Source organism: Pongo pygmaeus, chromosome X (genome assembly GCF_028885625.2).
Source record: "Pongo pygmaeus isolate AG05252 chromosome X, NHGRI_mPonPyg2-v2.0_pri, whole genome shotgun sequence".
NCBI classification, from domain to species: domain Eukaryota; kingdom Metazoa; phylum Chordata; class Mammalia; order Primates; family Hominidae; genus Pongo; species Pongo pygmaeus.
The window spans coordinates 44584731-44656819 of record NC_072396.2 but is presented as its reverse complement, the minus strand read 5'-3'; the positions used below and the strand labels follow the sequence as shown (position 1 = coordinate 44656819).

Below are 72089 nucleotides of genomic sequence, written 5' to 3'. Positions count from 1 at the left end.
CAAAAAAAAAAACAAAACAAAACCATGAATCAACATAAATGAGGAATATCAGTTACACAATGTGGAAGACATGGCTAGTTGTACCCCCATGTTTGCTTTTCTCTTCTTCCATCCTAAAGGAATTTTTTGGCTGGTAAGGGCTACCCAGCCTCATTTGCTTAGAGGTATGACCGTATGACTAAGTCCAAGTCAATGGCATGTGAATTGGACTAATATGCAGAAATTTTTAAAGGGAAGACATTTACCTATTCCATTTCCTCCTTTCCACTGGATGGAATGAGGATGGAGTGTGTGCTCTTTGCCCCTGCAATGAGGACACTACTCTGGGAATATACAAAATTAACTCAAGATGAATTAAAGACAAAAATTAACTCAAGATGGATTAAATATTTAAATGTAAAACCTGAAACTATAAAAACCCTGGAAAACAACCTAGGCAATATCAGTCTGGACATAGGAATGGGCAAAGATTTCATGACAAAGATGCCAAAAGCAAAAATTGACAAATGGGATCTAATTAAACCAAAGAGCTTCTGCACAACAAAAGAAACTATCAACAGAGTAAACAGACAAGCTACAGAATGGGAGAAAATTTTTGCAAACCATTCATGTGACAAAGGTCTAATATCCAGTATTTATAAGGAACTTAAACAAATTTACAAGAAAAAAAACAACCCCATTAAAGAGTGGGCAAAGTACATGAACAGACACTTTTCAAAAGAAGACATACATGCAGCCAACAATTATATGAAAAAAAACTCAACATCACTGATCATTAGAGAAGTGTAAATCAAAACCACTATAAGATGCCATCTCACACCAGTCAGAATGGCTATTACTAAAGAGTCAAAAAATAACATGCTGGTGAGGTTGCGGAGAAAAAGGAACACTTTTATATTGTCGGTGGGAGTGTAAATTAATTCAACCATTGTGGAAGACAGTGCAGCGATTCCTCAAAGACCTAAAAGTAGAAATACCATTGACCCAGCTATCCCATTACTGGGTATATACTCAAAGGAATATAAATAATTCTATTATAAAGATGCATGCATGTGTATATTGACTGCAGCACTGTTTATAATAGCAAAAACATGGAATCAACTTAAATGTCCATCAATGATAGACTGGATAAAGAAAATGTGGTACATATACGCCATGGAATACTGTGTAGCCATAAAAAAAAGAAGAACAAGATCATGTCTTTTGCAGGAACGTGGATGGAGCATGAGGATATTATCTTTGGCAAACTAACGCAGGAAAAGAAAAATCAAACACCACATGTTCTCACTTATAAGTGGGAGCTAAATGATGAGAATGCATGGACACATAGAGAGGAACAATACACACTGGGGCCTATCAAAGGGCGGAGGTAGGGAGGAGAAAGAGGATAAAGAAAAGTAACTAATGGGCACTAGGTTTAATACCTGAGTGATGAAATAATCTGTACAACAAACCCCCATGACACAAGTTTACCTATATAAAAAACCTGCACATGTACCCCTGAACTTGAAAGTTAAATAAAAAAAGAAAAATCTCTTCTTTCTAATTTTATTATAATTTTTAATTGATAAATCATAATTATATACATTTAGGTGGGGTACAGTGTGATGTTTTGATATATGTATACAATGCGCAATGATTAAATAAAGCTAATTAACATGTCCATCACTTCTTTTACTTAACTTTTAAGGCTTTTATTATTTTATTTGTAATACACTTTTGTAACATATATGAACTTAAGTTCATTTAATATATTGCTGCATTCAGTCATTTATCTAAATTTAACTTTAGAAAACTGATTGACATAATGATAATCTGAATGTCTTTTTTTATATTTGTTTTGTATTTTATTTATTATTATTATTTTTTGAGATGGAGCCTTGCTCTTGTCGCCCAGGTTGGAGTGCAGTGGCACCATCTCAGCTCACTGCAACCTCCGCCTCCCAGGTTCAAGCAATTCTCCTGTCTCAGCCTCTTGAGTAGCTGTGATTACAGGTGCCCACCACCATGCCTGACTAATTTTTTTTTGTATTTTTGGTAGAGACGGGGTTTTGCCATGTTGGCCAGGCTGGTCTCGAACTCCTGACCTCGTGATCCACCCGCCTCGGCCTCCCAAAGTGCTGGGATTACAGGCATAAGCCACCGCGCCCGGTCTATTTTATTTATTATTATTTCAGTAGTTTTTGAGGAAACAGGTGGTGTTTGGTTACATGGATAAGTTCTTTAGGTGGAATTTCTGATATTTATTGTGGTGATGTGAAATGTATTCCCTTAGTTATTTTGAAATATACAATACATTATTATTGACTATAGTTATCCTGCTATGAGATAGATCTCAAAACTTAATCCTCCTTTCTAAATGAAACTTTGTACCCTTTGGCCAACAGCTACCCATTTCCCTCCCTCCCCCTTCTCCTCCTTCCCATTGGTTTCTGATAACCACCATTCTACTCATTACTTCACTGAGTTAGACTTTTTTAGATTTCACATATGAGTAAGATCATGTGGTATTTGTCTTTCTGTGCCTGGCTTATTTCACTTAGCATAATGTCCTCCAGTTTCATCTACATTGTTGTAAATGAAATAATTTGCTTTCTTTATGGCTGAATAATATTCCATTGTGCATATATGCCACATTTTCTTAATCGCTTCATCCACTGATGGACACTTAGGTTGTTTCCATATCTTGGCTATTGTGAATAATGCTGCAATAAACATGGGGGTGCAGATTTCCCTTCGACATATCCATTTCAGTTCCTTTATATGTAACCAGAAGTGAGATTGCTGGATCATATGGTAGTTCTATTTTTTGTTTTATCAGGAAATTTGATACCATTTTCCGTAATGGTTATATTAATTTACATTCTCACCACCAATGTGTAAGAGTTCCATTTTCCCTGTATCCTCGCTAACACTTATCTTTCATATTTTTTATAATAGCCATTTTAACAGGTATGAGATGATATTATGGTTTTAATTTGCATTCCCTAATGATTAGTGATGTTGAGCATTTTATCATAAACTTGTTAGCCACATGTAAGCCTTCTCTTGAAAAATATCTGTTCTTGTCTGGTCTGTCTTAGTCCATTTTGTGCTGTTATAACAGAATATCTGAGACTAGGTAATTTATAAAGAACATACATTTATTGACTCAAGGTTCTGGAGGCTGGAAAGTTCAAGATCAAGGGGCTGCATCTGGTGAAGGCCTTCTTGCTGCATCATAACTTGGCAGAAGGCATCACATGGTGAGACAGAGAGCAAGAGAGGACTAAATTTGCTTTTATAACCAACCTATCACAGGATAACAGCATTAATCCCTTTATTGGGGCAGAGTCATCATGACCTAATCACCTCTTAAATGTCCTACCTCTCAATGCTGTTGCACTGGGGATTAAGTTCCAACATAAGAACTTTGGGGGACAAATTCAAACCATAGCAAGTCCTTTGTCCATTTAAAAAAAACCAGGTTATTTGTCTCTTGCCATTGAGTTGTATGAATGCTTTAGATATTTTGTATATTAACCCTTTACCAGATGTATGGTTTGCAAATATTTTCTCCCACTCATGGGTTGTCTCATCACTTTGTTAATTGTGGCCTTTGCTGTGCAGGAGCTGTTTAGTTTGATGCAGTCTCATTTGCCTATTTTCACTTTTGTTCCCTGTGCTTTTGGGGACCTATACAAAAAAAATCACTGCCCAGATCAATGTATTGAAGCTTTTCACCTATGTTTTCTGCTAGTAGCTTAACAGTTTCAGGTCTTATATTTAAGTCTTTAATCCATTTTGAGTTTTTTTTTTGTATATGATGTGAGATGAGCATCCACTTTCGTTCTTCTGCATGTGAATATCCAGTTTACCTAATAACATTTTTTGAAGACTGTCCTTTCTTTATTGTGTGTTTTGGCACCTTTGTCAAAAATCATTTGACTGTAAAGTTGTGGGTTTGTTTCTGGGCTTTCTGTCATCTTCCATTGGTTGATGTGTCTGTTTTTATGCCTGTACCGTGTTTTGATTACAATAACTGTTTTGATTACAATAACTTTATAGTATATTTTGAAACCAGGGAGTGTGATGCCCCCAGCTTTGTTCCTTTTGCCCAAGACTGCTTTGGCTATTCAGTCTTTTGTGGTTTCTATGAATTTAAGGATTGTTTTTTCTATTTCTGTGAAAAATGACATTGGAATTTTGATAGGGATTGCATTGAATCTAGATATTTTGAACACTATGGACATTTTAACAACATTAATTCTTCCAGTCCATAAACACAGGGTGTCTTTTCATTTATTTGTATTTTCTTCAGTTTTTAAAATCAATGTTTTATAGGTTTCCATCTTTCACCTCCTTGGTTAAATGTATACCTAAGATTTTATTTTATTTTTCTTGCAATTATAAATGATGTTGTTTTGTTAATTACTTTTTTGGATAGTTCATTATAAGTGTATAGAAATGTTAATGATTTTTACATATTTATTTTGAATCCTTCAACTTCACTGAATTCATTTATTAGTTCTAACACTTTTTTATCAACTCTATCGTCTTTAGGGTTTTCTATATGTAAGATCATGCTATCAGTAAATGGAGACAATTTGAATCAGTAAATATTTCACAACATTTACAATGCCCCCCGCTTTTGCAATTTTGGACATTTGAGGATGATGTGCAAGCTTACTGAAAAGAACATTCTAATTGTGATTGTGGTAACTGTCCCAGTAGTGGCCTTGAATAATCAATGCTTCCTCCTGGTATTCTTGCTCTATGAAGTCCCTTTCCACAGTGACCCTGGGCTTCATCATATGACTTCTATTGGCCAATGGAACATTCTCAAGGTCAACACAGGCAGAGGCTTGATAAAGCTTTGCACATTGAGGCTTTTCTGCTTGGAAAGTTCACTCTAAGAAGCCAATCGACCACCATGTAAAAGACCTGACTGTTCTGAGATCACTATGCCATCAGGAAGCTGATAGGAGAATAAGAGCGAGCCACATGGAGAAGAACCAAGGTATTCTGGCTGCATTAAAAAGAATAATGGCCCATGAAGATGTTCACATCCTAATTCCTGGAACCTGTGAATATTTCATATTACATGTTAATTTTGAGCAGCATTTCCACTGTTCTGGTAAGAAGAAAATACATATACATTTAACAAGCTGTGAAATGTGAATTAGTATAGTGATTTCACATATGAATTAGATGCTGCTATATGTGCATTTAAAACTGCTATTGCACAATATAAAAAGTAAAATTTATATAATAATTTAGAATTTTTGAACATTTAGAATGACATCGAATTGCAAATAAAAAATGCTATAGCAACTGAAGAGAGACACCACATAAGAAAGTAACTTTAGTGACATTCTCAAAAAATGAGATCCCCCACCTTTTTGAATAAAGGGCCTCACATTTTCCTTTTGCACTGGGCCTTGCAAATTATGTAGCAGGTCCTAATGTAACAGAATTAAGATTGCAGGTGGGATTGGGGTTGCTAATCAGCTGACTTTGAGATGGAGAGGTGATCCTGGATTATTTTGGTGGACCCATTGTAGGATAAGGACTGTTATAAGGGAAAGAGAGAGGCAGGAGACTCTGTCAGAACCAGCCAGATGGCTTAATGAGAAAGATTTGACCAGCCATTACTGGCTTTGAAAATGGAAGGAGGTCATGAGCCAAGGAATTTGAGCAGCCTCTCTCTCCTGTGAAAGGGAAGGCCACCTTGCTGACACCTTGATTTTAGACCAGAATCACCTGTGTCAGATTTCTGACCTCCAGAATTGTTAGGTGATAAATCTGTGTTTTTTAAGCCACAAAATTTGTGATAACTTGTTACAGCAGGATTAGAGAATTAATATGAGTCAACACTGCAACTCACCCATGAGCTAAATGTCGTTGACATCCTATAGATCAAAAAAACACCCAGTTGAGCCACAGAATCTTGAGAATTTCAAAATTGTTGTTGTCATGGGGGAACGTCTCTGATTCAAAAAAAATGTATATATATCTACATGACAGACCTTTTGCCTGCAGGTAACGGAAAAGCCCATGAGCTATTTTAGATGAAAACCAAGAATGCTTGGGGAGGATTTATTATAACAATTTATAACAATGCAGAAGTGTCTCAGAAACCAGGAAATGAAGGCAGGATACAAGAGGGTCATGAACTAGGACCTGAAAAGCCATCAGAAGCACAGCAGGTCTTCCCTGCCCCTCTAGGGCCACATGCTCTCCTGAACCTACTGTAATCTATGTATTTGCTGTATTCGTCTCCCTCCCCTTCCCCCCTTCTCTCTCCAGAGTGACTTCCTCTGCTTTTTTAGGCATTCATGGTCAAATAAGATATTTCTAGCCCAACCTTTCCTCAGTTTGCAATCTAAGCTCCCAGCACACTGACCTCTGAGCTTCAATTCGAAATTCCTTGGAGAAAGAAAGTAGTCCTGGTGGACCAATTATGCAGGCCTGGTCCGATCTTTAGTGGCCAAGAGGCTAGCATCAACTAATACAAACATGGCCAACGAGGTCTTTGTGTGTTTGTGTGTGTGTGTGTGCGCATGCACTCATGTTGACATTTCGAGGCAGGAAGACACACTACCAATGTTTTTATAACCCAGTTCTTTGGGGCAATAATAATTTCTTTGGCCTGGGTGATATAACTTTGAGCAAAGTCAGAAGAGCAGGACAGGTAGTTCCTGATGCCAAAGTCAGGAATTCTGGGAGTACAGAGCCAGATACTCCTCCAGGGAAAGCCTGACTCAGAGCATGGGCTCCTGGGATGCTGCTTCCTGGAACTCTCACACCCCACCCACTCACACTCAGATCGGGGAAGTCCAGACTGTTGGGACATGGGCATTCAGGAAACTGTACGTGTTGTGTGGGTGGTGAAGAAATAGATGTGCTGTCTGGGTTTAATCTGTCTGTAGACAACATGCCCCTTTATGCTTCTCCACCTTTCCTGATGCATGCCTCCATTGGAGGAATCTAAAATCCCACACCCTCTTAATTGTGATTACATCGTCAAAGTAGATTAATGAAGAGTGTGGCTAAAATAAAATCTGTAATTATAATATTGACAATTCATTTTTAAATAAACATGCCTCCAGAAGATTCTGATACATGTCTCTGGGAGAAGGAAATGCGTTTTCCTCTGTTCCACACCTGTTTTATCCCACCTCTGGTCTAGAATAACTGACTTCAATCCTAAAACAGTCAATTCCATTCCACAGATATTCTTATCAGCATTAATTATTATTAAATCAACACTTTTAGAATCTAAGAAATGGCCTGAGTGAAGATTCATGAGGTTGTATTTACTTGAAATGAAGAAATAGCCTTGGGCCATTTCATTTTATTAAATTGCCATTGTATTGAACATCTTTATATCTGCCGTTAAAAAGTCGGGTATTTTATATGTGCCCACATACTGTGTCATACTTTCTGAAGTATATAGCAAATGTAATTTGTGCAAATGAATAAAATCTCAAACTCTGTGGCTAGCTGATCTATACATAGCTGGGATAATAAGTTTTCCTAGTGTGGCACTCCTGACTACAAACTGAGTAGTATTGAAGAGTCGTATTATGTCTTTATTACTCTAATATCTCATCATTCATTTACAATTTGCTTTACTAAGGCCACCTATTGTTGTCTTGAGACTTATCAAAGGACCTCATCAGAAATCACGTTTCTACTTGAAGGATAAGTTGTTCTCAACAAATATCAAGAGAAAGTTTACGTGCAAAAACCTTTTTTTTCTTTGAGCAGTTAAAGTAAAAATGAATTGGAGTTTTATTTGCATGGAAAGATCTAGAGTAGTATTTTCCAAAATGTGCCCTGTGTGATGTTATAAGGTGTGATGCAAAGAGTGAATAGTGAGGATCCTTGTATGAACAAAAGCTTTACTGCAAGACTACCGCCTTAGTCGGGGTTCTCCAGAGAAAAAGAACCAATAGGACACACACACAGACACACACACACACACACACACACACACACACAAAAGGAGATTTATTATAAGGAGTTGACTCCTGCAATTATGGAGGCTGAGATGTCCCATAATCTGCTGTCTGTAAGATGGAGACCCAGGAAAGCTGGTGGTTTAATTCCAGTTTAAGTCCAAAGGTCTGAGAACCAGGGGAGTCAATGATGTAAATCCCTGTCTGAGAGCAAGAGAAGAGGAGATGAGATGTCCCAGTTCTTGCAATGTGACAGGAAAGGGGTGGGTTCCTCCTTCAGCTGTGTGTTCTTTTCAGGCCCTCAGGGGATTGGGTAATGCCCATGCACATAGGAGAGGGCCATCTACTTTAATTAGTTCACCAATTCAAATACTAATCTCATCCTGAAACCTCTTCATAGACACACCCAGAAACAATGTTTAATCTGGGCATTACCATAGCCCCAGTCAAGCTAACCATAAAATTAACCATCACAGCCCCTCAGAGCTTTTACTCTGCATATTTGCTAATGCTGAGAAAGCATCAGCAAGAAGATACATGGGCGCTGCTTCAAAACAAATTGGATCACAAAAGTCCTTTTTTCAGGACCACTTTGGGAGACTATAATTCTTTACAATGTATTTTTGAAGAAGCTCATCTATTGTATGGTGGCTTTTTAAAAATTGAGGTGAAATTCACATCACATGAAATTAACGATTTTAGCATGAACAATCCAGTGGCATGTAGTGCAATGTTGTGCAGCCACCAGCTTGATCTAGTTCCGAAACATTTTCATGACCCCAAAATAAAACCCTATACCCATTAAGCAACCACTCTTCATTTCTATCTCCCCTAAGCCCCTGGCAACCACCAATCTGCTTTCTGTCTCTACAGGTTTAGTTTAGTATGGTAGTTTTTTTTTTTTTTTTAATAGACTTTAATTTTTAGAGCAGTATTAGGTTTACAGAAAAATTGAGTGGAAAGTACAGAGAGTTCCCATACACCTCTTGCTCCCACACATGTACAACCTCCCCCACTATCAACATCCAGTACCAGAGTGGTACATTTGTTACAATCCTGTGTTGGATTTTTAATGGGACATTTTAAAAGGTTCTTCAAAGCCTTGTTTTTATAACGGAGATAGTTTATGTGGGCAGAGTATCCATGGCAAATTTCTAAAGAATTGTTCTATAGTTCTACTTTTAACATTATTACTGTCTATCCCCCAAATGATATATATGTGAGCTTTTTTTCCCCTACCCCTCTACATCATCACATTCCACTTTATGACTGTGATGATGGACTGAATGAATGTTCCTTTACGGGTGCTAAGGTAACCCTTTGGAGTTGGGTCCCTCTCTTCTCTCCAAGGTTGACATTATGACTTTCATGAAAGTAAAAGTCATTATTAAGCATATATTACATCTTTTCACCTCCCTGAAACACAAAACCTATTTCTTGAGCTGAATAACAAATGTGTTGTAGGAAGAAGAGTGATCGATTAGTTTTTAAATGTAGCCTTCAATCTTTGAGTGAAATGCTAAACTTCAGGCCATTATTTTTTAAATCTTAAATTAGCCACTAATGTTAACATTTGAAATTAATTGAATGACCATTCAGTTATTCCGTGATTATTTGTTAGCCATCTCCAGGTCTTCTAGCTTTGAAGAAAACCTTAAATGTAAGAAAAAAAAAGATAGCTAGCTGTCTTAGTCAGGGAGATGATGCATAATACTGAATAAATTTCCTTAGGCTTAAAACATGCAACTTCATTTGATTTTCTACTACAGTTTTCCAAAACTCTTTTCCATAACTAGCTATCTCTAGTTACCATCTTGCCTTGTAAAAGAAACTTAACTATAGTGAAGTCCACATAAATTTAGTCAATCCAAGGTTTTGTCGCTTACTTCAAAGCGTTCCCTTTCTGCCTTTGTCTCTCAGGGTGGTAGCCAAGTTCCAGTGGGCTTGGCATAAAGCAAGTTTTAGGGAAAGAGCTTCAGCAGAGGAGCCAGTATGAACCTGCTCCCACTGGTCTCTGCATGTCATTGGCATTTGTGCTTGCTGGTACCTGCCCAGATATTTCCATCCGTTTTTCGACCAATGGTCTCTGCTGGTCTCTTGTCTCATCCTTAGATTAGCTTAGAATACTCAAGTTTCGGCTGGGCACGGTGGCTCACGCCTGTAATCCCAGCACTTTGGGAGGCCAAGGTGGGCGGATCACGAGGTCAGGAGATCGAGACCATCCTGGCTAACATGGTGAAATCCCGTCTCTACTAAATATGCCAAAAATTTGCCGGGCGTGGTGGCGGGTGCCTGTAGTCCCAGCTACTCGGGAGGCTAAGGCAGGAGAATGGCGTGAACACAGAGGGTGGAGTTTGCAGTGAGCGGAGATCGCGCCACTGCACTCCAGCCTGGGGGACAGAGCGAGACTCCGTCTCCAAAAAAGAAGAATATTCAAGTTCCATCATTGTTCTCTTGGCTTTCTTGGCTGTACCTATGCTCAGGGAGACCTGAGTTGCTTTTTCTGCCATGCTGGAGCACATGGAGGCTCTTGGAGTCTCCTTTAGGTCTTTCTGCATGGACATCCCCAACCTTCATGAGCCATTGTCATCTGTCTGTCCTCAGTACACAGCAGAAGGTATGGGGAGCTTGCTTGCCATAGTTTTCTCCACCTGGAAAGGGAGCACATGTTCCAGTCCTCATCTGCCATCCACTACAGAAGCCCCCTCCCCTCCCTTGCTGACTCTTCTTCCCTCTGCCCAGCCCAGGTCATTGTTATCTCCTCCGCAAGCCAATCATACACTCCATGCCTTTTGTTTAGCATAAACTTTGTATTCTGAGTCTCCTTGGCATTTAAAATTGAAAAAAGACTAGACTCTTGGAATTTAAACCCTTTTGCTCTCAACCTATTGTCTCTGTCACTAGTTTAAAAGCCTATTTTGAAGCCTGTAAACCAAAACTGAGTACATTTGCTTTCTTTACTCTGCTGTAACAATTCTTTCTTCCCTTAATTGATGATAACTATGACTGAAAGGCGAGAAGAGCAGTGTGTACAAGGAAGAGCAAGGAAAAGATCCTCAGGTCACATTTCAAATTGTTTACCTCTCTTTCTCACTCTGTCTTTCAGAAAGTGTAAGAATTTCTCCCTATAAGAAGGGTATAAGAATTAACTAAAATATAAGGCTACATTACAAGAAATGTCACAGAGCAACATCTGATTATTGACTAAAATGGTATAAACTCTTCAGTCAGTGGCAGATCAGATCAATATGGGATGGTCTGAGGAGTTGTCAAAGAGGAGGGAGCATTGATCGATTTGTAATATGTAAACCAGTGGAAAGAAACATGTAATGGATTACACATTGAACTACAGAAATGGGAATATACAAGGCGTGTCCATGGAGGGGATGTTTATAATTTTAGAAGGATGGCTGTAGCAATGTGGTGTTACAGAAGCTGGGGGAGGAAAGGGTTTCAAGGAGGAAATGGCCAAGCATTAAAAGCTATAGAGAAGTAAAAGCAAATACCAACTGAGAAAAGACTATTGCATTAGTTTGAAAGTTCCCACGTGTTGGTTTTGGGAGGGCATCCACTAACATCGTTACATATTTCAGAGTTTATGGACTTCTCAATAGAACTGACATATAGTACAATGGAGATTGTAGGAGCGGGCAGAGAAAGGTAAAAAATGCTGGAGTCATGTTGGAAAATGGTCACTGACCCAGAAAACGTCCAGAAGACACTTCCACCTCCCATGGGTACTGGTCGCCACAACTCTGTATCTCTAACCATATACCTGGAAATGGGGGCTGTGAAATTCTGAATAAGCATGCAAATGAGAAGCAGTAATAATATTAGCATCCTACTACAAACTGGCAAGGTACAATGTTCAAAATCAACCATACTTTAATCCATGCTTATAACTGGCAGTTCTATTAGCTGTGCTCAACCATTATTTATTGGTATTCTAGATTGGCTCTCAAGACCACATATCTACAGTAGAAATGCACAAAAGGATTAGCAGAGAATCTAGCTGCAATATTACATTTTAAATTGTGTAGCATATTCATAATATTCTTAGATCAGTTTTTTTCTTTATAAAGAATTCCTTTCTGTTCAACTTATTTGAAAAGTGACTTGCAGTGGATTATTTTTAAAAATGAGCTTTAGTTCAACTAGAATGAATGTCTTGAAGCCATTTTAGTCTCATCTTTGTACTGTATATAAAGTGAATACAGAAATCTGCTCAAAATCATGAGTTATAAAAATCTATAGCTTTAAAGTGCCCAGTTTATTTTAATTTACTTACTGAATGATCAGTTTGGTATGTGATAGAATCTTAAATAACATTGATTTTGAAGTAACTGCATGGTGGATGTTTGCTGCTAACTAAATAAGCATTTTTGGAACTTGGTGATAGGAATAAAACCTTGCTTTGAGTCAGAGGACATCACTAAAGCTGAGTCAAGTACCTGCCTGCCCAAGAGTTGGATAACCACTCCATGGAGTTATTGGGAGATACACCTCAGAGCAAGACAAAGAAGTGAGTCCTCAGTGACAGAAAGGGGGGGCTATGTGTAATTGAATTTGTGAAACTTACTGATTAATGGATGACTGTGGGGACACATAGAGAATAAATATATAATAAATATAAATAAATAAATATATGGATGAAGGTTTGCACTGCCATGGAGTCAGTTTTTCTGCCTGCTTTCTTTATGTTAAGAGCTGAGTTGGTGACTGCCACACAGTCATGTATATCATCAAGATTAGGTAGGGCCCTAGAAGTTTTAGAGACACCAAGGAAAACAAGAGCTTCTAGGAAGGGGGAAAGAGCTGGAAAAATTGTACAGAGAATGAGTATCATGAAGCACACTTTTACCAAAATTAACGATAAATTCTGAAAGGAGGTTTTTCTGTTCTCATAACCTGACTTTCTGGCTTCATGCATCTGTGATTGAAAAGACTTTCTATAATGGGAGACTTTATCAAGAAATTGAGTTATTAATGAAGGACAGTGATGGTTTGGCTCTGTGTTCCCACCCAAATCTCATCTCAAATTGTAATCCTCATAATCTCCATGTGTCGAGGGAAGGACCTGTTGGGAGGTGATTGGATCATGGGGGTGGTTTCTCCCATGCTGTACTCGTGACATTGAGTGAGTTCTCATGAGATCTGATGGTTTTATAAGTGTTTGACAGTTCCTTCTTCAAATATTCTCTCTCTCTCTCCTGCCGCCTTGTGAGGAAGGTGCCTGCTTCCCCTTTGCCTTCCACCATGATTATATTTCCTGAAGCCTCCCCAGCCATGTAGAACTGTGAGTCAATTAAGGCTCTTTCCTTAATAAATTACCCAGTATCGGGTATTCTTTATAGCAGTGTGAAAATGAACTAATACAAACAGAGCACACATTCGGTACTGAGGACTCATTACTCTTCTCCACACCTGCTCAAAGATAATTGACAGAAGAGTCAGAGTGGGTCCTGATGTCTGTCACTAATGCCTCCTCATAGAACTGATTCAACCTCATTTAACTCTTGGTTTTTGGAACCAGCTCAGTTCTTCCCTTCCTAGGCCTGCATGCCTGCTGCCTTTCTACTTGGGATGCTTCCCACTCTTTACAGGTCTGTTCCTTCTACAGCTTAATCTGTGCTTCCCCAGGGCAGGCTTTCCTGAGTATTTGATCTGGGCAGTTCCCAATTTGTAATTGTGTATTTGTTTGTTTGCTTATTTGCCCCTTATTCCCTTGATGGCAGGTATATCAATTTGCTTGGGATGCTGCAACAAAGTACCATAGACTGGGTGACTTAAACAACAAAGATTTATTGTCTCACAGTTCTGAAGGCTGGACATCTGAGATCAAGGTGTCAGCAGGGTTAGCTCCTTGTGGGGCCTCTCTCCTTGGCTTGTAGGTCTTCTCCCTGTGGCTTCACATCATCTTCCCTCTTTGTGTGTTAGTGTCCAAATTTCCCCATACTGGATTAGGGCCCACCCTCGTGACCTCATTTTAACTTAATTGCTTCTGTAAAGACTCTATCTCCAAATACAGTCACATTCTGAGGTTCTGGGGATTAGAACTTCAACATATAAATGGAGGGGGCACAATTCTTCCCATAATGGAGTTGGGTAACTTTCTCACCCAATGGAGTTGGGTAATTTTCTCACCAAAACTGTTGTACGGTTGCTCAGCACCTAGAACAGTGTCTGGCACATAATAGACCTTTAACAAATGTTAGTTGAGTTAATGAATTACCTACTCTTCCTAGTTGTTTAAGGAGTGAATACTCCTGTAGGCCTAGCACAGACCCTTCACTGCAGTTTTTGCATGCTGAGAAATTCTCTTATTGCTTCAGGACTCTTAGTGGATGTACGTATTACTTTATACAGATCTTGCATCTTACCTGAAAAGACTAAGCTGACTATTAGGCAGAGTGCAAGATGACAAGGTTCTAAAATGGAACAATCACATGTCACATAGATTCATATCCTTCTTTACAGAAGTGAACTTAGGTTGTCTCCAAGCTTTCTAGTTTACATGCTTCATAGGGTGCATCAGATAAAAACAGGTCAACTTCTCAGGACTATAGTGACTATCATCCATTGTTGTCGAGAACAGAGAAGAATCTCTCCTGGGTGTTCTTCTGAAGGAGACACTGCATATCATGACAAACACATGTTGATAACATATTTTCAGTAAGACACATTAAGAAGTCTACAAGACTGCTTGTTTCTCTTTTTTTGACTTTTTAAAAGTTAATTGTGACTTATTTATAATTTCTGGTTATAAAACAGCCCATGTACATTCAAGAAAATCTGAAATATACAGGTAAGCAGAAAAGACATTAAAAATAGTCTAAAATCCCAGAACCTAGAGAAAACCAGTGTGGACATTCTACTGTGTATATTTCTTGCCTTTTATTGTGCATGAATATAATTTTTAGCAAAGGATTCAAACTACATATTATTTTCCAATGTTTTTAAATTAAACTACATATTATGCATATTTCTTCATGTTAATTACATATTCTTTTACAAATATTTTAATAGCTTTTATGTATCTCATTAAATAAAGGCATTTATTGCTCATCATCACTGGTCATCAGAGAAATACAAATCAAAACCACAATGAGATACCATCTCACACCAGTTAGAATGGCGATCATTAAAAAGTCAGGAAAACAACAGGTGCTGGAGAGGATGTGGAAAAACAGGAACACTTTCACACTGTTGGTGGGACTGTAAACTAGTTCAACCATTGTGGAAGACAGTGTGGTGATTCCTCAAGGATCTAGAACTAGAAATACCATTTGACCCAGCAATCCCATTACTGGGTATATACCCAAAGGATTATAAATCATGCTACAATAAAGACACATGCACATGTATGTTTATTGCGGCACTATTCACAATAGCAAAGACTTGGAACCAACCCAAATGTCCATCAATGATAGACTGGATTAAGAAAATGTGGCACACATACACCATGGAATACTATGCAGCCATAAAAAAGGATGAGTTCATGTCCTTTGTAGGGACATGGATGAAGCTGGAAACCATCATTCTCAGCAAAATATCACAAGGACAGAAAACCAAACACCGCATGTTCTCACTCATAGGTGGGAATTGAACAGTGAGAACACTTGGACACAGGAAGGGGAACATCACACACCGGGGCCTGTCATGGCGTGGGGGGAGTGGGGAGGGATAGCATTAGGAGATATACCTAATGTAAATGATGAGTTAATGGGTGCAGCACACCAACATGGCACATGTATACATATGTAACAAACCTGCACATAGTGCACATGTACCCTAGAACTTAAAGTACAATTAAAAAAATTTAATATCTAATAAGAAATAGTATTACTAATAAAATTTAAGTGTTCTTTAGATAACTTAAAAAAAAGAAAAAAATAAAAGCATTTATTTATTGAGCCAATTCTTTGTTGTTGGATATTTAGTTTTTTTTCCAAAATTGGCTACTATAAGAAATGATGTAATGGACCTATTTATAGATCCATCTTTGGGAAATTTATAATTATTTCCTTAGGACAAATTCCCAGAAGATCAAAGGTCAAATTTGAAAGTTTTTGATATGAAAGATAACTTTTCCATATAGAGCGTCATGAAATGTATCTTCTGGACAACTGTGTTTGACGGTACCAGTTGCTTCCACACTTACCAACACTTGATATATCATAGTCTTATTTAATTCTTGTCAATTTAATACACAAAAGGTGATATATACCTCATCTTTATTTTAGTGTGCATTTTATTACTAAAAAAAAAGTTTCTTAAAAATAAAATCATTGGCTCTGCAATTTTGTGAATTACTCCTTATGGCCTTTGCCAATTTTAATTTAATTTAATTTTTTTGATTTGTGAAAGCTCTTTATTAAATGTATATTTTTTGCTACATATATAGTAATGATATTTTCCCAATTTTGTTTGTGCTCTTCCAACAGAAGAGCACAGTATGCTTAAGATTTTTTATATACAGATTTTTTAATGTATGTGAACTTAAAATTTTTTACATGGTCAAATAGACCAGTACTTTTTTTTTCTGAGATGGAGTCTCACTCTGTCGCCCAGCCTGGAGTGCAGTGGCACGATCTCGGCTCACTGCAAGCTCTGCCTCCCAGGTTCACGCCATTCTCCTGCCTCAGCCTCCTGAGTAGCTGGGACTACAGGCGCCCGCCACCACGCCCAGCTAATTTTTTGTGTTTTTAGTAGTGACAGGGTTTCACCATGTTAACCAGGATGGTCTCGATCTCCTGACCTCATGATCCACCGGCCTCAGCCTCCCAAAGTGCTGGGATTACAGGCGTGAGCCACTATGCCTGGCCCTTATAGACCAGTACTTTTCTTTATGATTGCTATGATTTGAATGTGTCCCTTAAAGTTCACGTGTTGGAAACTTAATCCCCACTATGTTGGGAGATGGGGCCTTTAAGAGGTGGTTAGGTCATGAGGGCTTCACCCTCATGAATACATTAATATTGTTATTGCTGAAATTGGTAAGTTATTGTGAAAGTGAGCTTGTTCTAAAAGCAAGCAAGGTTTGGCCCCCCTCTTGCTCTCTTGCACTCTCTTGTGCTTTCTTGCTATTCTGCCATCTGCCACGAGATGAAGCAGCAAGAAGACCCTCACCAGATGCAGCCCCCTCAACCCTGAACTTCCCAGTCTCCAGAACTGTAAGAAACAATTTCTTTTTTTAAAAAAAAATAAATTACATAGTCGATGGTATTTTGTTATAGCAACACAAAACAAACTAAGACAATGATGTTGCTCTGGATGTCATGATTAGAAAAGCCTATCCAACTTTTAGGTTACATAAATCTGTATCTGTATCTCTTCTGAAATGGTCTTGATTTTTCCTTAAAATTTACATTTTTAGCCCAGCTGAAATTTATTTTGGAATATGAGGTTAATTTTCACACAAATATTTAGTCACATTCTATAATAAATATTATTTAAAATGCTATAACTATCATACACCAAATTCTTAAATATTCTTGTTAATTAAATGTCTGTTCTGGACTTTATATTTTTGTTACTTTGATTTTTTTATCTATTCCTGCACCAGTACCACATTGTTCAAATTATCACGGCTTTATGAGACATTTCAACAGTTGGTTTCATCCTTTCTCATTTGTCTTTTTAGAATTTTCTTGGTTCTTCTTGCACATTTCTTCCTTTGGATAAACTTTAAAAGCATTTTATCAAGCTGCAAAAATGTTCAGTTGGTATTGGATTAGATTAGCAACATATTACATTCATAAAGCAAGCTGAGAAGAATTCATACTTTAACAATAATGTGTTTCTTTTATTGAGAAACATTGTGTCTTTCTCTATTTTAAACTTTGCTTTTAGCGTTTTTGAGTTTTCTTTGCCCAGTATTGAACATTGCTTGTTAATATCACTTGTAAAATGTTATTTTTTGTTCACTTTGTGTATGAAATAATATTTAGTTGTAAATGCATGAAAGCTGTTGACACTTGTATCTTTATGTTATCTGCCACGTCCAAGTAGTTATAACATTCCATGGATGATTTCCTTAAAGTTTCAAAGTAGGTTTGAAAAATTGAAAATACGTTCATTTTGTCCTCTTTTCACTGTTGATACCTCATTTTTTTTCTTGTTTTATTGTGTTGTTCAGAATGCACAAGAAATGAAAAAGAATAGTTGTGATTTTAGGCACCCTTATTTATTCCTTATCAGTCCTCAGAATGATGTGGGTTGTTGCTTTGCAAAATATACCACTTATCATGTTAAGAAAGTTTCTTTCATCCAGTATACCACATAAATTCTATTTATAATTATTGGATATTTTATTTTATCATTCATTAATTAATTAATTCTATTGAAATTCTGGCTTTTCTTCCTTGATATGATAAATTATGTTAGTAGATTTAAAAATATTAAATAACCTTTGCACTCCTGATATAAGCTCTTTTTGTGGTATGTTATTCTTTTATTTTCATTCTGGACTCAGTTTGCCAATGCTATGTTTAGAATTTTTATTTCTATATAGTCACCATTATATATAATGGAGCTTTCTCTCTGAGTGTTTAATTTTTATCAGGTTTTGATATTGTGGTAACTTCATGAAATGAATTTGAAACTTTCCATCATTTTCTCTACTTTGGAATTATTTAAATCACATTGGAATATTATAAAAATGAAAATAACCCAGTAATTCTTCTTCCACAAGTCTTGTAATTTATTCCATGGTTTCTGCTCTATTCCAATATCTTACTTTTTCTTGAACCAGTTTATAAGGCTGTTTCTCAGAAAAGTGCTTCTGGAACGTTGATGTGCACACATATCTCCTAGGGATCTCATTAATGTATAGATTCTGATTCAGCAGGACTACACCATGGAATCCAAGTATCTCTCTCTCTAGTGTTTTACCTTAATTAGAGAAAGACATCAAAATGGCTACAGGGGTGGAGTATCTAAGGTCTTCTCCAGAAGCAGACTAGATTTGAGGATTCATGTTTATGTGATTTTATTTAAAAAGTGCTCACATAAAAATCTGGCAAGATAGCCTGTACAACATGGTGAGACCCTGTCTCTACAAAAATTAAAAAAAAATATATATATATAGCCGAACATGGTGGCTATATTGGAGTGCAGCAGGTGGAAGGGGTGCTCGAGCCCAGGAGGTTGAGGCTGCAGTGAGCCATGTTTGAATCACTGCACTCCAGCCTGGGCAACAAAGTGAGACCTCTAAAAATAAAAAATAAAAAAATCTGGCAAGGGAGTGAGGGAAGCAGGATAGAGAAGGGGAAAAGTCAAGCAAGAGTGGAAGTACAGATAATATCATAGCCTCAGCCTGATTTTGCAGGAAGCCCTGAGGGTTAAATTATAACTCAGAGTTTATACTGATGGGGACAAAAGACCTGGGCTTCATTCTCCTGTACCCATCAGTCATTGGTTAAAGACTGTGGGTCCAGTAGTGGGTAGACGTGAGATAAACTCCCAGGTACTTCCTGCTGTAGTGCCTGTGAACAAATTGGCTCCAGTAGCCTGTGATTAATCCTCCCCCAAATAGTTGCAGAAGTTGGGGGAGAGTACATGCTGTTAAAAGGGATTCAAGATGTGTTAGTCAGAGTTCTCCAGAAATATAGAACCAATAGAATATATATATATATGGGGGGGGGGAAGAGAGAGAGAAAAAGAGACAGAGAGAGAGACAGAGAGAGAGCTATGAGGGAATTTATTACGAAAATTAGCTCATGTGATTATCAAGGCTGAGAAGTCTCATGACAGGCCGTCTGCAAGCTGGAGACCCTGGGAATCGGTAGAGTGGCTCAATCCAAGTCCAAAGGTCTCAGAACCAGGAAAGCTAATCATGTAACCTTTGGTTCAAGGCTGAAGGCCTGAGAACCTGGAGATCCACTGGTGTAAGTCCTGGAGTCCAAAGGCCATGAAGCCCAGAGTTCTGATGTCTGAGAACAGGAGGGAAAGAGTGTATTCTAGCTCCTGCAGATAAATGGACACATTTGTCTTTTCTCTGTTTTGTTCTCTTTGGGCCCCTAGTTGATTGGATGGTACTGGCCCACACTGAGAGTGGATCTTCCTCACTTAGTCCACTTAGACTCACACATTAATCTCTGGAAACACCCTCACAGACACACCCAAAAATAATGCTTTAGGTATTTCTTAATCCAGTCAGGCTGACACCTAACATTAACCATCACTGATAACTTCCGACAGTCAGTCCTTCTATGTTGGAATACTTTTGTAGAAGATTGACGGCCTGGGAGTAGGGCTGATATCTGAATTCCTTTTGCAAAAAGCATAACAAGACTATGTACCTGAATAGGAAGTCATATCACCTCTGCTTTAAGGTGAGACATGGGAACTAGGGACAAGGCTAAGATTCTCCTAGAAAATTGCTTTTCATTTACTACAGTGCATATACACATGGGACATAAAAGCTTGAAGCTCTACTCCAGACGATGTAACAAAAATATCTTTAGCTTGGAATTTTTCAAGGCTTTATACCATTAAAAATATCTCAGTAATGGACTCAAAGTAAGTTATTTCCAACAGTGCAAGGTGACTAAATAAAATAATGTATATGGAAATTTTATCTATATATTAGCTTGTAACTCTCTCTTTCTCTTGTTACATTCACCCTTGAAAACCCAGCTATCACTTTGTGAAGAAGCCCATGCTATGGAGGGAGGACATATGTGGGTGTTTCAGCTGACAGTCCCAGCTAGGCCCCAAGCCAATGGCCAGTATCAGCCTCAGATATGTGAGTGAATGAGTCTTCAGAGGATTCCAGCCTCCAGCCTCTGATCTGCCCCAGCTGAAGCTCCAGGCATTGTGGTATGGAGACAAACTATTTCTACTATGCCTTGAATTTCTGACCCACCAAATCCATGAGATAATAAATGATTATTGACATTTTGAACCACTAAGTATAGGGTTGATTTGCTAACTGAGACATGCACAGTAATATTTCCCGACTGATTAAGACACCACTGTCATATACTAAACTTCAAAATGTACATAGATTGATTTATAAACTCTCATATTCATTGATCTGTTCAGTAGTATCTATTGTGGAAAGTTTCCCTTTGTATTAGTATATACATAGGTAATGCTATGGTAAAATACAAAACTCTAAAACTCTGTAGCTTAATACAACAAAAACTTATTTCACAGTGACACACATTCCACCATGGGTCAGTCAATTCTCTGGGCCAGTTCTGTTTCATGTAGAGATTCAGTGACATAGGCCGTTTTCATGTTTTGATGCCTCAATCTTCATATATGGCCTTCATGTCACTGAAGCATGAGAAGAGAGAGCTGGAGAGTTTATGCCCACGATCTTAAACACTGATTCAGAAGTGGTACCTTTCCTGCCCATTGGCCAGAACTGGTTCCATGGTCCCATCCACAACAAGGGGGTTGAGCAATGTGGAGGAACACATGGAAACTGAGGGAGCAATAAGTGTTCTTGCCATGTCTTCATTATTCACTGTTTATTTTTCTAGAAATTTCTTAGTTATTCTCATCCATATATTGGCCCTGAAAAATTTTATAATCCAATGTACTAAGTTTTAATTACTTTTATTTTTTTAAAAAACAGATTTTTTTATTATTATACTTTAAGTTCTAGGGTACACATGCACAATGTGCAGGTTTGTTACATATGTATACATGTGCCATGTTGGTGTGCTGCACCCATTAACTCGTCATTTACATTAGGTATTTCTCCCAATGCTATTCCTCCCCCCTCCTCCCACCCTACAACAGGCCCCGGTGTGTGATGTTCCCCACCCTGTGTCCAAGTGTTCTCATTGTTCAATTCCCACCTATGAGAGCATGAGGTGTTTGGTTTTCTGTCCTTGAGATAGTTTGCTGAGAATGATGGTTTCCAGCTTCGTCCATGTCCCTACAAAGGACATGAACTCATCCTTTTTTATGGCTGCATAGTATTCCATGGTGTATGTGTGCCACATTTTCTTAATCCAGTCTATCATTGATGGACATTTGGCTTGTTTCCAAGTCTTTGCTATTGTGAATAGTGCTGCAATAAACATACATGTGCATGTGTCTTTATTGTAGCATGATTTATAATCCTTTGGGTATATATCCAGTAATGGGATTGCTGGGTCAAATGGTATTGCTAGTTCTAGATCCTTGAGGAATCACCACGCTGTATTCCACAATGGTTGAACTAGTTTACAGTCCCACCAACAGTGTAAAAGTGTTCCTATTTCTCCACATCCTCTCCAGCACCAAAACAGACCTTTTTGTTTGGGGAAGAGGAGCAGGAAATAAGCTAAAACAAAGAGGAACCCAAATGATTCCATGTTTCACATTGTTGGACATTTTTATTTGTTCTACCATCCCTATCAACCAAGACCCTTTTGATTCCTGATTAAGTATTATAAATCATGATTTAATGCCTCGTTCATTTAGCTTAGGCCATAACCAATTCCTGACTCTAGACCCAAAAGCTGAGGAACGGACAATTACATTTTCAGATTTCCTTGATAATTTCTCCTTAGAGCAATAAAGAATATAAAAGTGATCTGTATGGGAATAACTATATCTGAAGCATCATTGTTGCCTACTTGAAACATTGGTCTGAGAAACCTTAACTTGAAGCACAAAACAGACATATCATGTGAGAGAAATGTCCAAAAATTTAAGAGTTCTGTAGTTTGGAAGGAGGAAAGAGTAAAATATAGCCATATTAAAGATAGAAGAAAATGTTGTGTTCAAAAGAAAACAAGCCTTGCTCAAAAAGCTTTGAAATAATTATATAATTTTAATTGAAATCTCTGGAAGAGTAGGCAAAATATGTGTTTTTGTCAATTTCTTGTTTAGTTGGCAGGGAATTCTCCTTAGAGGAGTGAGGAGAAAGCTGTGCTTTTAATATTGTGCCTTCATCATCTTTTGTGTCTGTGTTTGTAGAAATATTCCCCCATTGCCTTGGAACATGATGCTTCAGGTCTATCTCAAGCCTGCCTTATGCAGTAAATCACAGGTATCATTTTGAGATTACATTGTGCTTGAATGTTTCTTCTTTTCTTGGTGTGAGCAACCAAGAGTCTGCCTGGAATAGAAGTGAACACTAGGCCTGCTCCAGACTTCTAAATATTGACACAATCTGGGCAGAAGACAGTGTGCGGCCCTTTTCCCTTTCATATTCGCTCCTAAGATGATCCAGTTTCACGGCTTTCAAAGGTATCTACATGCTGATGACTCCAAAATTTGTATCTGCAGTCTAGATCTGTCCCCTGAACTCCAGGTGCTGTCCATTTCTCTATTTGTGTGTCTATTAGGCATTTCCAAAACACAACCCTTGGTTCCACCTCCACCCCGACTATACACTTCTTCAATCTTCCTTATTTCTGTCAGTGACAACATGATTAAATCAGTTGTCAGGATAACAACCTATACATCCTCCTTGATTCACCCTTTCCCCCTCAAATTCTAAAGCCAACCCATCACCAAGTTCTTTAGGAAATCTATATTGAGAGTATTTCCAGAATCCAACCACATTTCACCACTCCACCACTACAAACTGAATCCAAGTTTTTACTAAGAGGAACTGTTAATTTGTCCATGAATTATTTCCTGCAGAGAGAAAATTAACCTCTTGCAAATCTCCATAGAAACTGGCCAAGGCCAGTACTTAAGGCAGTCAATCTTGGTCAACCATGAGGCTTGGACCTCAGCCCTCCAAGTATGCCCGAATAGGGGCCGATGCTTCTCCAGTCATGAACACAGATGCGGCAAATCTTGCTATTGGCTTTCTGTGTCATACAGCCACAGCATGGAGCTTTGATTCTCCCCGCACTTTCGTAACACTAGAAGAGGAGCTGGCAGGATAGGGGTGGGACAAGGTTCTGCTATATCATATTGTTATTATATCCTGGTCCCCAATCACACCAGAGGCAGGACTGGCAAGATAGAGATGGAGTATGGTTCTACTATGTAAATACTGTTATTACATCCTGGCCCTTCATCATATCAGAATAGAGCCTGGTTCTTCCCTAAATTATTCAGCACAAAAGCTTCATGTCCCAACAGTCATGTCTCTTTTCCACATCTGACCTTTCGGGAGCTACCCCAGAGGGTGAGGTACAATGGGAAACTCACAGATCTGCAATAAATACTGTTCCAGCAGGTCTGCTCTGTTTCTCATCAGAACATTTGTACTTCTTGCCCAATAGATGTTCTAGTATGTCTAAATCAGAGCTCTTGGCTCTGCCTCCCACATCTACCGTACGTATTTTCTGATCTTCCCTATTTTAGTTAAATGGGAACTCCAATTAATCACTAGTTGTTCACACCAAAAACCCAAGTGCCATCACCAATTCCTTTTCCTCACCCAGGCCATAAATTCAATTCATCAGCAAGTTCTGCAAAAGCTCTACTTTCAAAATATAGTCAGAATTCCATCGTGTTTCACTGCGTTGGCCTCGTAACCAGACTGCTTATTTCCACAAAAGACCCAGGGTGATCTTTTATGAACATGAACCAGGTCAGGTCATCCTCTAGTTCAAAACTCCCCAGTGGCTTCCTATCACATTAGAATGCACTGAAAATGCCTCACAATGCCCAGAGGCTTGACATGATCTGACCCTTGACTCATTTTCTTCTACTCTTGCTCTTCTTATTCACTCTGCTGCAGCCATAGTGGCCTCCTTTTTATGCTCCCCTCCCAAGGCTGTCTCCTCTGCCTGGAGTAGTCTTCTTCCAGCCCTTGCATGACCTCTCTTACTTCACCCATATCGCTGCTCAAATACCACCGCCTCCCAGGGGCATTTCCTGATCACCCAATGTAAAATAGCACTCCCCTTCACTCCGTATCCCCTTATCCTTTTGGATTTTCTTCCTCGCACTTATAATGACCTGAGAGTTTATTGTCTATTTGTTTATGAGCTTGTTGTCTGTCTCTTTAATGGAATGTCAGTTTCATGAGAGCTGGGACCTTGTCTATCTTGTTTGCTATTCTAACCTTAAGGCCTAAAACAGGGCTTGACACTGCTCAAAAATTATTTGTTGAATAAATGGGACTGAGAAAAGGTTGGAAAATCATTTCTCAGATACCTGGGAAAATCAAGGAGCATTTCTGAAAATCTTATTATTCATCAACTCAGTAAGGAAAGATAGGGTTTTCTGTATTTAATTGGTGCTCAATAAACGCAGATTGAATAAACAAATGAATAAAATGAAGTTGCTTCTATTTATTTCATAGAAAAACTGTGGACTACCTTTAAGTCTTTTTTTCATTTTTTAGTAAAGACTATTTATATACTTTGTAAATAAAGGATAAATACAGACATGTTGAAGGAACAGAATAGTAAAAAAGTTATAGCAGTTACCAGATTTCAGAGCTGTCTTTCTCAGTGGTTTTGATAATACTTTCTAATATATTTCAAAAATGTGTAATAATATACTTTTTAATATTTCCTTCAAGTAAATGCTTATACATGCAATTGGAGTCAGCAGGAAACATTCTGCAGTATGTTGTCAGGCTGAAGTAAAAAATATTCAGTTATTCTCCTAAACGATATATAAATAATTCTTAAAATAGTTATTTCTGATCACTGTTTTACTGATGTGGACACGATGGGAACACTGTTCATTGAAATGAAAGACAAACTCTTTGATTTACAGTCTAAATTTACTAGTTCTTTTTTTCTGTTTAATTCAAATAGTGCAGAGGGGAAACCAGGGGCAAATGGAAGCACATCTCAGAGGAAACTCTGAGAGTATGAGGTGTACCAAATTCCTGGCTGTCACCCAGTTGCTGGGCCATGAGTCCAGCAATATGGCTTTCTCAAGGGCACATGAATTGGGTGCATCTTAATATTTAAATTCTGGCCTTTTTCTTGGGTTTTCGTTTGTTTTCTTTTCTTATAAGTCTTTATAAGTTATTGTCATGAGAGAAGGAATTAATGCCTGCCAGAGAAAGGACTCTAATGGGTACTTTGTTTGTTGGCTTTTAAAGACAGGGTCTCTATCACCCAGGCTGGAGTGCAGTGGCATGATCATAGCTCACTGTAACCTTGAACTCCTGGGCTCCAGTAATCCTCCTGCCTTAGCCTCCTGAGTAGTTAGGGCTACAGGCATGTGCCACCATGCACAGCTATTTTTTTTTTTTTTTTTTGTAGAAATGGAGTCTCACTATGTTGCCCAAGCTGGTCTCACACTCCTGGCCTCAAGCAGTCCACCCACCTCAGCCTCCCATCTGAAGGGTTTGTTTTGTTTTGTTTTGCTTCAAATTTTGACGTTTATTTTAGATATTTTAGATACATGTGCAGATTTGTTACATGTGTATATTGCACACAGGTAGTGAGTACAGTACCCAATAGGTAGTTTTTCAACCCACAGCCTCTTCCTCCCTCCCCCATCTAGCTGTGTGCAGTGTCTATTGTTCCCATGTTTATGTCCATATGTACTCAGTGTTTAGCTCCCACTTATAAGTGAGAACATGTGGTGTTTGGTTTTCTGTTCCTGCATTAGTTTGCTTGGGATTATGGCCTCCAGTTCTATCTACGTTGCTGCAAAGGACTTGATTTCATTCCTTTTTATAGCTGTGTAGTATTCCATGGTATATATGTACCACATTTTCTTTATCCAATCAACCGTTGATAGCTACCTAGGTTGATGGCATGACTTTGCTATTGTGAATAGCACAATGATGACCATATGAGTGCATGTGTCTTTTTGGTAGAATGATCTATTTTCCTTTGGGTATATACCCAGTGATGAGATTTGCTGGGCCAAATGGTAGTTCTGTTTTAAGTTCTTTGAGAAATATCCAGACTACTTTTCCCAGTGGCTGAACTAATTTATATTCCCACCTACAGTGTGTAAGTATTCCCTTTTCTCTGCAGCCTTGCCAGCATGTGTTATTTTTTTACTTTTTAGTAATAACCATTATTATTATTTTTTTTTTTGAGATGGAGTTTCACTCTTGTTGCCCAGGCTGGAGTGCAATGGTGTGATCTCAGCTCACTGCAACCTCTGCCTCCCAGGTTCAAGCAATTCTCCTGCCTCAGCCTCCCTAGTAGCTGGGATTACAGGCATGCGCCACCACTCCCAGATAATTTTTTTTTTTTTTTTGTATTTTTAGTAGAGACAGGGTTTCTCCATGTTGGTCAGGCTGGTCTCAAACTCCTGACCTCAGGTGATCTGCCTGCCTTGGCCTCCCAAAGTGCTGGGATTACAGGCATGAGCCCCTGCGCCCGGCCAGTAATAGCCATTTTGACTGGTGTAAGATGATACCTCACTGTGGTTTTGATTTGCATTTCTCTAATGAGTAGTGATGTTCAGCATTTTTTTCATATGCTTGTTAGCTGTGCGTATATCCTCTTTTGAAAAGTGTCTGTTCATGTCCTTTGCCCATTTTTAATGGGATTATTTGTTTTATGCTTGTTGATTTGTTTAAGTTCCTTATAGATTCTGTATATTAGACCTTTGTTGAATACATAGTTTGCAAAAATTTTCTCTCATTCTGTAGGATGTCTGTTTACTCTATTGATACTTTTTTTGTTGTGCAGAAGTTCTTTAGGTTAATTAGGTCCCACTTGTCAATTATTGTTTTTGTTGCAATTGAAGCCTTTTATTTTTTTCTTGCCTCAAACCACCAAATATGTTTTTTTAAGATTAAGTTTCAATTGAGAAAGTCATCCATAAATTTGGGGCAAAGAAACTGTTCAATACGTGAAGAAATTATTTTGAGAATAATAAAGAAGTGTCAAGTATGATGACTGGTATGATTTGCTTTTTCGCTGGGGGAAGCTCAAGAAATATAGTTTTTCTTTGAATATCCCATCAATGACTATTCATTGTTTCAAAAGTGTCCATTAATTATAAGCTACCTGTACAAACTCTAACAATAATTGCTTTTATGTGAGATTGACCTTAAGTAAGATGAAAATGAACCTTATAGGAATTTGTTGAGCTACTAATAAAAATAGTGATCCTGAAACATGCAAAGTTAATTAACAATATATTTCTAAGTGAATTTTGTATTTTATACAAAAGTAGGGGAATATTTCTTAATCCTGTAAAATTTTAAGAATTTGAGCAAATAAGATTTGACAGTAGCGTCTATTATTTTATAGCAAGAACATAAGAAATTGAAGTTCAAATATGATAGAAACAGTTCTGTCTCATTCTATGGAGGAAGTTATTACTTCCTAGCCTGCCAGTAGTTTTGTAGGCATTATAATATGGTAGTCAAAGGCCTTGGGTCTGTTTATAGCTGGAACTAAGTTCACCATTTCCTTAGGTGTTCTACAGCAAGGCCTTGTCTAACAACAACACAGAGCAATAATGTCTGAAATCAAAAGAAGTGGCAGTTCAATGTCTCAAATAACCTTCACAGTGAGCCTCTTAAATCGGTTTTCTTTACCCATAAAACAGATGAAGTAACTGAGGCTGTAAGAAGTTAATAACTTTCCCAAAATTGCAGACCTAAATCAGTTTCCAGGCTGGGGCAACTGTGATACAATTGAGTTGAGGATACAAAAAAATGTAGCAGCATTATAGTAGCAGATGACCAGCCTGACCGCTACCAGTGAGAGATGCCAATGGGATACTTAAATGGAGACTTTTTCAGGAGAAAGTGAAATTCTCATTCTGGAGTTCAGGAAGTGGGTCAAGAGAAATTGACATCCAACAAACATTTGAATGGTGAATCGAATAAATCACCAGGTGTGTGTGAGTGGAGAAGAGAATTGAGGCCTTGGAGGAAAGGAATGCCACGGTAGTAATGGATCCTATAACATAATGAAGACTAAGGGAAGAAAGAACTTTAAGGAAGAGTTGCTTATTTGTGTCAGATACTACTGAGGGGTCCTTTGGGGTAAAAATAAACCTTTGAAATAAAATGGACATCAGGGATCTTCTCCTCGCATGGAGGCCCCCAGAAGTTTGGCAGCGTACTAAGTGATGATTTTAATAACCGTAGTTCTCACCTAAATGAGGAAGGGCTAATTTTAGAACCATAGTGAAACAAGATGACACACTTTATTACAGGATTTTTTTCCCACTTAAAGACAAGTCTTCTTTTCTCAAATGTTCTTTGGACCTACTTGAATCCTTACATTTTTAATTTTGTGTATAAAATATTTTTTCATTATCTTTATGGCGTAACTCACAGATAATTTATTTAAAAAGCAATGAATTAGATAATAATCTTAGTTTTTCTATTACATAACAATGTTGCTCTTAAAATGATTTTTATAAAGTTCAAAAGGTGCTTAAATTTAGAGCCAAGTCTTTTTTCTTTTGTCGTCTTTTTATAAACCAAAGAGTGTGCCTTATTTATGCCTTTGATGAGATGTACAGTATGTTGTAAAAAAAGACGTTCTCTCAGTGCTCTGAAGAAGCTCATAAAATGGTGGAAAAGATGCCAAAAGAAATCATTCATTAAAATTAGTGCATATCTAGTGGTTCATTGGCTTGAATTTACACTATGAAATTGTTTATTAACTGACTGACTATGTACATGTATAATAGCTAAACACTGGGTACAGTTATAATGGGTAAAAACTGCTCTTTGGTATCATCTGACATTCTTTGTTTTTGTTTTTTTTCCCTGAGGTTGTCTCTTTAATCAGGTAACATTTAGGGGGAAGGGAGAGAACATGCCATGCTTTGTGTGTGTGTGTGTATGTGTGTGTTTTAAATAGACTTCATTTTTTAGAGCAGTTTCAGGTTCACAGTGAAATTGGGTGGAAAGTAAAGAGAGTTACCATGTATCCTCTGTCTCCACACCCACAATGTCTCCCCCACTATTGATATCCTGCGCCAGAGTGGTACATTTATTATAGTCAGTGAACCTACACTGATACATCATTATCACCCAGAGTCCATAGTTTTCATTAGGGTTCACTCTTCATGTTGTAAATTCTATGGAACTGGACAAATGTATAATAACATGCATCCACCATTACAGTATCACACAAAGTAGTTTCACTGCTCTAAAAAATCCTCTGTGTTCCATCTATTTATCTCTCTCCCTAACCCCTGGCAACCACTGATCTTTTAGCTGTCTTCATAGTTTTGCCTTTTCCAGAATGTCATGTAGTTGGAATCATAGAGTATGTGGCCTTTTCAGACTGGCTTCTTTCACTTAGTAATGTGCATTTAAGTTTCCTCAATGTCCTTTCATGGCTTGATAGCTCTTTTTTCATGCTAAATTATATTCCATTGTCTAAATGTACCACAGTTTATTTATTCATTCACCTACGGAAGAACATCTTAGTTGCTTCCAAGTATTGACAATTATGAATAAAGCTGCTATAAACATCTGTGTGCAGACATACACGTGTGTGGATGTAAGTTTTTAACTCATTCGGTTAAATACCAAGGAATGTGAGTGCTGGATTCTGTGGTAAGACTTTGTTTAGTGTTGTAAGAAACTACCAGACTGTCTTCCAAAGTGGTTGTGCCATTTTGCATTTCCACCAGCAACAAATGGGAGTTACTGTTTCTCCACATCCTCACCAGCATTGAGTGGTGCATTGAGTGGTGTGGTGGTGTTGATGTTTTGAAGTTTGGCCATTTTAATAGGTGTGTAAAAGCTTCTAATTGCTGTTTTAATTTGCAATTCCCTAATGACATACGACGTGGAACATCTTTCCATATGCTTATTTGCCATCTGTATATCTCCTTTGGTGAGATATCTGTTCAAGTGTTTTGCTCATTTTTAAAATTAGGTTGTTTGTTTTCTTACTGTTGAGTTTAAGAGTTCTTTGTGTATTTTCAATATCAGTCCTTTATCCGATGTGTCTTTTGCAAATATTTTCTCCCAGTCTGTGGCTTTTCTTCTCATTCTCTTGACATTGTATTTAACAGAGAAGTTTTTAATTTTAGTGAGGTCAAGCTTATCGGTTATGTCTTTCATGGACAGTGCCTTTGGTGTTGTAAAGGGAGCTTTTAAAAATACCAAATGCCCAGCCCCCACTTTTAGAAATTTTATTTTAATTAGTCTGAGTGAGGCCTGAGCCTTAGCATTTTTTAAACTCTCCATTCAATCCTAAAGTTTAAAAGTACAAGTCTAAAGCCGTGGAGACCTTTCTCTAGTTTCAGGCAGTAGCTTTCTATGATAAAAAGCAAAAACAAAGCTACTATTTGTTTTACTGGTGACAGTCTACTTTCCTGGCTTTCCTCCTACCTCTTTGACTTCTTCTTTTCAGTCTTACTCAGTGTAGGGGAGATCCAGGGCTCCTCCTAGTTCACAATTTCTTCTTTAGCTAGAGTCTGTTTCTGGGTGATCTCAATCAAATAGCTTTAAATATGCTCCATAGGTTGACAACCTTCAAATGTATAGCTCCAGCTCTGAAACTGGCCCTGAAATCCAGACCTGTATATCAACCCATCTTCTTTACATTTCAACTTCGATGTCTTACAAGAATGTCAAACTGAACCTGTTACAAATGGAGTTAATGCATACAGCGCCACCCCTCCTGTGCTTCCCTCACTCCACCATGGGGCAGGAATCACCCTTGATTTTTCTCCTTTTTTTAACTCCCACTTCCAATGCAGAGGCCAATATATTTGAAATCTGTTCACTTCACTCTATCTCCACTACTTCAACCTTGGTGCAAGCTACCACCTTCTCTTGTCTAGGAGACTTCGGTGACTTCTCTCCTGCCACACTTTGTTCCTTTCCACCTCCTTATCTGCACATGATCCATCTTGACATATGAGCCAGAGTGAGCTTCCTGATTGAAGAGACAGACAAAGAGCAAACTCTTCTCCCTTTCCCTCTAGACTCCTGAATCTCAATGTGATTTCTAGAGTTCCATCAGCCATCTGGCATCCATGAATTGACCTGCCAGAGGAAAACAGAAGCCAACAGTGCTGAGTATCATGGAAGTGGAAGGAGCTTGGGTTTTTGATGATATCATGGAGCCATTATACCAGCCCTAGAACTGCCCACTTCCAGATTGAGCACCATAAATGTCCTTATGTTTTAAGCTATTGATACTCAAGGTTTTGTTATTTGTCTTTAATGTGTCCTTATGGACATACTCCTACACCACAACCATAGAAACTTTGCCTGTCTTATTCAATGCCAGAGCCCCTGGGATGAACACAGCTCGGGCAGTTAGGAGGTACTCAAAGAAATTTTTTTTCTGTATTTCAAACTTTATTTCAAATTATTTACTATGGCTTTGTGATAATGACTTTTAAATGGTCATGCTTTCTGAAAAACAGTTTTTTTTCATAAAAGAGTATTTGTTGAATGAATGCACGGATGAAAGAAAGTACCTGTTTGCACCCCTCCCAGGCTACTTACCTTTGCTCCTCTGCTTTAGTCTCCTTCCACATATATAACCTCTTCTTTAACTGTCTGGCTTGCCATTCTATCCTCCCCAGATCCGTGGCCTGGTTTCACTCTGCTCATCACACCCTCCTGGCTTACGGTAGCCTAAATTTAAGCCCAGACAAAATGTATGGCTGCAAGTCACTGCAAAAACTCACCTTTGTCCTCTAGTTCCCACTCTATGCCGTCAAAGCCCAGATCCAGTGGCGTTCTCCTGGATGCACCACTTCCTCTTATTGTACCTTTTGCTTTTCTTGTGGCACTTATCATGCTCTACCTTGCAGTGTCTTCACAAGTGAACATTTCTCTCTTCCCTGTAATATCATAAACATTTTTAAGAACTGGATCCATGTCCTACTTTTATGTGTCTCCCCAACAAATAGCAGAGCGTTACTATGTAGATGTTGCTCAGGGAGTTTCTGTTGAATAGGGGCAGCAGAGCATAGTAGGCAAGCCATGGTCTTTGGAGACAAGAAAGCCAGAGTTCATACCTACCATTTGCCTGCTGTGTCAACCACAGGCAAGCCACCTAATTTCTCAGAGCCTCAGTTTTTCCATTTGTAAAATAGAGACATTAATGGTATCTACTTTATAGAGCTGTTGTATATCTCTTTGAAAGAGATAATACATATAGAATATTTGGCACAGAGGCTGACAGAGCGTAAACACCCGTTAAGTGGTTGCTATTACTATTAACAGGTATTTTTGAATGAATGAATACTATCATATTCATGGACAATAGAAATTAGCATTCTCATAGAAAGTTATAAACTGTGCCTCGTAGATTACGCTGGTATACTGGGATTACACAAATGCACGTACACCATGGATCTTGTTATATACCCACAAAGGAATTTCCTACTTTTGAAATACTATAGCAGAGACTAGAGCAGACTGACAATGAATCTGAAGCCATTTATTTGTTTGGGAAAGTAACTATGAGGAAGTGGAGACTGTGTTTCCATCTGTATGTTAATGATGTTAGTTCGCCTAAATTTGGAAAATGTAATATTCAGGTTAGAATTCCTAGTTGCCAACCTCAAAAACTATCTCTAGCTAATTAAAGGAGAAAGGAATTTATTGGCAGGATCTTGGTGGGGGTGGGGATGGGGTGCAGTTCACAGAATCACCAGGAAAGCTGGAGCCCCAGGCTCATAAAATGGTGGCAAACACAGATGCAAACAAAGAGACCAAACTACTGGGGATGCCGCCACAGGCCCTGTGTCCCCAGATTACTCACTGTCACACTGCTGGACTCTGTAGCTCCCCACACCAGCTGCTGCAACCTCTGGGATCTCGATTCCTGTGGAACCACAAAATCTTCATGCCTTGGTCATTCCTCCCAGATGGCTCATCTGGTGAACCAGGCTTGGTTACACCTGGCTCCTCCAGCTGTCCTGAGGAGGGGAGGGGAAGCACCTGCTTCTTCAGGTTCTGCAGCAAGAAGTCGGGTCCTGTCTCCCACCTGCTTTGGGACTACCCATCCCCCCAGGGGTGTTTGAATGCTAGATGACTCCTGTAAATATCCACTAGGGCTACCAAGAAAGAGAAACCCAACCTGAAACAGGACCAGAAATAAAAGGCTGAGAAGTGATCCCTTGAAGGATTTCTCAGCCAGCTGATAGACATCTCCTTCTGCAAACCCTTCTCTCCCTTAATATGTACGAAATAAGAGCAGGGGTCCTTTCATCCCTTTGGCAAAGTTAAAGGGAGTCCTTCTTTCTCAGCAACATTAATGATGGCCAGTAAAGAAACCACACATGGCACAGTGACCTTTCTAAAAAGCATGGTGATGAGATGAAAACAGTTACTGTTACCAGCTCTCTATTGACAGGCTTAGAAATGGGTTCTCTGGAGCCCAATGTGGGGAGGCAAAGCCTTCCTCTTGAATGGGGCAGCAGATGGTATTCTTCGCCACTCCTGACAAAATAACGGCTGGAAGAAGCAGTGGGACTCCATCTGGGAGAGATCTTGTCTTCTGTGGCCAAGCAGTCAATGTGTTTGCAATCTTTACACTTTCTGTGGTGCTCTTTCAGAAGGGCAGATTGTAGAATGCTGGAAAATTCTGCCCAGGAACTGGGCAGAATTCATGCAACCCTGACAACCTGAAGGCGAAAGACGGCAGGGTGGAGTGGCGAGCATATGTTGAGAAAGCCACAGATTATTTCTTGGGAGAAATGAAAAGGTGGACGGATGTCAAGTTCTGATATTTGAAAATGTTGGTGGCCAAAGACTTTATTCCCCCTCCCAATCTGACCCACAAAATTAGGCCAGAAAATGTATTCCTGACTGTTTCCATGGCTCTTACTCAGCTACAAGTCATTTCCCCTTTCAGATTATTTCCAGTTTTAAGGCCCAATTTCCATTTGCTTTTTGATCTTCTGCTTTTAAGACATTCAGCCAATATCATCATCAGCCAAGTGCCAGGCTTTCTTTCAAGGCTTTGAATTTGTCATTTATCCATGATCTTCGCAGGTGGATTCTGTTTGTGACTGGCTGGTCCAAAGTAGACAGGGTATTTTTTTTTTCCAGGTGGAGCATAAGAAAAGGGATTTCTGGCAATAAAACTGAAAGTTTTAAGACACCTCTTGTAAATATCAGTGACTGGAGTAAAGGTCCCATGGAAAAGTAATAAGGTGAATGTAAATTTATTAATGAACAACAAATGATTTGATACAGAGTTGAACAAGACAGTTTCAGCATCAGCAATTATATGAAGCTCCCAAGAAAAATTTCTTTTTGAGTTTTATAATGTATTATTTTTTCCATGAAATATATATTTTTTAAATTCTCAGTTTAATTCTTCATCAGTAGTATTAATAAAACAAATTATTCTGGGTCTGATTTACCTGACATAAAATAATTATTAAATGTTCTTTGTATTTTCCTCCAAAATCCCTGACGGTTTTCTGTGTTAATTTTAAGCTTTCAAAGGGCAAGAATTATGAAATATTTGCCTTTGTAGTCCCACAGCTCATAACACAGCATGATTCAGCTGCAGGTATTTAACCCACACACATAGTTACCTTTGTCACTTTTCTGCTAGTTGTTGTGTAATGGGTTAGCCTTATCTATTAGTTTCTCCTTCATATAGCTCAAGGAGTCACGGAATACACGTTCTCATTGTTTCTAAATCAGACCTAAAGTTTTATTCTAAATGATGCAGATGAAGGGGCTTATTAAAGTGCCATTGTGAATTTAATCATGTATATGCTGCTAAAAATCATTTAATGGATGAACAACCCGGAAAAAAAGAACTCTCACCACCCACACACATCGTGATAAAATAGGGCAGCGTTTTGCACTTGCTTCAACAGCATCGCCTGAGAAAAAAATTTCTGGTTCCCATCTTTCCCCTCTCTTACTTAGAATTTCAACTTCATCACAGTCAGCTGCCGAATCGTTCAACAGAATGCCACTCTGCCTTTGTATTTCCAAAACTATGCTTCTCTATTGCGGACGGCACATCTTTATGGCAGCCACACGCTTGCAAAAGAATTAAATTCAGAATATTCATTTGGCCTCTTATTAGTTCCATAATACCATTAAAAAAGAAAGAAAGAAAGAAACTTCCTCGCCCTTGTTCTGCTACGCTGTTCCCATCGTAAGATGCTCCGTGGAAGGGAGCCGAGCGGTGGGCAGCGGCTGAGTCCCCGATAACGAGCGCCTCACATTTCCGTGGCATTCCCATTTGCTAGTGCGCTGCTGCGGCCGCACGCCTGATTGATATATGACTGCAATGGCACTTTTCCATTTGACATTCTCTCTCTCTCTCTCCCTCTCTCTCTCTCCCTCTCTCTCTCCCTCTCTCTCTCTCCCTGTGTCGCTTAAACAACAGTCCTAACTTTTGTGTGTTGCAAATATAAAAGGCAAGCCATGTGACAGAGGGACAGAAGAACAAAAGCATTTGGAAGTAACAGGACCTCTTTCTAGCTCTCAGAAAAGTCTGAGAAGAAAGGAGCCCTGCGTTCCCCTAAGGTAAGCAGGAAAACAAGCGCTGCCGGCTTGCCTAGGAAATCGCTTCTTTCCAAACCGAGCATTTCATCCTCCTCTCAGACAAAGAGACAACCTTTAAATACCACTTAAATTTGCATTACTTTAATTTGCATTAATCTGTAGCATGCTAGCATTGTGTTTCTTAAATGAACGGGTCTTTGAAGTCTGTGTCAGAGCAGGGAGCCTCCTAGAAAAGCTTGAAAATATCTTTTGGTTTGACTTAAAGAGATTTTTCTTTTCAAACTCTCTGCGTAGTTAGATGTAACTTTGTGATGGTTCTTATAGTTGACCCCGTGAAAGGGGGCTGCGAAGCAGCAACTCGCCAGCATGGATTCATGGAGCCCAGTATCTTCCCCAGCACCCTCATCCCACTTACAATGGGGGCACTATTAACGCAGGCAAGACTGCGAGTTTAAAAGCGCACTGTTTACTTTTATTACTACTTATGTATGCTGCTGATCTCCTGCCAGGGCTCTGCCGGAGTGCTCAGAATGACTTCAAACAATAGGCAACATTTATTTCTAGCTTTCTGTGTCAAGCTTTGCAGGAATCCTGCTCCCTTGCACTCTTCTTTCAGCGTGCAGGTCTTCGCTTCCATAGATGCATTCGGGAGCACCGGGAGGAGATGAGGATGGATTTACTGTATGATTTTGATTGGGCAAAAAGTCCGAGGAAATGCATGCTGTTTGCCTTGGACTTATTGCAGGGGGTTATTTTTAGTCATCAGCTCGTCCCTGCAGCATGATGTTCAAGGAGTGACCAGGAAAGGATGCTCCCACCAGCACAGAGACCAGGACCTGTAGGAATGACTCCTACCTGCGGAATATTCCGAGGTTTCTTTCAAACTTTGGAATACAAGTTCTCTCTTTAAATGAACAATTGAGCTGTAGGAGGCATGGGCATAACTCTTTCTTGGGGGACGGGAAGTTTGATTGTGTACAGAATGTTAATGACTCAGAACGCCCAGTAACTGAGGCTCATTGTAATAGACAAACCCAGATAAGCCTCCGTGAGAGGCAGACTCCCATCTTTACTGAGATTCAGGTGCAGGAAAGGAAGCTATTTGGCAAGATGGGAGTCCCTTGTACAGTTCTTTGTAACTCATTAATAACAGATATGGCTGCTGTGAAACATGTCTCTTTACATTTCTAATATTAATGTATTTTAATTACAAGGAGCTGGCATTGGCAAATTACCCCAACACATAAGATTAAATACCAGGTGCATTTGAAAACAGAGAGATGACTGAAATGCGGGGTTGCTGTGGGTGTCAACCAAATACAGCGGGGACTGCACAATGCTTCTCAACTGAGCGTTTAAACCAGATGCAAATATCTGCTCATTTTCTTCTCATCAGTCTTACTAATTCAAGGAAACTTTATGGTCCTGTTTGCCAGTTTTCATTGCAAATTGGTACACAGTTTATGCAAAACTTTTCTGATTTTCTCTGATAACCAGCCTAATAAGCATCGCTGAGTGAAAATCTGATATTTGAATAGGTTAATTTACAACTTTGGGGTATTCATTATTCAAGAAAGCCATAAAAGACACTATGGATTCCATTGCTGTACAATTTTATTGTAATTTTTTTTTTTAAAAAAACTGCGGTTAGCAAAGCATTTAGCTGAATCAAAACAATTTTCTTAAACTATTATTCAGATCATTACATGAGAGTATTTGAACACAAAATGCAATGTTTTGCATCATTTATTTTAAAATACATTTGGTTCAGGTAACGGGAGAACTGGCTGAGGCCTTCTTACGACTGTGTACCAAGCAGCTGACACCCACAGATGGAAGTGTGCCTGTGGAGTTTTCAATCTTAATTCGAGTTCCAATGACACTGTCAAGGGAAAAATAAATCATTTTTCAATACATTTAACAATTTCCAACTCATTTATTTTCCTGGGCCCTTGAAAAATGTGGTGAGTTTCTTGGAATTACAGCCACCAATGGTGGCCAGCAATCTTTACTCTATTTTAAGAACTCACAATTCAAGTACTATTATTCTCTGGTTAATTATTTATTTCATCAATTTTTAAATAAATATTTATTAAGCATTTTCTAGATGCCCAGTGCTATGCTAGTCCCGATGGATGCAAAGGTGAATGAGACATTGTCCCATACTCTAATTCTCAGTCCATATGCCATCTCTAGTTAGATTTTGAAACTGAAATGGGCATTGCCAATGGGTAAAGCAGGCAATAACTTTCCTGTTATAAAGAATTATTTAAAACAGCTACTGGTTTCTAGATTTACTTGAAATGATTCTCAGTCATCAGTGGGTTTTCTTTCCATTTATGATTAAGGGATTCCCCTTTGGCCTTTTTCACCAGATCCTGGGTACACGTCATTTGCACAGCTAACACAGCTAGATCTTTCCAGCCTGGGTAGAAGAATCCCGGAAAAAGACAGTAGTTTATCCTTTCTCTGCTCTCCTGAGCACCCTGTGGAAAGGACCATATGCTGTCTCTATTGGGGATGGGTGTGAGTCGCCTACTCAGTAGCTAACATCAGGGCCACTTGATGAATCATCGAATTAGAAACATGCATATGGAGGAAGATGCAGTCACTATCCCTCACCACTTACTTGTCCCACCCCCAGTATCAAAACCAATGACCTCTGGGCCTGGCCTGAATTCAAGAGGCCCCTGGGAAGAAGCTGTTGGAAACTCTTCCCCAAACCCAGGTCTCCATCATAGCCACACAGTGTTGCTTTCAAATAACCCAGTATGGTGTTTTATCACGTGTTTAGGTTACTGGGGGGGAAAAAAACCCCTGAAAACAGCATCACCAGGGTCCTTGACTTGGTCCTTATCAGCAGATAATCCCCCATGGTTGGATTGAAATGCCTCTGACTCCCTGGGGTGCCTGACTCACCCTAGCCAGCCCTCAGCTTCTTGGCCAGCGGCCTTCGAGCCCATCCTCACCTCTTCCCATGACGGCCAGTGACTGCTTCTTTGCCCAGGCCCTCTTCACTAGGCCAGCAGCCAGTGGGAGCAGAGGGGATGGGAAGGCAGGTGGACAGACTGTGAAGTGCTAAGGCAGAGCCGGGAAGCAGGGCTGTGAGAGAGGGTGGGTGAGCTCCAGGGCCTGGGTTGCTGTGGCCTGCCCTGGCTGTGATCAGCTGTCATTTCCTCTTCGTGTATGACACTGTGGAACATATTAAAATTTCTCTGGGATGGTATGTTTGGAATTCCTCTGATGCCCCACCTCACCAACTTACCCGGACAATAAAAGCAAGGTTGTAAGCCTTTGAACAGCTGGCTGGCTATATTTTTCCCTTCTTTCTTTCGCATAATCTAATTCAGAAAAGAATCCAGCTAGACTGGCAGTGCCATGTCTGGGTACTTGTTTCCTGCAAGTCCTTCCTCCTCCACCTCCTCCCGCCAGTCCTGGAATCTTCCTGGGTGGCATGTGGCTTTTCTTTTCTTTTGCTCACCACTGCTCCCAGCCCGCCCCCTTTTCCCTTCGCCTGAGCTCCTTCCATTGTCAGCTGGCTCTTTGCTCTGCCTGTTTTCCAGACAGCTTGGGTCCTGTTCCATCCGGGGAGAACAGCCCATGAGATCTCCCCATCTCCATAGTATTCCCAGGATGTCATTCTTGGCACCAGCTCTGCCGGGCCGATAGGATTGGGGGGCTTTCTGTAGTCCTGAGCCTGAATCCACTCACAGAGAGGAGCAGCCACATGGCTTAGCTGCCCTTTGGGCTGCCGAGAGCGGGGCTGGAGTGACCGGGTTGGCAGGAACGAGCATACCATCACAGTGACCCGAACATCTCCGGCAAAGGCCTTGGGGTGGGAGCGCTATGGGAATGCCCGGATGCACTTCGGCCTACATTAAGAGAAATGTGGTTATTCTCTGTTTCGGGGGAGAGACAAGTGGCTTGAAACAAAGCTCTCTGGATCCTTGGCCCCTGCCCTGCCCCCTCTCCCGGTCTGTCCTTCCCACATCCCTCCCTCCCCAAACAGAAAGAAAGAGAGACGGGACTTCTAATTTGGCCAGCACAGACCCAAATGTCTTTATGAAACCCATTTGGTGAAAGAAAGAGGGGAGAAATATATTCTGGGTTGATCCGAACTAAAAAATGCATGGGGCTTTGGAGATGGGGCAGGATTTTTTCTTTCTTTCTTTTTTTCTTTTTTTCTTTCTTTCTTTCTGTCTCTTAACAGCAGAACAACAGTTTCGTTGATGAGTTGCAAATGGAAGGAAGTGGACCTCTTAATTAGAGATTCCCATTTAAGAGCCTCAATGTAAACCTCCCTGTGACATCCTTAAAAGATGCTGCTAATGTCCCTGGGACCAAAAGGTATTAAAGAGCAAGCTACCAGGCGGCTTCCTATTCCTTTTCTTATTCTGGGGGCTTTGGTCGTCTTTTTCAAATTAGCTAAAATTCATTAAAGGACCCAAAAGGAAAAATTTAAAGCGGCTGAATTAAAATGAGTCTTTCCCTGTTAGCCTGACAAGAAGAAAAAAAAAGAAAGGAAGAAAGAAAGGGAAAGAAAGAGAAGAAAGAACCAATTCCCCTACACTACCACTTCTTGGGTTTTAATATGAATTATTCCGTACAAGTCCCTAGGCTAGAGGATCTATTTAAAGACGCCTGGCAGCATGAAGGGAGAGGGTAAAAATACAACCACTCTTTTGTCCATCAAAGGTTTTCTTTGGGAGGACATTAAGAGCATTCCTGTTTTCTTGTCTGCCCCTGCCAGTGGCAATGTTCCAGCTGGTAGTACCCACTCCTCGCCCATCAGGTCAGCAATCATGAACTTCCGTGTTTAATTTCAGGAGAAAACAAAGGGTGGGAAATCCTTCCAAAACCCCTATGTGTGTGCAGCAGGGCAGGGGAGGCTGGAACTGGAATCAGTACTCACTTGGCTGTGCAGGTTGCATGCTGCAAATTCACACACCCACACAGTTGAGTTGTTGAGGAAGATTGTGCCGATGGCATTATTTCTGATGCCAGCTTCCCTTGCATCTGCAAAGCTTTTTTCTTGTGTCTCCGGCAGTCATTTGCTTGTCACCATTCATGTGCACTGTCCCCTTCATCAGAGGTTCTCAGAGCCTGATGGTCAAGGATATGTCACTAGAGTCATACCCCCAGACCCATTTTCAACAGTAAGAACGTGAAACCCTGGATGGGGTTTGCAATCTGAAACAACTACTTTCTTGTTAGGAAGAGTGCTGACTCAGTAAATTCAAAGAATGGGTAACTTCAGTTGGCGACATATCCCCAGTGCTCATAATCAGGAATTCATCCAGTTGGGGTCCATTTCACCCTCATGGCAAAATCTGGCCATAAACATTGACTAGTAGCTTTAAACTGGGTATAAGATTTGCAATAGATAACATTTTTGTCTTTTCTTTTTTTTTTTTTTCCACAAAAGCTAAGAATTTTTCAGACGATTTGCTCTCTTCCAAGGCCTGGCTCAATCCCAACTTTTTCTTTTAAGCTATGATCCAACCAATTGCAGTATCCTTTAAAAATGAAAGGGCAACAGGTTAAGACATTCAAGAAAGTTGATGAGCTGTCAGAAAATGCTCAAGGGTGGCCTTTCTACAGTGCCACAAACCAACAACAGCCCTAAACGTGGAGTCCTCTTCCATCCTTTCATCAGTAGGGAATACAAATAGGGAGAGAGGAGGTCAGGGGAGAAGTAACAAAAGAGAAGTAAGAAGGATTATTTTTGATGTTCAAAATCTGCTGCTGCCCTTTCAATATTTTCAAATATCACAATTTCAGAAAGGGAAGGATCCCTTTATTTCACCCACTCTCCCTCCCAGGAAGGCGTTTGAAGTTGCTGTCTTTACCTGAAAAGGAGGTCAACTCCTCAAGTGAAAAAACATCCCCTATCTTCAACTCGAAGTAAAATGGAGGTACACACATTTGTACCTAATTATGTGGGTACAAATATAATTTGTATCCACAAACTATAATGGATGTAAAGAATCAAAGAAATCCAATCCTTAATCAAAGTCCAATTTTTCTTTAAAACTTGAGAGGATATTTTAGGACTCGTTACATTGCTGTGATTTCACTGCCCCCCCACCAAATTATGAAAAATTACTCCTTTTCAGAATTTAAGTTTTTCTTTTGAGGTGTGGAATCCAAAGGCAGCAGAATAGTATTGTTACAGGGAAGCTGGCAGTCAAAAGACATAGACATAGCTGCAGCATGCATGGTTTAAGCAAATCAAGACAAGCAGAAAACCACCACCCCAACAAGTTCAGGGTTATCAGCAATATAGGGACATGTATTTTTATGTGATTTTTACGAGAACCTTGCCCCTTTGACATATGTCTGAGTCTAGGAGCATTCTGGATTGCAACGGGATTGAATTCAGTATTCAAATCCCACCATTGGGCAGAAAAGGCAAATTGAATGGGGAATGGAAAGACTGAGTTGCTCCCATTGTTTATGCCCCATTCCTAACTAAGGGCTCTACAGCTGTTAGGTGAGATCACTACCCACCATTCCAAAGTGTTGTTGCGGGTGAGGAGGTTCAAACGCAGCTTTGGAAACACTTTGCTGCACTCTTTGAAGAAAAGCCAACATGCTCATTTGGCTCTAGGGTAAAAGGGAGCCTGTACCCTGAGCTAACATTGGTCACCTCTCTTCTCCTGAGGCCATACCACAGCCAGCAGTACAGCAGCAGAACAAGTGTTTAGTTATTTCAGCACAAGTGTCCCCAGAACACCTGGTACCTTTTCTTTTCCACAGGGAGAATGTACATTCATGCATTTTGGCAAGACTGAGTCCTCTGAGTTGGGTGTCTCGGAACTCTCCTATTTTCTTTCTAAAGAGTCTTATGTAAGGTGAGCAGTAGAGTGTGTCTCGTTCCTCATACAAAATCCCCTTCCTGGGAGGGAGTGGGTGAAATGAAGGGATCCTTCCCTGACTGAAATTGTGCTATTTGAAAAAATTGAAAGGGCAGTGGCAGATTTTGAACTTCAAAATGAATCCTTCCTCCTCCTCCTCCTCTTTTGTTACTTCTCCCATGATCTGCTCTCTCCCTACTTTAATTCCCCATTGAAGAAAGGATAGAAGAGGACTCCGTGTTTAGGGCTACTGTTGATTTGAGGCACTATAGAAAGGCCACCCCTAAGCATTTTCTGACAGCTCATCCCCATCTCAGTCACAGCTTTCAGCTGGGCAGCTGGATTTACAGAAATGAATCCCTGGAGGAAAAGACTTCAACAGAAAAGTACCTCCTGACACTTGGGTAACCTGACCTGGTCATTTCCAATTTATGCAAGGTTTGTATTCTAAAAGTCAATTAGTTATGTCAACTGTTAAAAACTCAGAATGAGTCTTTCCATTCTTCAGAATGACTCTTTTCTGAGTATCTGTGGGCCATAGAAGCCCACAGATCCAAGTGCCATACCCAGTGGTCAACTCTTTTAGACTTAAGTCCCAGCCCAGGGCTTCTAGAATGTACCTCCCCTAGCAGAGAAGCTCTGTAGTAGATACTTTACCAAGCACAGGGCTTTGCTCTCGACCCCAAGACTACTGATTTTACTTGCAGAGAAGACAACTTTTCTAATCAATCTTTCTCTTCTATCCTGAACCAGAGTATCAGAGATTGTCCCATTAGGGCACGAGAATCTGTGGCTCAAGCTCAGTTAAGAAATAAGGGTCTTTCAAAAGAAAGGTGCAAGAGGGTGGAACTCAGCCTATATTGTCATTATCAAATGCAAGAAGTCTAATCCTAGCGTGATTTATTATTATTAGTCTTTCTTCTCTCCCCGTTTATGCTTTGGTGGATACCGGACAGAAACCCCACAAATTTTAAGACAGTTTTATGAGAAATAGTAACTGGTTAAATATTCTCACTACTTCAAATTATTATTATTATTATTATTATTACTGTTAACTTTTGTTTTTTGAGACGGGGTCTCACTCTGATGCCCAGGCTGGATCACAGCTCACTGTAGGCTCAACCACCCATGCTCAGGTGATCCTCCCACCTCAACCTCCCAAGTAGCTGGGATGACAAGCGTGTACCACCATGTCTGGCTAGTATTTTTTTATTATTTTTGTAGAGATGAAGTCTCCCTATGTTACCCAGGATGATCTCGAACTCCTGGGCTTAAGTGATCCTCCCAACAATGCCTTCTAAAGTGCTGGGATTACAGGCATGAGCCGCTGCACCCGGCCCACTTCCTATGATTAACAGGATATTATTAATTTAGAAACTATTTGGTACATTGCAAGTACTCAGTCAAATGGTTATTAATGGCTGTTTTTATTTCAGGCCACTAATATAGCTTCATCAAGGGGCAAATACTTATAGCTTGGGCTTCAGTGTTGGATGAGACACCACCTTAGAACTTCTTTGCAATCATTAACTCCTTAAGTAAGAAGGGAACTCTTTTTGTAGGATTGCTTTGGGGAATATGTAGCCCCAAGGCAGGGGCTGTACTCTGAGAAGCTTGGGTAGAGTTGGAGACTGTTAGAAATGGATAGACACATAAAAGCATTTAGACCAATCTGTTCATTTTGCAGATGAGGAAATTGAGTCCTAGAAAAGGCAAGTGACTTGTTCAAGATCACACAGCCAATGATGGGAGGGTAGGACTCACGGCTTGAGGATCAGTTTCAGAATGCAGTGAAATTGTTATCCCATGTTTCTTTCAAATCGGTATAGGGACACGGAACACTAACAACATAGGCGAGCAATGGGTCTAGGGAGGAAAAGATGAAAGCTGTAGGTAAGTGGGAGTTTGGATAACAATGAGATGTTTTTCTGGAGTTCCTGACAATGCCTGAAAAAAAAAAAATCAGGATTTTAAGCTTCAGTCAGACTCAAGGTCGAGTCCTCCCACTCTAGTCCCTCCTCAGACAGTAAAACTATTCAAGCCAAGGACATACATATAGGTGGGGGCATTTGACAGTTGGCTCATCTCCCCACCCTCCAAATTATTTATATTTCTAGTCCTTCAGTTTAGCACTCCTATTTACCCCAGGGTTGTAATTCATTGCCTCTTTCCCTGGCCATATTCCTCCATCCTTTTTGTTTCTCCCATCTCTTTTCTTCCTCCATCACCCCCACTGCTGAGCTTGGCTACACTTGGCTAGTAGTGCAAGTTGGGAGAACACAGAGTCCTATCACAGACTGGAGGACTATTATTTAATCACAAGAATGTTGTCTTCTTTCTCCTAAGGTAGCACTCTGGGGACAGTCATTGCTGTCTTTATTCCCTCACCCCCCACCACCCCTGCACTGGATTAGACACATGAAATGTGCCTATCTCTGAGATGAAAGGAGTAAGAACTGCTTCCTCCCCACTGACCTTGTGCCTGCCCATCCTTGGAGATACCTGGAGTTGGCAGGCTGGAGGCCTAGCAGCGTTTGCAGTCAGTGCCGCTGCCTCTGGGTCAGCCCAGGCTTGGATCCTTGGCTGCTACTGATGTGCTGCCAGATAGGAATATTAAAAACCATTCATTGAACGCACAGGATGCTTTATAAAATCCAACATGCTGTTTACAGTTTATAAATTAACTGCCTTGGGAAGAGGCATTTGACTTATTCTCCAAGGCATCTAGTTGACTAGATCCAATTGGAATCCTTTGAGTTCCTGGGAAGGGGCTACTTAACACTTCACACTTTCTGAATTAGACCTAGAGTTTCTTGCTTTTCTGATCCTAGTACTGTATGAAGTTTTATCTAGGGTTATCTAGCAAGCTTTCTTCCACTTATAAATCTTTGATGTTTTTGCAATTTCTTTGATAGAGGCTTTATGTTCTACCATCTTCACTTTATTTATGCTTCATACCATAATTTTTAAAAAAATTACAATAAATATCAAGTAATTCTGGCTGATATACTGACTCCATTCCAAGGTCATTATATTTTATTTGCTTAACTTGGTCTTCTTAGAAATGATCTAATGAATATTGGATACAAATTAGATGTTCAGAGAGTTTATCAATGTGTCTAAAAAATCATCCAGGAAAACAACAGGCCAAGACTCTTTGCCTGCAGAGTCAGTGAGCTAGAAGAGGGATCGAGGATAGGAACTGTATTTTTCTCCTGACCCTATCTCTTATCTGCTAGAGCAAAAGGAGACACACAGTAGGTGCTCAATAAATACATGTTAAAAAATATTTGTTGAAAGAAGCCACAGAAGGGAATATCAGTATACATTAGTATTGAAAACAGCCTAGGGGGAAATATGGATACTGAAGCACCACCCTCCTGTGCCTGGCAAGCAAGGCAAGAATAAGGCCATTCTTGGCACATGCCACTTGTCTTAGCCTATTGCTGAGATAACTTGCGTGAAACCAGCACTTTACCCTCTGCCAGCCAGAAGGTCAGCCCAAGAGTGAGCTGATCTGTGGGCACAACACCATCTCTCACCCAGGAGGCTGGGCCCTCTGTAAGCTCTGCTATATTATTTCGCTGAGGATGACAGGTGGGGAAATCTGGGCACCAGTTGTTCTTTTCCACTGGTATCATTTGGAAGGTAGCTCCAAAGTCGGGCACGCCAGCCTACGTGCCTCTCCTGCCGGCAGCGGCTCCACATTGGAGCTATTAGAATGTGGGCTCTGTACGTCGGCCAAGTCCATGTCTCAGAGACTGTATCCAGAGCATAGCATGGCCACAGGGCTACTGAGTTCAGCAAGAGAGTCATTCTCTTGTTCAATCCATTATTGCCTGGGCCAAGGTTCTAAGTCTTCGTAGGCAGCATTTGATTTTATGACACATGTCTTAAAAAATTAAGGCAAACTGGAATTAATTTAGTTTTGAGAAAACAACAGAAGCTGCTACAAGGCAGAGATAATCCTAGGCTGCCAGAAAGTGGTGATCTCAGTGGTGTACATTTTCTTAATTCCTGATTTTCCTCTTTGTGAGGTCTTCCTCCCACTCCCATACTTTGCACATTCTCACCTATGCACACCCTGAGCAACACAATGTTGACAACTTGACTTAGCATTGCTCTTTTCTTCAGCTTTATTTTTATTTCTTCTTCAATACAACAGTGTTGGTTCATTCAATTTGAACACTTAAGGCAAAAAAAAAAGAAAGAAAAAAAAATGCCAGGTTATGTTTTCAGAATCTTACCTTTTTGTTTTGAGGGTTCTGTGAGTTTTGTGGCATATTTACATTGTTGCTTACATTCTTATCTCAGAATTTAAGATAAAAACTGGACAACAACTATCACGTTTTCTGAGTGTGTTGAAATGAAAAATCTATTTCTTAGAATTAATGGTAAAGCAACATTTCCTGTCAATCTTTTATTCTTTAATATTACTTCTGGGTTCAGCTCACCATCTCTAAAGAGAAAGCCAGATGATCAAGTTACATTGTATGTGACATTAACTATCTCTTTATCTGTGTAAATGTCATAATATCTGCTTGCAAAGTGTTTTATTCATTTTTAGGAAAAAATTTTAAACTGTGCTTGCAATTCAGGATGGTGCTACTAGGTGGCAGTAATGTACAAGAACGATGCGGTCGCCCTGGAAGAGTATTTGACTAAGAGACTAGCATGCCTTCCCGTAATTATAAGAAATAAAAATATAATATTTTTAAAATACTCAAACTGGCACAAACAGTAAACATCCATTAACTTAGTTACCAGATTTAAGCTGAGCTTTTAAAAGAGAAAGCTTTATTTTTTAATGAAATTTTAAATAAAGTATACATTCACAAGCTCAAAAATCTAAAAATACAAAAAGATATACAGTGAAAAGTCTTTCTCTCATGCCTGTCCCTCAACTACCACAGGTAACTAATTTTGTTAGTTTCTTGGGTATCCTTTCAGAGCTTTGCTATACAAATATGTGTTTTTATCTCTCCCCATTTTAACACAAATCAATACATAGAGTTTCTGCATCCTTCCGTATATAGTTGGTTAGTATATTGTTGTGTGAATATTTTAGAATATAATTAACCAGTCCCCTATTAATGGATATTTCATGCTGTTTCCAATTTTATGCTATTTCAGCCATGTGCTCATGTGATTTCACATGTAGGATAATTCACAGAAGTGGAATTGCTGGGTCTAAATTATATACATTTGCATTTTTAAAAGGTATTGCCAAATTGGCCTCTACAGAGTTTGGACCAATTTATACTGAACTTTCTCCAAAATGGGCTTGTTTTCCCACAGCCTTGCCAATAGGGTGCATGATCAGACTTCGGAATCTTTGTAAATCTGATTGGTTGAACGATGTATTTCAAAGTACTTTAATTTTCATTCTCTTAAATGAGACTTTTATTCTCTTAAATTCTCTTCTATCTTTAAGGGCCCTTTATATTTTCTTTTTCTGTGGAGAAAGTGGAAATGCCAATAAATACAACGATGCATACACATATGTAGGGTTTTGTTATTGATGTAGCTTGTTTTTGCCATCATGCTGTACATGATGTTCTTTAATTTGCTTTGCTCATTTAACCATACCTCCTGGCCATGGCTCTGAAGAGAAGTTGCTGGCAGTGCAGAAGTGGGGCCAGGACTGGAATGTCTGCTTCTCTCTTCATCCTTTTGCCATTGACTCCTGGGAGAAATATCTGTAGACTGAAGCAGTGAAATCTAATCAATTCTCTTTCTGACGCTAATTAAGGCTTCAAAGAGACAGATAACCACTTGGGATAATTTAGTCACACTGAAACCTGGGAAATGGTCAGTAATATTTCATCCTCTGAACGTGGACTCCAAGAAAGTTCTGGCTCCTTGAGTTGTCGTCTTGGTAATTTTCAGGGTAACGTGTATAGGAAAACCTAGATTATGCGGTTGAAAAGAAAACAAACATGCTCTTCTGCATCCTTTGCAGATTTGAAACTTTGGGCACAGGTTTGATTTATTTCAATGAGATGTTGCTATTAGCATGCACATAAAGTGGTGCAAAGTTGTGCTGGAATATGTTCTCGTCAACTTTGGGCTCACCGTCTGCGTATGGAGATGATAGTAACTGAATCCATAGTTATCAAGTGGTGGCATTTTAGAACACGAAGGGACAGCAGATGCCATCTCTGTCAACTCCTTCCCTCTACAGATGAGGAAACTTGGGCTAGAGGAGGTTGAATGACTTGTGTAAGGCTTCCCCAGCTAATTAATGGCAGTGCCAGGACTCAAGTCCAGGTGGGTCCCCTCATTACTGGTCCTTGCCCTTCCTGCAATTTATAGGACTTCCCTGAGGCACATGTGCTGAGGCTTTGCTATTGCCAGGGATTCTGTGCTCTGAAACAGCCCTATCTCACACACCCCTTTCCAGTTAGGATCCCCTACCTCACACTTCCAAGACAGCTAATTGAGGCTAAATGGGTCTGACGCCGTTCTATTAGTGCAAAATAAATTGGCTTATGCCAACTTGAACTCCTAATCTTGATTTTATCAACACTTTGCCCTGTTTATTCAGACTGTTCATGAGTAGAAAGTTAAGGAAAATGTTGCCTATGAACAAAATGATCAAACTTTTATCTGAAATACCTTTGAAAAATTTCCCGAAGCTTTAATTATCATGTTCCTTTTGTTTTGGATGTAATATCAGGCCCTCCCAATTTTCCTAAATGTTTGAAAATATTTTTGATACTTTCTGTCTTCTGTTGTGATTAAAAGAAAGAAAGCACCAGTGTTGGCTATGCCTGGGGAGTTAGTGAGGTAATCTGGAGAGATCTCTGGACCCCGGTCCTTTGTCCAAGAGGTATGGTCAAAAGAACAAAGCAAATTTCAGAAAAACCGGCATAATATGATCTTATTTTAATGGTAAGTCTGCTCCAACAACTGCTTTCTTTTTCGAATTATACCATGTGCCCAGGCTACAAAGGCTCTGCAGAAATGTGACTCTGTTGGCAAATACACGCGTGATACCTTAACTGTGCTGGAGGCCAGTTAGCATAATGTGTATTTCAGATGCAGTTTGTCATCAGTGCTGGGTGCTATGGGGCTTAAAGCAAAAACAGGATGAGCCTAGGGCACAGAAGTGGAAAATTAGGTGGGTGGGTGAGCATGGACTTGGAAATGGAAAATGTGCTTCCCTGTGGGACATGGCTTGTGTTTATTAGTGCTGACCTGTCTCCTCTCTAGCCCTGTAAGCTGACGCTGACACCAAAGCTTGCTGAGAAACTGAATAGACCCTCCCGCCCCCACCAACCAAGGACAAAGATGAGACCACCCAATTCGGTTACGTTGTTGCCAGAACAACATGTTTAATCTTTAACATGGGTTCAAACTATTCTTGCCCCTAGGAACATGGACTTCAGCAATTAAAGTCAACATGTGCTTCCATTAAACCATCGTGTCCACCTCCAAATGGTTATAAATACGTAGCATAAGCTATGGGAGTTGGGGTGGAATGGATGACAACCTTTGCTAATGACACTCTAGAAACCAATATTCTTCTCTCAAAATAACATGGAAAAATTCTACTTAATACCTCCTGGGTTCCATTAGTGGTTCCGGGTAAATAATTCTGGGGAAAATAATTTCTGTTTTCATTCCAGCTGTGCAGCAGATACTGTGATGATGGATTGCAAGTGCAAAGAGTAAGACAAAACTCCAGCACATAAAGGACAATGACAACCAGAAAGCTTCAGCCCGATCCTGCCCTTTCCTTGAACGGGACTGGATCCTAGGAGGTGAAGCCATTTCCAATTTTTTGTCCTCTGCCTCCCTCTGCTGCTCTTCTAGAGAAGTTTTTCCTTACAACAATGAGAAAACATGTACTAGCTGCATCCTTTTCTATGCTCTCCCTGCTGGTGATAATGGGAGATACAGACAGTAAAACGGACAGCTCGTTCATAATGGACTCGGACCCTCGACGCTGCATGAGGCACCACTATGTGGATTCTATCAGTCACCCATTGTACAAGTGTAGCTCAAAGGTAAGACTAAGGTCTCTGTGAGGAGAGCATTTCCCTCAGAAACAGGCGAGAAGCCATATTTCTTTGTCAGGGGATGGAGAACTATGATCATAGCCCAAACTTAAGTGATGTGGCAGGCCCACAGGGCTTGTGGGAGAATGAGGCTTTTAGAATTCCCCCCCGTGCTTTGCACTGTTATCAGTAAAAGTACCTAATCAATCATGTGCACAGCCATCCAGTGGGACAGGTGTCCTTTGCCCCTGGCTGTGACATTTATGAGTGGTAGTGTGCTTTTCCAAAAAAGAAAAATGGAGTTTACAAGTTATCATAACTCTCTAGCTCCATCATCAATAAAGAGGAAGAGAATGCAAAGAATGTGATTGAGCAGCGGAACATACTTCTTGGAGGGCTCTTTAAAGAGATTCTTGGTGAAATAACTGGCTTTGTGGTCTGAGCCTTTCTTCAGGTGCTACATTTCTGTTAAAATGATTTCAAAAGATAAGGTGGCAATATGATAATTTATCATTTTTACATTGCTTATCCCAATCTTTCTCGTTTGGAGAAGGATGCATGTTTCTTGCAGAGGCAATCCGTGCCTCAGTGGTGTGCAAAGGAATATCATGCTTAAAAGGTCACCAAGAGTGGCCAGCTATGTGGACCACCCAGAAGGGAGGCACATTGTAGGGTGGAACATACGAGATCTCATGACTGTCACTGCCCCTAAACAGGCACATGAACGAAATTCGTCCACACTTGGTAAATAATAATTTGTTTAGCCCAATCTCAGAGATTTTTACATTTAGTTTTGAGAAGAAAATCACTTAACCTAATGCTAGATGACGAGTTAGTGGGTGCAGTGCACCAGCATGGCACATGTATACATGTGTAACTAACCTGCACATTGCGCACATGTTCCATAAAACTTAAAGTATAATAATAAAAAAAAAGAAAAAAAACACTTAAACATTCTCGTATGGCAAGTATTTTTTGAAATTACCAGTATAATTAAGAATTTTTTATAGTATCAATCACTAGAATTAAGACCATATAAGCCAATCCCTCCACTCTCCATTCAAAAACATTATGACTTTTGTATGCCTTGAAAATTTCCATTAATTTCTCTGATTATAGCTCAGTGATGATGATTCATTTTAGTTTAGGAGGATCAGAATTCGAGTTAAATCATTTTAACCATTATATTAATAAGATCTATGACTATGGGAAAAAATAGAGATTTTCCACTTAATAAAAACTTTCTGGCTCTTATTTGTGCTTGTAGAACCAAAAAAAAAATGGGGTAAATAGATGAACATAAAGTTTTGCAGGGCTACAATTCCTTCTTAGGAAAGGAAAACTAAAACAAATTGAGAAAAAACATGAGAAGTGCTTTTACAAGTGTGATTGCTCAGAAATTGTGGGCCCACGTAAGGTTGACCGCAGCAATTATTAGCTTCTCCTTCCCTCCCCCTTCAGAAACAGACGGCATGAATATTTAGTGATTTTATTCCATGGATAATTTCTTTCTGTATTGAGTTGTCCTCCATAATCGTGATTCTTTTTTAAAAAAAAGGAATTAAAATTATTTCAAAGAAAGTGTCACTATGATGATAGAAAGGAACAAAGAAATAGGAGCATCTATAAAAACTGGAAAACAATCTGGAAAGATTGGACGAAATGATGGAGGAGTACTTTGGCAACAATCACATTAATCTAGCGAAGGTCAAAGAAGAGACATGATGAACTCAAACTGAAGAAATTCACATGTGAATTCTGAGCATGAGTCTTAGAAACAGACTTTAGTGTACTGTTATTCACCTTTGTTTCTTCCAGAATGCCATGGCAAATAACAGCGCAAAATTGTGATAGCAGGAGAAATGTTTGTAATTTCTTGGGAACAATCTGTTTTCAAACATCCCAAACTATCCCAAATATAGCAATAGTTTTATGTAAATGGTGCTTGCAATTATAAACCTTTCTTCCCTGGCCATAAAATATGCCTGGCAAAATCTCAACTACCCAGACCTTTTCTAGGTTAGATTTTTCTCTATGTATCCAGGAGCAAAACTGTTTTCATTTGGAAATGTTCTATAATTCTTAACTCTTACATTCTCAGGCTGATCTTTTCTCTAATGGGTCTTACTTAATGAAATTGTTTGCCTTTAGAGACTTGGATAAAACATTTAGCCTACGTCTAGAAAAGAGGCAACAACAATCTACCCTAGCTTCTTTTTACAAAGAAAAGACTAGGATAGATTTTTTTTGTCTCTATAAAAATTATCCCTTGACATCATGTTCAAGGGTTATTATTTACTAAACATGTGCCTACTGTTTGCCTGCCAATTGTTAATGCTTTCTGACTCACATTTATCCATTATCTGGCCTCGTAAAGACAAGAGAGGGAGAATGTGACCCAGGCTCGGGGAAGGGAGTGTACCTGCTTGAACACCTAATGTGTCAGGCACCTCATACTGTATATTCTAATCATTGCCAAGAAACCTGTGATGGCAGGCATTATTATTCCCATTATCCTGGTAAGGAAAACTGAAGCCCAAAATAATTAGATTGCTTGATATCATATAGCCAGGGAGTGGCAAAGTCTGCCTCACAGCATTCATCTTCCCAGTACTTGGATCTTCATACTGGAGGAACACAAGTAGAATGTAGGAGCCATCACATAGAAGTTCAGGCTCTACTTCTGATCTGCTGACAGTAATAATTTATACTCAGCAATGTTTCTAGAAAAAATAAATAATCGCGAAAGCCTTTCTGGGAGCTTTCAATGAGACTGTTCATCCCAGCCCTGAACTTGCAGCTGGCCAGTCCTAGGTCCCTGCTGCCCATCTCCTAGCAATTCGGGAAAGGACTGAGAGGGAGTCAGGCGGAAAAGACTGGCCACAGTGGCCCACCAAAGAGGACAGTGTGGCCACAGATTAGGATGTGCCTGATAGTTCTAAGTGGTGGCACCTCCTGGGATTGGGTACAAAAGATCCTGGGAGTAGCAGGTTCATTTATAATCTTCATGGGAGACTAAGTTTCTCTAAAATTTGGAGTAAAGGCTGTAGAGCAAACAGGCAAAAGACCAGTTGATAGTGGAAACAGACTGCCTGGTGGAATCTCTATGAGAACTGAGGCATGCCAGGTTTGAAGTGAGAGAGAACTGGTTTCCAATTCCAGCTCCATGGCTTGCCGAATGAGTGACTTTGAGGAAGTTCAGTAACTTCCTTCTTTGTGCCTCAGTTTCTTCCCATGCAAAATAGAGCTGTCTACCTGAGGGTATGGGTATGGGTGTTGGTGATTTGTAACGCATCCAGCGGTGTCCAGCACATAATAGCCATTTAATAGATGATATTATGATCTTGATGATAAAGTTATAAACTAAGCAGGTGTTTAGACTCAATTTTCTATTTCAGTCACAACTGAGATCTCAGTAACTGCTGGGATCTCCTATGGCCTTAAAAGATTAGGAAAATGAACCTTATTGTAGTTCTTGTTAAGCACAGGGTGGGGCAGAAGAGCAAAGTAAATGTAAGCCACTGTGCTGGGTGCTAACAGGGAGGATAAAAGTAAAAGAGAAACAGCCCCGATGTCTGTCTAACCTTCCTTCCCAGATGAATGGAGGAAGGAGGGGCTGGAGGGGGATGAGTTTTGGACTTGGGCCAGGGAGGGGATTTCAGGAATGGAGGGTGGGAAAGCAAACTGGCAGGGGAGACCTGGAAAGTCTCAGTTGGGTGAGGAGTGGGGGATGCTGGCCCCAGGCCAGGGCATGGAACCAGGGCATGATTGTCTGAACTGGCAAGGGCCACAGGACCAGGTGGGGAACCGGAAGAGCAACAACAAAGGATAACGAGGAAGAGGTTTGGGAGACAAAACCTAGGAAAAGAGGACCTGGTATGCTAAGGGCTGAGTCCTAACAGCTTCCTAACAGGACCCACAAGCCATCTTCTACTGCTACCCACCAAGCTCATGGTGTGATAGGAGAAATGAAGGGAGTCAGGAATATTGTGTTTATAATACAATAGACTACTTGAGAGATATAATTTGATTTTTTTAAAAGGAAGAAATTTATACCGAGTGCCTACCATGTCCAGGTGCTGTGGAAGGTGCTGGAGACTCTAAAGTGGAAAGAAAGAAAAAAGAGACAATTTTTTTGCCTCCATAATGCTTACAAGAAAATGGGGAGAGAGGGAGGAGAAGTGTTCTGTGCACAAAGATCAGTTTGTATCCGTTTGATTCATGACCTGAGTGAAGAGATCAGTCTCTAGTTGGAGTGAGCTGAGTTCCCATCCACCCTTTCAAAGCCCCCACCATCTGTCTGCTGCTTTGTTCCCTGGTTGCAATTTTCTTGGTGCCCTCAGCCTAGCACAGATCTTTTGGAGGTTGACCTGGGTCCCTGAAGATGAGCGGAGTTATTGAGGCTGCCTGTTGGGAAAGAATGGGAGAAGAAGCATGGGTGAATCTTGTTCCTGAGGATATAGGGGATGCTTCAAGAGGTGCCATGGAAATAAGGGTGCATAGTGTTCACTGCTGCGAAAAAGGCAAAATATGTTTCCACTCTGTTGGAGTAAAATCGCAAAAATGCTCTTCTAGGATGGGACAGCTGGGTCTTTATTCCGATGCTAATGGTGACATCTGGTCAGTCAAGGCTCTTGGAAGATTCAGCTCTGCATAAGCTTGGGGATGGTGAAGCTAATGTCCCAAGAAGCTCAAAAGAAAAGTTAGACTTGTATGTCTATGGATATGGTCAGGGGTTTCTGAGGCAAATCAATGTAGATAAGGAAGTGTGTGAGTTGGCATATGCTTCAGGAAAACATGGTATCAGGAGGCAGGTATTATACTGGTTTAGGTCAGGGGTTTGGTTTCAGATAGACCTTGGTTTGATTCCAGCTCTGCATTTTACCACCTATGTGAGTTTGGGCAAGTTACTGGAACTCTCTAAAGCTTGAGTTTCCTTATCTGTCCTAATAGTATAGATCATAACAGTACTTTCTTGTAGGGTTGTTGTAAGGATGAAATAACTCACATTGTAAGTGCTCAATAAATGTTCTTATTAGCGAAATGATGGTTATCTAGTGATTCATCTAGAGCAGAGCCCTCAAACTTGAATGGGTCCAGAGGCCTGCTACTCAAAGTGTGGGCATCAGCCCAATAGGACTGACATCAACTGAAATCTGATGGGAAATGCAGAATCTCAGGCTCTAGGCCAGAACTACTTAATCAGAACTTGTCTTTTAACAAGATCCTAGATGATTCACACGCACATTCGTCTGAGAAGCTCTGATCCGGAAGAGATCAGGAGATGTTCAAGTGCTGAAACACAAGTAAGGCATGGCAGAAGCTAAAATGTGAAGTATTGAGAGTAAACCAGGAGAGCAGATGGTTATTCCTTCCATCCCTTAAGGATCTTATCTTTCAAACTTCTGCTTTACCACCTCAACACACAAAACAGAGATAGATTTCCTTCTAGGAGTGTGTGTGTGTGTGTGTGTGAGTGTGTGTGTGTGTGTTGAGAACATCAAGGGTCCAATAATTGCTTCATAGTCTTTTCTTCTAGGAAAGAGCATTTGAATTTGGCTACAGAGAATAGATAGGTGGGATTTTATTAGGCAGAGCAAGGTGGAAAGGACATATTTGGGAGACAGAAGACATAAGCAAAGGCAAGAGGCAGGAGAATTCAGGGCACTTTCTTGGACTCCTAAGTAGTTCAGTTTGATTGGAGTAGGGAGTGGGTAGTAGAGTGATGAGAACAGTTGTAAGTAAGACTGGAAACACACGTGAAACCTGGGTCATGAAGGGCCTTGACTCCTCTTCAAGATTTTGGATTTTATTCTGAACTACTGAAGGCACTTATTGTACATGTCTGTGCATTCTTCTTGCACAAACAGTCCAGCTCCCGAGGAAGAGGAGCCCAGCCCATTGGAGGTGGCCCCACGTCCTTCAGTGCCTGGGGTTCTTGTCCTTCAGAGTGGGCTGGGGGTGGTGCTGGACATCCTGAAAACTTTTAGTGAGATTGCAATCAGATGAGCTCATTTACAAATGGCCCTACGCTGTTGACTTGGTCATTTTATGGACAGTGCTAATGGCCCAGTCAGTTAGGCCTACATTTGGTTCACCTGTATATACATCACTTGGATATTATGTCCCATATCATTGTTGGCTCTTCTGAGTTAAGTTTGTTGGCACAGATTTACTTTGTCCACCCAGACTGAAACTGCACCTCTGAAGACTCCATCACGGAAGGTGACTCTGTGAATAACTGCTTAATCAACCTAATAGATGATCTAGATGAGAGATTAGCAAATTTAACACTACTCCAAGGTGACGTATCAAGCAGCTCTTCCCGCATACAGGGAGATGGGGGGAGAACAGACTAAGGAAGATCTTGGACTCTCTCTCTCGTTAGAGAAGTGGGGGTGGGAATTAGGGACTAGCCTGTGTACTACTGACCTATGGCATAATCTCTCAAAACCCATTTCAGAGCCAGGCACAGTGGTGCATGCCTGTAGTCCCGGCTACACAGGAGGCTGAGGCAGGAGGATCCCTTGAGCCCAGGAGTTTAAGGCTGTAGTGTGCGATGATCATGCCTGTGAATAACCACTGCACTGCAGCCTGGACAACATAGCAAGACTCTGTCTCTAAAAACAAAACAAAACAAAAAAACAAAACCATTTCTGATAGTTTACTTTGCCTGTCAAAATGAAGAGCAGGTAGGATAGAATCAAAAGCTTTAAAAAAATCAAAACAACTTACAGCTGCTATTTTCTCTCTGCCTCTGTGATCATTCAGAGAAAATAAATTCACTGGTCTAGTCCAACTTATTCTTCCCTAAGCCCTGCTGTTTTTTTTCTAGTATCTCGTATTGCCTTGGTGGTTGCTAAGTGATTGTTGGATTTAGCCCCAGCATATTCTCAGATAACTATGCCAATAATCTGTAATTACCAGAATTCATCTTTTCTCCCTTTTGGAAAGATGGACTGGCTATTTTTTCTTGTAAACATTGGGTGTTTAGTTCTGCCCTACAGGATGATGTCAGAGATAATAGCTGGTGAGTCTTTAATAATAACTGCTAATTCCTACAATATTGTAAGGTAAACGTCAAAAGGTTTCATACATATATATGTATCTTTTAATCTTTCATTTGAACAGTTTCACTTTTTGTGATCTTGCTGTTGGTTCTGGAATTATAGGACAAATTTTTCTTTTCTTCTCTTTTCTTTTCTTTTTGAGACAGGGCCTTGCTCTGTCACTCACGCTGGAGTACAGTGGCTTGATCATAGCTTCCTGCAGCCTCTAATTCCTGGGTTCAAGTGATCCTCCTGTCTCAGCCTCCAAAGTAGCTGGGACTACAGGTGCACATCACCACGCCTGGCTAACTTTTTATTTTTTTTTGTAGAGACACGATCTTGCTATGTTGCCCAGGCTGGTCTCAAACTCCTGGGGTCAAGTGATCCTCCTGCCTCAGACTCCAAAGTGTTGGGATTATAGGCATGAGACAATACACCTGGCCCAGGGGATTTTTTTCTCCATCACTTAACATGAAATTCACCAAGCAAAACCTCTTAAATAACCACAGACCAATAATCTCAGATTCTCCACTCCCCTCCCCACCTTGATATTAGGATTATGCAGCTTAATGAGTCAAGCTGCTCCACCCTACCCACCCATGACTCCCACTCTCAGGATACCGGGATTTATGTATGGGATACATAAATGATCCTTTTGTCCATTCCGTTAAGCTGTATGCAAATTGTGTGTGTGCTTATGTACATTTTTCTGGGGATAACTTTGGTAGTTTTCATCAGATTCTTAAAGGTGTCTGTTTGCTAAAGCCAGATTAAGAGCTACTATAAAGAACACATAGCCTCCGTTATTCCAGCCCAATCTTTGGAAACAGAGATTATCAGAATGGGTACATCCTAATATTTGCCCCAAATGACTCTGAAGATGCGGATGCAATTACACAAATCCCAGGCTCCTTCAACATATAAATCCAGAAGTGTGATTTCAGGGCCCCAGACATGCCCTGTCTCTACTTCATTCTCTTGTCCCAAATTGCAGCACCCAGAATATTTCTTCCTGAGCATTACTCAGGCTATCCTATTTTCTTCTTCAGAAACCATATTCCTGTTCTTTAGCTATTTCCTGCACAAATCAATTTCTTTTTTTTTTTTGGTAGTCATTATTTACTTCTTGGTTTCAATTTGGATTGACTTTCTGCATTTTGCTACTGGTAGAATTGCAATGCACTGGGCCAGTGGTAGACCACTACCTGTCAGGAGAAATTTCTTTTGTTCGTTGGTTTTTACTCGCACATCACAGTGATGGGCGTCATTCAGTGGTTCTAAACCCTCAGTACACTTAGAAATCACCTAAGAAGCTTTGAAAACCACGAAAGCCTGGGCCCTATCCCCAAGGATTTTAATTCAATCTATCTGAATGAGGCCTGGGTGTTGACTTAAAAAAAAAATGCAACATGCATTGAGCCACTGGTCTAATCTAGCAGGAATTGGCAAGGAGTGTGAGGGTCTTTCAAAAGATGCTGTTTTACCTGGCTAAGGTTGTGGCATGCCCACAGAGTAACCACCTCCTCTTCATTCCCCAGATGGTGCTCCTGGCCAGGTGCGAGGGGCACTGCAGCCAGGCGTCGCGCTCCGAGCCTTTGGTGTCGTTCAGCACTGTCCTCAAGCAACCCTTCCGTTCTTCCTGTCACTGCTGCCGGCCCCAGACTTCCAAGCTGAAGGCGCTGCGGCTGCGATGCTCAGGGGGCATGCGACTCACTGCCACCTACCGGTACATCCTCTCCTGTCACTGCGAGGAATGCAATTCCTGAGGCCCGCTGCTGTGTGTGGCTTCTGGATGGGACAACTGTAGAGGCAGTTCGACTAGCCAGGGAAAGACTGGCAAGAAAAGAGTTAAGGCAAAAAAGGATGCAACAATTCTCCCGGGACTCTGCATATTCTAGTAATAAAGATTCTACATGCTTGTTGACAGAGAGAGATACTCTGGGAATTTCTTTGCAGTTCCCATCTCCTTTCTCTGGTACAATTTCTTTTGGTTCATTTTCAGATTCAGGCATTTTCCCCCTTGGCTCTCAATGCTGTTTGGGTTTCCAACAATCCAGCATTAGTGGGAAAATGTGGGCCCTCATACACAAGCGTGTCAGGCTGTCAGTGTTTGGTGCATGTTGGGGAAGAATTTACTTTGGAGAGTAGAAAAGCCCAGCTCTTCCTGGGACATCTTCTGTTATTGTTGATGTTTCTTTTTACCTTGTCATTTTGGTCTAAGGTTGCCATTGCTGCTAAAGGTTACCGATTTCAAATTCCAGATACCAAGCATGTGGATATGTTTAGCTAGGTTTACTCACAGTCAGCGAGCTTACATTAAAATAACTAACAAACAGATTCTTTTATGTGATGCTGGAACTCTTGACAGCTATAATTATTATTCAGAAATGACTTTTTGGAAGTAAAAGCAGCATAAAGAATTTGTCACAGGAAGGCTGTCTCAGATAAATTATGGTAAAATTTTGTAAGGGAGCAGACTTTTAAAGACTTGCACAAATAAGGATCCTGCACTGACTCTGGAAAAGGCATATATGTACTAGTGGCATGGAGAATGCACCATACTCATGCATGCAAATTAGACAACCAAGTATGAATCTATTTGTGGGTGTGCTATAGCTTTAGCCGTGTCGCGGGCATCATTCTCTAATATCCACTTGTCCATGTGAAACGTGTTGCCAAAATGGTGGCCTGGCTTGTCTTCTGAACGTTTGGTTCAAATGTGTTTTGGTCCTGGAGGCTCAAATTTTGAGTTATTCCCACGTTTTGAAATAAAAAGAGAGTATCTTCAAAATTTCGACTGTTTAAGTATTTTTTTCCTACTTGATATCCTACTATTGTGTGGACTAGAACATACATGTAGCTAGTACTTGAGCATCTCCTATGATATGATAAAAGAGTCAAAAGAAAAAAAGAGAGAGAAATGGGGTTCAAGAATGCATGGTGGGAACTTTTTTTGAAATCAATATACCAAGGTGTTGAGGGCTTATTAAATTTGACTCTGAGTTTTAGATTTTAGCCCATTGAATAAACACAAAATCTAATGCATTTTGGCTTCCTTGGAAGCTATGGAATGAAACAGAGGAGTCCCCTCTTTTTTAAGTTCTTCACTTTTCTCAGAAGAAAATAAATATCCATAAGTGAAGTTGGAAGAACCAGCAGAAGGACAAATAGTTAACAATATTTGTGTGCCATTGACTGTCCAGTGCTCAGGATCGAATGATATTACTGGGCATTACAAGAATACTCATGATGTTAGCACAGTGCTATGTCCATCTTAGGCATCTCAGTACAAATCCAGACTTGGCAATTCAGTTTCCAGGGCAACCCTGTTCTGGTTAACTAGAGATGATATTAACTCCCCCACTGTTAGTACAGTCAACCTGTGAATTACTTTTCCAGTAGAGATAATGGTTTTGAACACTCTTTGGCACAGCTTTCACACATTCTTAAGAAAGCCAGCAGGGTTATACTTGTAATCATGGCTTTGAAACAGAATGAAACTAATACTATTAAATCTTGACCTTGATCTTAATCCCAGTGGTGACACAGCCAGCCAGTCTCCTAAATTGGAGGTTCTCCTCATTCTGAAGGCAAATGTGAAATGGCAATTTGGACCATTACATGAAGAATTTTGTCATAAATGGAATTAAATTTAATACTGAAAGTTAAATGGTTATAATTTTTAACTGATAATGAAAATATTAACTGTTGGTCACATTTATGACTGTTCTTTCATGTTGCTAATCAAAAAGTGAAAAATAATACTTCCAGCCTTAAAAAGTATTTTCTTGGCTTTAAAAACTCAATTTTCTTTGAGAATCTATAATCTATACCCTAAACTCTAGTCTTTATTTCCTTCTACCAATTTGGGACGACAGGGGGCAGTTATGTGACTCATATCTTCCAAATTCTCTGGAAGCCATAGAAAATAGTCCCTTCAAATCCCATTACATGGTCTATTGTCAAAGTTTCCCCCATGGAAATGAGCAGAATATACTTGGAGCATTAAAGAATCACAGGACAGTGGCCTTGGAAGAACTATTAGAAAGCATACATCCTTTTCTCTCCTTAAATACATGAGCAAATGGAGGCCTGTAGAAATCCAGGAACTGGCTGAAAGTCACAGACACTCTTGGATTTGGAACTCGAACCCACGCTTCCTGCTCCTCACAACCCTGACTGCTTTAATTTCCTTCCTGCCACCAGTGAAAGGAGCCTGGCTCCTCTGAGGATCTTAGGGTGTGGCGAGACAGGGTAAAGTTTAATTGGGGAATAGCAAGGCTGAGAAAGGGGAAAAATAGTTATATTTTCCCTAAAGACCTAAACATAACCTTGGGAACTGAGAGATTTCAGACATTACTGGATATTAAGTTACTACAGAATTTGTTTTCTATCTTTTAAAAATTAAACATATTTAGCCTTATTTTGGTGTCTACCCCTAAGGATTGAGAGACAACCAAATGAAAACATTGATCGGTTAAAAACATTACTCCTGGAATGCCTAAGAAGTGTTCATTTGCTTCCCCTTTACTATGCATGAGAAAATTAAAGTATGTTATAATTTTAGTAGCTTACCTCTTAGAAATCTGTCTGATAATCTATAATGGTGGAGGGCAAGCCTCCTGTAAACTGATCTTGCCCTCATCATTTTTAAGCATTTAATAATAATGAGTTAGTACTGCAGTGGAAGATAGAGAGGTTTATGAACTTAATTGATTTTCTTGACATCCCAGTTTTACAGACCAATACCTTAAATCTTAATACACATAAGCTCCTGAACTATCCCCAGAAGCTCAAAATGAAGAACAAATCAACCTTTCTAGGTCCTGAGGAAATAGTGGTTGATTTTCTTCTAAACTCCTGTGTTTGCTAGTCCACCCAACACATCATTTTGTGTTAGGTGGAGCAGGTCGCATACATGTTATGACTGGGAAACTGAGTAAGTTGATCTCTTCTTTGTGACCTTGAATGAATTAAGGTATGGGTTTGCTTTTGTTCACTTCTTTGGGCACCACTGAAACCTATACACTTGAGCAAGAGAGCTGCCCAAGATGAAACACCAAATGTGTTGGGGCTGAGGGGTGGATAGGGGTGAGAAGGCTTAGATCAGAAAGGGAAGCCATATCCTGCTGATGCTGCACTCGTCATGACTCTAGGGTACAGACACCTCCTGGTGGACACACACACCTGTTCTCTTCAGGAGCTAGAACAGTGGAAAGACTTGAATCTGGGAAGAGTTCTTCCCATCACTGCATCATTACACTTGGGAGGAGCTCTTTGCTTATTTCAATGCACAAAAAGGTACTCAGCAACACCTGCTAAAAGACAGCATTTCATGAGAAATTGGCATCACATGCCAACGAATCAATGTTAGAGCCTTTTGTTTTTCTGTAAGTCTTCAGTACATTAATTTTTGGTATATTCTACCATAAATCTATGACAGTACAAGCCTTTTCTTTTATTCAATTATAAATCTAATTTGAAATGTCTCATTGATTAAAGTCATCCTGTGCTCTATGCCATCTTCTCATGTGGGGCACAGAACATTTTAAATTTGATGACTATGGCAAACATAGAGATGCACCAGCCAGATCCCCCTTAAAAAGGGGTTGCCTCAGCTGTCAACCCCTTCAGGAACAGCCTCAGCTGCAAGGAGTCACCTTGCCCAAGGACATGCTCTTCCAGAATGGCTCATATCCAGTGACTGACGAAGGCCAGGGTATAAAGGCCTGGCTATCTTGGCCCAGTGAAGAACAACTCTAATGAGCACTCCTCTTTCTACCTAAGCTTGCTTCCCCACTTGTCTTCTATGGATGCTGATCCCTAATAAATATCCTGCACCACAAACTTTAACTCAGTATGTGACTCTTGAGAACCAAGCCTGCAACAGTAAATTTTATATATTTATTGGTCTGTAGAAGGAAAGAAATTCATTCGCTTTGGATCTAAGCCATCTAGTCTCATTGTGTGGCTCATAATATTTAAAGGTTCAAATCAATGTTTCTGCTTCCTTTAAATGCATGGTTTAAGAATATGTGACAGTGCCTCCTATGTGTCAGCTACAATACTAAATGCTGGAGATATTGAGATCAAAAAGTCATATCCTTGCTTTTAATATGTGCACAGACTGAGAGAGTGAGAGATGACTATAATAAGTGCGCTAATGACACAGAGAGGTAATCTACAAAGAGATAATCTGGTGTTCTTGGCTTGAAAGCAACTATTTTAACATAAGGCGATATGACTTTTAATAATAACATTAGCATTTGTATAGCACTTCCACAGATAGTATCTCACTTGGTTCTCAAAAGATTCTATATCTTTATGGAATAAGTTAATTATTACAAAAGTTTCACAGAAAAGAAACCTGAGGTCATTTTCTGACCTCAAAGTCTATGTCTTCTTTGTTATTCCAAAAACCGTCTTTTTCTTTTTTCTAAAGCATGTGGACAAAGAAAAGGACCACCAAACCATCTTGTGTAGGTATCTGCCAATTGTCATTAGCAAACTATGATCCCAGAATGTGAGGAGCTTGTTGACATAAAGTATACAGGGTCTGACCCAACAGACCTTTACAACCTATTCTAATATGAATTTCTGAAGAAAATAAATATGTTCAAAAATTGTATGTGAAACAAAGCCATGCTTGTAAATTTAAAACTCTATCAGAGGCTGGGTGTGGTGCTACAGTCCCAGCTACCTGGGAGGCTGAGATGGGAGGATAGCTTGAGCCCAAGAGTTGAAGACCAGTCTGGGCAAAATAGCGAGCCTCAAAACAAAACAAAGCAAAACAAAAAAACAAAAAACAAAAAAACCCTCTATCATCACTGCTACCCTTGACTAATAGCATATAATGGAGCAGACACTGTGTTTAGCTTTTTCCCTGCTTTCTCTCATTTAATCTTCCCCAAAGCCCTTGAGGTTAATATTACCCGCACTTTACAGATGGTATGAATAAGTGCTTATGGTTCTTAATCACTCTGGCTTTTTAAAAATATCCCAGAGTTCTTCATTATCTTCAAAATGATCACCAACACTAATACTGCCATCATTATCACAAACTGTAGATAAAGTATCTGTGCATCCATACATGCTCTGGAAATAAATTTAAAGAGGCAAGTTCTATCCTTGTAAGATCTGACATTATAAACCCTGCTGTGGTTTTAAATAACTAAATTCTTAACAATGTGTTCTCTTCTATCATTAAATTCTTAACAATGTGTTCTCTTCAATCTTTGGTCTGCTCTAGCAGTGAGTTTTTTTTTTTCCCATAATCCTAATATATCAAATTATTTCCCCTTTCGCATTGGGACAGTCTCCTTCTCTTTCCCTTATTAGGTTTCACAACTCCGTTTGCAATTCATAACTCTTTAGGTAATCATTGTTGGAAGTAGCCACAAGAAACCACAGCACTAACAAAATTGCTAGTTTGAGAAGGAACGTGGAAGGCATGTAGTCCAACTCTCTCACTTTATAGAGGTTTTTGATCCTCTGTCTCCTGACTTCCCAACTGATGTTCACACCACTGGCCAATATTGTTTGTGATTTTTCTTGCATGACAGTTTTCCATGGACCACCCAAAACTATTCTTTACTGTTGTTGAAACAAACACATTGTGAAATTCGCTGACTCTTTGTCCACTATTACTTGCCAATTCATAGTTGTCTTCATTGTAAAGAGCATGAACTCTGGGGCTAGATTTCCAGAGTTTACAGGTTCCTGCTCTGCTGTTTATTAACCATGTGAGTTTGAGCAAGTTATTTAGCCTCTGTGTGCCTCAGATTCCACATCTGTAAGGCAAGGAAAAGGACAATATGTATATACTGTATATACAAGTATGTATATACTGTACTTCATGGTACCATTTTGAAGACTAAATGAGTTAACATATGATGAGAAATAGAGAAATAGAGCCATGCCTGGAACCTGGTAAGCACTCATGAGTATTAGCTGCCATTGTCATTATGGAGTCATAGTTTGAACAAGTTGTAACTTGTCAAATACAGCTTTGCCTAAGGTGAATGTTATTCTGACTGTCCCCCCCCCCATTTTTTTCCAGCAAAAATTATGCATTCTTGACATTTCTTGTTATATTACTCTACAGTAAAAAGTTTTCACTTTCTAAGGTTATAGCACTGAATTAACAGAAAAAAATTAGAGCTGGTTATTTTATAGCTTAATTTTTAGCTTGCGTGTTCTTCCTTCGAATTATGGGCTGGCACGGTGGCTCACACCTGTAATCCCAACACTTTGGGAGGCCGAGGTGGGTAGATCTCTTGAGGTCAGGAGTTCAAGACCAGCCTGGCCAACATAATGAAACCCTGTCCCTACTAAAAATACAAAAATCAGCCAGGCATGGTGGTGTGTGCCTGTAATATCAGCTACTCAGGAAGCTGAGGCAGGAGAATCACTTGAACCCAGGAGGCAGAGGTTGCAGTGAGCCAAGATCGCATCACTGCACTCCAGCCTGGGTGACAGAGCAAGACTCTGTCTCAAAAAACAAAAACAAAACAAATTACATTCATAGTAGTGGCAGAAAACACCTATGAGATTATTTTATGTGCCCAACTACACGTCTGAATCAGGCTTAGATTAGAACAACTAAAGCAACGAAATGTGCGAGTTTCTGAACATTTTTCTCAGGATGTTATTTTACTCTTAAGTAAATGTATGACCTTCTCTTCCTCTCATCATCCAATTATTCTCGAAAACACTGTGCACCACCCCCTGCCCCCCCAACCTCAGCCTTAACGATTCCTCTTTAACATGTGAGTTAGCCCATTCTGAAGTATGTTCTGGTAGTAGTCTGATGGAAGAACCACACGAAGGTAAATCTTTCGGTCAATTTTAAATTTAAGAACACCAGAGTGTCAGGGACTGTATGTTCCACCCCAAGAAGGGGAGGATTTAAATATATAGTACAAGTTAATACATTTAAATCATTGATTGCTTACATTAGTTTCTATTTTTCCAAAATAATACAACTATTGATTAGTGTAATTTCTACATTTTGTAAAAACAGTGCAATTATTAATTAGCACAGTTTAATATATCTTAATCATTTGTTTCTTACACTAATTCCCATTTTTCCAAAACAGCAGTCATTCATCCACAGCCAGAAATTTTGTAGCAAGTCTTAAATTTGAATAAAGGGTAGAATATCAAATTAAAATGGGAAAAATTACAATTTTATATTACATAAGTCAGTGCTGCTAATAGAAATATAATATGAACTATATATACATATCATTTAAAATTTCCTTTTAGCCACATTTAAAAAAATAGAGAAACAGATGAAATTAGTGTTAGCCTATTTTACTTAATACACTGTCCCCAAAGTGATCATTTCAACATGTAATCAATACGAAAAATTATTAATGAGACATTTTACATTCTTGTTTATACCAAGTCTTTCAAGACTGGTGTGTATTTTATGCTTACAGGGCATATCAATTGGAACTATAGCTTCTTTTTGAGATTTCATGGGCATACTGAAATCACCGGGAACAAAAGGCCAATGCGGTGAGCAAGTCTAAGAACAAGAGCAAAGAGGATGGGACTGCAAACTGAATGAACCAGCTTAGCACTTAGCAAGCAACAGTTACTTGGACATTTCAGAGACTCTATTGCCAACGTGGCTCTGCCCAGCAATCCCCCTCAGAGTCAGGAAATCTGAATGCACCTTTGGCTCCACCAGTAAACAAACGCATGATTCCAAGTGAACCACTTACGCTTTCTACTTCTCAGTTTCTTAGGCTAGATTGTGAATATCTCTTCCGGTACTATGAATATTCTTTCTACATACACACACACACACAAGCTCATGCTTCCTTCCTCTAATATTTCTCTGTACTCAAGGTAAAGGTACTTTAGAAAAATCTGTTCCTGTTTTATTTTCACCAGTAAGAAATCTTATATTTTACTTCTTGGGTTTCTTTGTTTTGCCTTTTCTTCTTTTCAAGGGTTGTGCCTGGGTGATGTTTTATATATGTGATTAAAAATGGGAGTATTCTAGTAATCTCATTAAAATACTGGTTTGATCAATATCAGAACATAGTTAGCTCTATTATCTTACATACAGTAGCATTGCTGATAATGCATCATTCATCTTGAGAATTTAAAATATTAAATTACATATTTTATGGAACTGTGTCTCATTTTTCCTTTTCTTTTCCTCCTAGCTCACACTTCCTCCTTCTTCACTTCTAACAAAGGCTCCAAGCAGCAGATGGATGGGAAGGGATTGGGGGTTGCTCAGTGGTGGGTGGGTCAGCTTTCCCTTTGCTTTTGTGCATTGAAGCCCTGGATATATGCCAGGGGTATTTGACTAAAAAAGAAAGAGAGATACAAGCACTTAGTCAGAGTGCTCATCCATAATTAAGTTGCTTAGTTGCAGGGCCATCAAAGGAAAACTTCAAATACCCTGATAGCAAAAGCCACCTGTGCTGAAAGCAGAGAAGCAGGATCACGCAGGGGAAATGCAGAGCCATGGCAGATACTCAGAAACAGTGGGCAGAGAGGACATTTTGAAAGACAAAGGCAAGTCCCCAGGCTGTGAGTCAGAGGAAACTGGCAAGAGTTTGTTGAATCTAGACTCGCAATCTATTACCGGGGCCTGTTTTCATAAGCGAGAGCCTTCAGCCTTTCTTTGTGCAGTGTGTTGCCTTAAACAGGAGTGTCTGCTTTTAAGATAAGAAGTCAATGACATCCCTCATAGAACCTTTACTTTGTATCAAGGATGGTGCTAGACAGGATAGATACACTGATTTAATCTTCTCAACAATTTTTTAAAGATTTATTTATTTATTTGTAGACAGTCTCTCTGTTATCCAGGCTGGAATGCAACGTTGCAATCATAGCTCACTGCAGCCTCAAACTCCTGGGCTCAAGAGGTCCTCCTTCCTCAACCTCCCAAGTAGCTGGGACTACAGGCCTACACCACCATGCCCAGCTATTTTTTAAATTTTGTAGAGACAAAATCTTGCTATGTTGCCCGGCCTGGTCTTGAACTCCTTGCCTCAAGTGATCCTCCCGCCTCTACCTCCCAAAGTGCTGGGATTACAGGCCTGAACCACTGTGCTGAGCCTAACAACTTTTTAGTTAACCACATCTTACAGACAAGGAAACCAAAGCCTAGAGAAGTTGTATGATTTTCCCCAAGTCTCACAGCCAGTAAAGGACGGGGGTAAACTTCGACCACAGATCTCTATGTCTACTAAGCTTAAGATTCTTTGTTGTTTCATCCACCCTCCCTCCTCACACCTACCAGGGTTTGACCCTTATACAAGGCACTTTCCCATTGGATGACTACATCAAAGTACCTGGTCAGGATCAAAGGCAAATTTGTTCTAAAAACCACATGCCACCCCAGTCTTTTATAAAACCAGTGTGTATTTCTAAAATGTCTTTGGGAGCACATGAGCTTCCAGGGACTCTGGGGACTCCAGAGAAACACCAGGGCCCCTATAAACTTAAAACTTCCCAAGGAAATTTTAAGCCAGACTTCTCTTGGCCTTGAGTCCAAATAATTTGAGCAAAAGTTGGCTGGGCTTAAGAATTGTATAACAAAGACTTGCCTGGGTCATTTTATTTTGCTCCCCGCAATGATATGAAATAGAGGTAAGGGACCGGGCCATCTGTATAATCTTCCCAAAACCCAGGGCTACACTGATGGCAGAATTGGTGGGGCCCCTAGAGATAATGGCCTTGCTTTAGAAATGAAAGGCTTAAAGAGGTTAAAGTCACAAACCTAGGACACAGTAATGCAGGACTGGAGTCTCAATCACTCAGGCCCAAGCTAATGGTTATTATTGGATGTCTGCCCCATTCTTCTTCCCAGCCCCGTCCCCCTGACTCCTGCACTCATGGCTAAGTTTAGACGAGGCTCAATTGCAGAGTGAATTTAGGCCAACACAGCTTCTGATACACATGGACTACACTTTTACCTCTCTCAAACAGGCAAGCGCTACAGACAACATGCACTTCCCCAGGAATACAATCTAAGTCACAGACACATAGTATACAATAGGGGCCTACTGTGTCATTCCAGGTAGGCAAAAGTTTTCAGAGTATCAGTCTCTCAAATAATCATATCATCAGAGCAAAAAGCATTTTGAGCAACATGCACATTGACTGTCAAGACATTTGGTATGAAGCCTTTAGATGGTGCTAATGGTCTACTATAACACAAAATCTGCATGTACTCTTTTATACTTGAAATCAAAGAGGTGGATGAGACCTCAAGAGGCTAGCTATATTTCAAACATCCTGTGCCTAGTCAGGGAAACCCATTCACAGATTTGGAGGCATCTTGACAAGAATAAATTTCTGGGGCTTTGGTTGACACAGCAAAGTTTTGGTGATGCTAAATGTACCAAGTTATTCTGGGCAGGTCTCATGCAATCCATGCTATCAGTCAATACTTTAAACACAAATATACATCCTCTGGATTCAGATTTATCTTGTGTCTTTGTGTATTGACTGGAGCTTGTGGCAATCTTGGTTCATAATGTCTGATTATGTTGCTGGATTGTGTGTTGGAGCGATTCATTTTGTGGGACAATTTTCTTCAGGAAAGCCTCATTCATTCAATTAAGAAAGAACTGGTAAAACTCTAGCATCATTCATTTTTTTCTTGCTCTGAAAAGAGGGATGGGGAAGAGCACATCACACTATAGCAACATTTCTACAACAGGCTTTTATGTCTTCTTTCTTTTCTTTTCCACGCGTTGTGAGTTCCTGAGACTCCATCAGTCTGAGTCCTGCCAAAAGAGACAATGCTTTGCTATCCAATTTTTCTTATGCATTGAGAAGCTCTGGACATTGATGACATTTTCTCTGTAGGAAGGAAAATAACTTCCTGTCCATTCACATGGATGGCTCTGCACATGTGGGAGCTGACACAGGTTTCCAAAGTCAGATGTCACGCCTAATATAGATACATGGTGCTTATGGGAATGTGTGCTTGCATGTATATGTATCTCCACTCCGATTAGAAGAATGACTCAGGAGCAAGAAGGGGGCAAAAGTCAGGATGGAGGTGAAGTTCCCATCCAGAACACTGAACAAGAAAAAGGTTTGGGAGGATCATGGTGCCGTTATTATAATGTCTGGATTTCTATTATAGTGGAAAAAAATATTTTTTCCAGAAAGATCATGTCGGGGTAGAATTACATTCAAAGGGATAGAATCTTGAGGAGACAGATTTCAATTCAATTCCAATGGTATTTTTCAGTTTTTAAAAATTAAAAAAAATCTGACTTACAGAACAGTTGCAAAAAAGTAAAAGGACACCCATATGCTGTTCACCTAGATTCCTCAATTGTTAATATTTTGCAGTATTTTCTTCCTCTCTCTCTCTATATATATATATAATTACTATTTGACAGTAAACAGCATTATAATATCCCCTTGTTATATATATATATATGTTACTATTTGACAGTAAACAGCATTATTTATATATAAATATATATATGCAGGCACATATTCCCACTATATAATACATGTATATTATATATATGTTACTATTTGACAGTAAACAGCATTATAATATCCCTTTATTCCTAGATATTTCATCATGCATTTCCTAAGAACAAGGACATTCTCTTACATAACCAGGGTAAAATGATACTAAAATTTCAGCAATTGTCTCATTGATGTACTTGTAACAATATTTTTCCCTCTGATCCAGGATCCACTAGGATGTATTACTGGTGATGTTAATAAATATGAACTGTTGAAGATTTAGGATTTTCAAAACTGAAAGAGGCCATATCACACATCAAATTTTAAGTATCAGCACAGCAAATATATCATATAGGAGACACCAGCTTGACGTGTGTGGCAGAGTAAATGACTTTTTTTGAATAAATAACCAAAACCTTTATGGTTAGGACTTTCTGTGTCCTGTGTAGGAAATTTTGTCTGCTCCAAAGTTATGAAGATGTCCTCCTATGTCTTCTTCTGGAAGC

General features: G+C 39.8%; 1 protein-coding gene across 1 annotated transcript; it reads left to right on the top strand.

The window, feature by feature from the left end:
- The first annotated feature begins 35862 nt into the window (after positions 1–35862).
- NDP (norrin cystine knot growth factor NDP) lies at positions 35863–60907 on the top strand. Its single transcript, XM_054471649.2, has 3 exons — positions 35863–36228; positions 50696–51076; positions 59655–60907. Exons 2-3 carry the CDS (start codon positions 50903–50905, stop codon positions 59880–59882), a joined length of 402 nt encoding a protein of 133 aa, XP_054327624.1. The 5' UTR covers positions 35863–36228; positions 50696–50902; the 3' UTR covers positions 59883–60907.
- Positions 60908–72089: the final 11182 nt, after the last annotated feature.

Coding starts and splice junctions, on each gene's coding strand:
- NDP (XM_054471649.2), top strand. CDS start 50,903: ATGAGAAAACATGTACTAGCTGCATCCTTTTCTATGCTCTCCCTGCTG. Junction 51,077..59,654: donor TGTACAAGTGTAGCTCAAAG/GTAAGACTAAGG, acceptor TTCATTCCCCAG/ATGGTGCTCCTGGCCAGGTG.